General features: G+C 42.7%; 2 protein-coding genes across 2 annotated transcripts; one reads left to right on the forward strand and one right to left on the reverse strand.

Moving 5' to 3' along the window:
* Positions 1-13,671: 13,671 nt before the first annotated feature.
* Positions 13,672-25,794, forward strand: SLC2A3 (solute carrier family 2 member 3). Its single transcript, XM_082665847.1, has 10 exons — positions 13,672-13,818; positions 15,404-15,496; positions 16,038-16,198; positions 17,048-17,288; positions 17,743-17,905; positions 18,190-18,377; positions 21,130-21,234; positions 21,604-21,705; positions 22,317-22,520; positions 23,065-25,794. Exons 1-10 carry the CDS (start codon positions 13,804-13,806, stop codon positions 23,275-23,277), a joined length of 1,485 nt encoding a protein of 494 aa, XP_082521973.1. The 5' UTR covers positions 13,672-13,803; the 3' UTR covers positions 23,278-25,794.
* A 29,964-nt stretch (positions 25,795-55,758) lies between these two features.
* On the reverse strand, positions 55,759-60,517 carry NANOG (Nanog homeobox; the record flags this gene model as incomplete). Its single annotated transcript, XM_082665225.1, has 4 exons — positions 55,759-56,175; positions 56,322-56,408; positions 57,735-58,003; positions 60,367-60,517. 4 exons carry the CDS (start codon positions 60,515-60,517, stop codon positions 55,759-55,761), a joined length of 924 nt encoding a protein of 307 aa, XP_082521351.1.
* Positions 60,518-72,089: the final 11,572 nt, after the last annotated feature.

Below are 72,089 nucleotides of genomic sequence, written 5' to 3' on the forward strand. Positions count from 1 at the left end.
CTGATGTCCTCATAAGAGGAAATTTAGACCCTCAAAAAGAGTTAACCAAGGATGCATGCACACAGGGAAAAAGGCTGTATGAGGACACAGCAAGAGGCTGGCATCTCCAAGTCAAGGAGAGAGGCCTCTGGAGAAGCCAAACCTGTCAACACCTTGATCTTGAACTTCCAGCCTCCAGAACTGCAAGAAAATACATTTCTGTTGTTTGAGCCACCCAGTCTGGTGTAATGTTATGGCAACCTCTGATGTGTGTTTTTCCACACCACCAAGCAATTCTCCAATTCTCAGCTGACACTAACTGGTTACCCTACCAATTTAACTGTCCCGCACTGTCTACTTGTTTGTAGACAGTGTCCCGCACTGTCTACCTGATCCTAGCATCAGATCCTGGTGCCGAAAGCTTGGCCTCTTGTGCACCAGTGCCGAATGGAATCTCGGAGACAGACTTTTGGGTGAAGTAGAAAAGAGTAGCTTTGCTGCTTTGCCAGGCAAAGGGGGCCACAGTGGGCTTGTGCCTCAAAAACTGTGTGTCCCAGCCTAGGGGGATTTGGTGAGTTTTATAGCAATGCTTCAAGGGTGGAGTTGCTGATAAAGGATCAGGGTGTGTGCAGGGCCTGCATCCCTTAATCTGGCCTCAGATTGTCTCCTGATGACCTGTGGTTCTCGAGGATATAAAACTGTGACCTCCTCTCTGGAATGAAGACTACTTCGTCAAGTAGTTAACATCTTCCATTTGTTGGGGTTTTCAGAAGAGCTCAAAGATATTGTTACGTGTACCCCTTGAGGCGGAGCCAGGATCCTGTCCCAAGGCAACACTGTTGTTTCTTTATTTTTTTTTTAATTTATTTATTGTATTGATTTATTTTTTTGGCTGCATTGGGTCTTTGTCGCTGTGCACGGGCTTTCTCTAGTTGCGGCGAGTGGGGGATACCCTTCGTTGCGGTGCACGGGCTTCAGTAGTTGCAGCACGCACGCTCAGTAGTTGTGGCTCATGGGCTCTAGAGCGCAGGCTCAGTAGTTGTGGCACACCGGCTTAGTTGCTCTGCGGCATGTGGGATCTTCCCGGACCAGGGCTCGAACGCGTGTCCCCTGCACTGGCAGGCAGATTCTAACCACTGCGCCACCAGGGAAGTCCCTATTCAATCATATTTACTCATATATTTTATTCATGAACAATACAAAAACAACTAAACATAAATGTACCAGTTAGAAGGCATTTTCTGACTCAAGGAGAATGTTGGTAGAATGATTTTCGAAATATAGCCTCAAGTCAAAGGCAAAGGTAATACCCTAAATTTAAGTGGATGTAATTTTAAGTATTCTTAGAAAGTGTACATCCCTGAGAATATGAAAAATTCTAGCAGGGCCAGGAGTCTTTAAAGTTATCTTTCTTAGAATCTCAAAAAGTTCAAGGCCTTGAAGTTACGGCTACTATAAAATAAAAAGGGACCTGTGGCTGTCAGAATTGAAGTTTTAACATTACTAATTTTTAGAAAGATTTCAGATTCTTTTCATCTATACTATATAATTTATTTAATACACATTTATTAAACACTGTGTTAAACTGAGCCGCTTAAGGAAAACGACTACCCTACCAGTTAACATGCATTAACTACTAACGAGTCTGATAGACACAAAGAACCCATTTTATTAAATGAGAAAATAACTTGCCTAGGCTGACACGTAGCTGGTAAGTGATATCGACCAGATTTATAACTAGGCACTCTGGCTCTGAAGTCTTTGCTCTTAGAAACCACATATATTCCCTTGCCTAAGAGTCAGTCTTTTTTCTGCTATTCTCCCACATATACCTTTATGTTTCAACTATACCTAACTACTTATAAATTTTTAAATAACCATTTGTATTTGTTTTCTAAGGCTGGGTGATTTAATAAGAAATATACTTGGTCTCTGTCTCCAAGACTGGCATAAAATCTCCTAAAACCCTTGGAATTTCCTGACTGGTAGGAATGTCTGTTATTCATAAGGAGCCCGTTGGGACACACCTAAATTTATGCCAGTGAAGTGATTCAGGGTGCGGCCCCCGGATAGCCTAAAGATGGGGCTGGTCACCAGACAGACCAAACGATTAGAGGGTTAACACTTTTAGCACTACCCACTGACCTCTAGGTTGGGGCAAGGAGGAGCTACAGGTTAAACTGTACAAAAACTCTGGAACAGGGATTTCCCCGGTGGCGCAGTGGTTAAGAACCTACCTGCCAATGCAGGGGACACGTGTTCGAGCCCTGGTCTGGGAAGATCCTGCATGCTGCAGAGCAACTAAGCCCGTGCGCCACAACTACTGAGCCCGCATGCCGCAACTACTGAGTCTGCGCTCTAGAGCCCACAAGCTGCAACTACTGAAGCCCGTGCACCTAGAGCCCGTGCTCCGCAACAAGAGAAGCCACTGCAATGAGAAGCCCGTGCACCACAACAAAGAGCAGACCCCGCTCGCCGCAACTAGAGAAAGCCCGGGTGCAGCAACGGAGACCCAATGCAGCCAAAAAAAAAAAAAAAGCAAAACAAAACTCTGGAACAAAGAGATTTGATGAGTTTCCAGGTTGATGATTATTTCCATATTTGGAGAGTGTGGTGCATCCCAGTTCCATGCAGACAGAGGTTTCTGCTCTTAGGATCTTTCCAGACCTTGCCCTATCTATGTACCTCTTGTTGACAGAAAAAAAAATGCACAAGGTGAGAGTTGTGAGTTAAGTTTGATTTGGGGCAAAATGAGGACTATAGCCCGGGAGACAGCATTTCAGATAGCTCTGAGAAACTGCTCCAAAGAGGTGAGGGGGAAGGTCAGTATATATGTGATTTTGGTGAAGTGTAAGTACATGCAATCCAGCACGTATTTTTTGGCAGAAGGTTTCTGCTAGTCACGAGGAGCAGACGTCACCATGAAGGATTTTAGTGCTTTTCTAGGTATGAGGAGATGCAAGAATTGGGCTCATAAAATCGGCTCCTGAAAATATCTAACTATCTGAAGACCTGTTCTGCCAGTTTTCTTCCCAGAGCACAGAGTGCCTCATTTCTGCTCTCCATCCTGAACTCCTTTCAGGGGGCTGTTAAATGTCAGCACCTGCAGCAGCTCATAATTTGATCCTTGTAGAGGTAGATGGCGAGTGCCAATTTGCAGGTGACACTCTTCATCTGAATACTTCATAATATCCTGTGTAATTAACTGGTAAATGTAAGTAAACATTCTCTGAATTCTGTGAGCCAGTATGGCACATTGATTGAACCCAGGAAACGGGTGATAGGAACCTCCAATTTACAGCCAGTCATTCGGAAGCACAAGTAACAACTCAGACTTTCAATTGGCAGCTGACGTGGAGACAGTCTTGTGAGACTGAGCCTTTAATCTGTGGGACTGAAACTGAGCAGGACCCTATGGGGCCCCTGAGCATGAAAGCCTTTCTGTGTCCCCCGTTTCTTGACTTTCCCTGAGTACTAGAGGTCAGGTTCAAACACTGGTTAATCAGGAAAGGGAAGAGATGCAGAGACAAGGGAGGAGCAGTCAAGAAACAACAGTGCCGGGCTTCAACTACTGAGCCTGTGCTCTAGAGCCTGCGAGCCACAACTACTGAGCCTGTGAGCCACAACTACTGAAGCCCATGTGCCACAACTACTGAGCCTGCACTCTAGAGCCCGTGCTCCACAACAAGAGAAGCCACCTCAATGAGAAGCCCACTCACTGCAATGAAGAGTAGCCCCGCTTGCAGCAGCTAGAGAAAGCCCACGTAGCAACAAAGAAGCAATGCAGCCAAAAATAAATAAATTTATTTCTTTATTTAAAAAAAATGATTGAATAATAAGGTTTAGCGGAAATACGTTCTATTCACTTTCATTTTAGACTACATGATGTTACCTTTTTTTTTTTTTGGTATCATTATGGATTTTTTAGCTTTACAATATGTTAACCTCAGACAGTATTCTCTTTTTGATGCCCAAATTATCGTAGCTTTGGCCAGTAGGAGTCCCTTTTAAATTGGCTCCTGTGTCCTTCTGACATGGCTACATTGATCTTTGAAAACTTCTGTGCTTCCTGACACAGTAAGATGTTCCAGCCTTATCTATCTCTTAGCCTCAGGTATGGAATCAGCTATTTCTCTAAGAAGCCTTATTTACTTTCAGTGGAGTCACTGTTAAATCAGTGCTTTAAAAAAAAAAAAAAATGGGGGCTTCCCTGGTGGCGCAGTGGTTGACAGTCTGCCTGCCGATGCAGGGGACACGGGTTCGTGCCCTGGTCCGGGAAGATACCGCATGCCGCGGAGCGGCTAGGCCGCTGAGCCTGCGCGTCCAGAGCCTGTGCTCCGCAACGGGAGAGGCCACAACAGTGAGAGGCCTGCGTACCGCAAAAAAAAAAAAAAAAAAAAAGGAAAGAAGGAAAGAAAAAAAAGGTAGTTCCCTAGTGGCCTAGTGGTTAGGATTCTGGGCTTAAAAAAAAGAAAGAAAGAAGGAAAAAGAAGAAATATCTGATTTGTAGCATTTGCCAATTTCCATGGTGTAAATACCCACACTGTGATAGATGTCTAGCTACCTGCGTGATTTCACTGAACACAGAGCTGGGAAGCAGTGTGCACAACTGGCTCTCAGGAGCTGGCTGCAGTGCACCAGTGCTACCCTCCTTGTGAGTCACAGCCCACAACGGATCCTGGCATTGGAGACTAGTGATACTAGGCAAAAACAAAAATTTCTTTTTTTTTTTTTAAATTTATTTATTTATTTTATTTTTGGCCGCATTGGGTCTTTGTTGCTGCGTGCCGGCTTTCTCTAGTTGCGGTGAGCGGGGGCTACTCTTCGTTGCCGTGCGCGGGCTTCTCATTGTGGTGGCTTCTCTTGTTGCGGAGCACGGGCTCTAGGCACGCGGGCTTCAGTAGTTGTGGCACGAGGGCTCAGTAGCTGTGGCTTGCAGGCTCTAGAGCACAGGCTCAGTAGTTGTGGTGCACGGGCTTAGTTGTTCCATGGCATGTGGGATCTTCCCGGACCAAGGCTCGAACCCGTGTCCCCTGCATTAGCAGGCAGATTCTTAACCACTGCCCCACCAGGGAAGTCCCAACAAAAATTTCTTTAAATGAAATTCAAAAAGAATTTTGGTCAACATTAAGACATCAGCTGTTAAAACTATAGACAATGTTTTAATGCATCTGAGTGACAAAAGTGGCTACGATAAAATGAAAGGGCCTGTGGCTGGCAGGTTTAAAGTCCTATTGAAACTTATTATTTAAAAAAAAAAAAGAGTATTGTGTCTCTCTGTGCTCTGTAATCAATACAACAAACATCAAATCTTTTTATGTGCTAAGCACTTACAAACTTTAAAAGTTTAAAAAATTACAGAGGCTTCCCTCGTGGCGCAGTGGTTAAGAATCCACCTGCCAATGCAGGGGACGGGTTCAAGCCCTGGTCCAGGAAGATCCCACATGCCTCTGAGCAACTAAGCTGGTGTGCCACAACTACTGAGCCTGTGCTCTAGAGCTCACGAGCCACAACTACTGATCCTGCGTGCCACAACTACTGAAGCCTGCGTGCCTAGAGCCCGTACTCCACAACAACAGAAGCTACTGCAATGAGAAGCCCGCACACTACAACGAAGAGTAGCCCCCGCTCACCATAACCAGAGAAAGCCCGTGCACAGCAACAAAGACCCAACACAGCCAAAAATTAAAGAATAGATATATTTATTTTTTAAAAAATTACAGACTGTTGGTGAGAACTCTAAAATCAACATAATGACCAGATTCCCCAGATTTTCCAAAGCAATCCTGATGTCAATATTTTGTCCCATGTGGACTGATTTTCATCATACCATGTGGAATGATTTTAGCAGGTCAGTTATGAGCACAATAGTCTGTGGGTTAGTCTTGCAGCAGGGCTATATTATATATTCAATGATCGCTCTCAGGCGTGTAAAGAGCCCCACATAATTGGTTATGGGTTCATGTACTCACCGAGTTTACTTTCACTGCCAGCCTTGTCCTGTTTGTGTGGTCAGGAAACATGACTATGCTCTTCCTCAAGCAAATAGGAACTCGTATCGATAAGTTTTAATTTGTTCACTCGTTCATCCAGTTGTTTATTCACATGTCCAGCCTTATGTGGAGCCGAGACTGGAGAAAAGAAAAAAAATTCCTACTCTTTTTTTTTTTAAACAGGAGTCCTACTTTATTTATTTATTTTTAATTTTTAAATTTATTTATTTTTGGCTGCATTGGGTCTTCGTTGCTACGCGCAGACTTTCTCTAGTTGCGGCGCGTGGGGGCTACTCTTCATTGTGGTGTGCGGGCTCAGTAGTTGTGGCTCACAGGTTTAGTTGCTCCGTGGCGTGTGGGATCTTCCCAGACCAGGGCTCGAACCTGTTTCCCCTGCATTGGCAGGCGGATTCTTAACCACTGCACCACCAGGGAAGTCCAAAATCCCTACTCTTAAGGGAAATGTGAATGAGGGAGACAGACAAGGAAGACAATTAAAATATGCAGGAGCAGACTGAGGAATCAGTAAAGGTTCTAGAGGAAGCAGTGCTTCAGTCAAATTTGAACCTGTTCTTACTGTTGTTCCATTGCCTTGATCCTACATCTCTCTGAAAGGACTTCATCAGTTTTTCCATCACCTGGCAATTTCCACATATTTCTACAACTTCCGCATACAACGGGACTTCCCTGGTGGTCCAGTGGGTGAGACTCCGCACTCCCAATGCAGGGGGCCCGGGTTTGATCCCTGGTCGGGGAAGAAGTCCACACCCACAGCTAAAAGATCCCTCATGCCGCAACAAAGGTCCCGCATGCTGCAAAATTAATTAATTAATCTTCTTTAAAAAAAATTAAAATCAACATACAACCATTCATTGATTCAACTAACATGTATTGGAACCCTATTCTATTCTGGACCAGACCAGAAAACCCAAACCAGATCCTGCTCCCATGGAGTTCCAACCTAGATATCTAAAATTCAAGATAGAATGGAGTACCATAACATGTATAATCTTCAAATGGCTTTCCTTTGGCTGTGACGATCTCGCATTTTAATTGACCCTTGAAGAATGAAAACGATTTTTACAAGCAGGAGTGAGAAGGATTTTTAAGTCAGAGACAATAGCAAAGTAAAAACTGTGAGGCAGGAAATGTTTGAAACTGTTTGAAAACTGACAAATAGTTCCGTTTGGCTTAGGTAAAAGGAGATATACTTCTTGGGTGTATAGTCTATGTTCTAGACAATACTGGAATGATAGGTTGGGTACTGAGCACTTGAAATGTGGTGAGTGCAGCTGAGGAAAATTGTTAATTTTGTCCCATTTAAATTCATTTAAGTTTGTATTTAGACTACATCAAACTAAAAAGTTTCTGCACAGCAAAGGAAATCATCAACAAATGAAAAGGCAACCTACTGAATGGGAGAAAATATTTGCAAATCATGTATCTGATAAGGGGTTAATATTCAAAACATATGTAGGCGCTTCCCTGGTGGCGCAGTGGTTGAGAGTCCGCCTGCCGACGCAGGGGACACGGATTCGTGCCCCGGTCCGGGAAGATCCCACATACCGCGGAGCGGCTGGGCCCGTGAGCCATGGCCACTGAGCCTGCGCGTCTGGAGCCTGTGCTCCGCAACGGGAGAGGCCACAACAGTGAGAGGCCCGCGTACCGCAAAAAAAAAAAAAAAAAAAAAAAAAAAAAAAAGTAGAACTCATACAACTTAATAGCAAAAGAAAAAAAATCCTTCCAATTAAAAAGCGGACAGAGGATCTGAATAGACATTTTTGTAAAGAAGGCAAACAGATGGCAAAAAACTACATGAAGAGTTGCTCAACATCACTAATCATTAAGTGATGATTAAGGGAATGCAAATCAAAACCACAGTGAGATATCACCTCACATCTGTTAAGGTGGCTGTCATCAAAAAGAGAAGAAATAATTAGTGTTAGTGAGGATCTGGAGAAAAGGAAACTCTCCTACACTGTTGGTAGGAATGTAAATTGGTGCAGCCACTATGGAAAATGGTATGAAGGTTCCTCAAAAAATTAAAAATAGGGACTTCCCTGGTGGTCCAGTGGTTAAGAGTACAGACTCCACGCTCCCAATGCAGGGGGCCCAGGTTCGATCCCTGGTGGGGGAACTAGATCCCACATTTCACAACTAAAAGAGCCCGCCTGCTGCAAGGAAGATCCCACATGCTGCAATTAAGACCTGGCGCAGCCAAATAAATATATATTTTTTTAATCCCCAAATTCTTAAAAAAAAAATTAAAAATAGAACTACCATATGATCCAGTGGTTCTACTTCTGAGTATTTATCCAAAGAAAATGAACACACTAACTAGAAAAGATATATGCTCCCCCACGTTCATTGCAGCAGTATCTACAATAGCCAAGATAGGGAAACAACCTAAATGTCCATGGAATATTACTCAGCCGTAAAAAAGGATGAAATCTTGCCATTTACAGCAACATGAATGGACCTAGAGGGGATCATGCTAAGTGAAGTAAGTCAGGCAGAGAAAGACAAATACTATATGATCTCACTTATATGTAAAATCTAAAAAAAAAAACCCATAGGTACAGAGAACAGTTTATTTGTGGTTGCCACAGGCAAAGGGCTGGGGGAGGCAAAATAGAAGGGAGTCAAAAGGCACAAACTCCCAGTTATAAAATAAATAAGTTATAGTGATGTACAGCATTGACGACTACAGTTAATAATACTATATTGTATACTTGAAAGTTGCTAACTTTAAAATTTTTAAAATTCTCATCACAAGAGAAAAAAATTCTGTAATTGTGTATGATGACAGATGTTAACTAGACTTATTAAGTAATCACTTCACAGTGTTTACAAACATTGAATCATGTTGCACACCTGAAACCAATATAATGTTGTATATCAATTATACCTCGATAAAAAAAGAAACATTAAAGAAAAAAGTTTGTATTTAAAAATTGAAGCAGTGTAGACAAAGACAAATACTGTATGTTATCATTTATATGTGGAATCTACAAAATAAAACAAAGAAATGAATATAGTAAAACAGAAACAGACACACAGATATTGAGATCAACTAGTGGTTACCAGTGGGGAGAGGGAAGGAGGGGCAAAACAGGGGTTGGGGATTGAGAGGCACAAACTACTGTGTATAAAATAAATAAGCGACAAGGATGTATTGTACAGCACAGGGAACATAGCCAATATTTTGTAATACCTTTAAATGGAGTATAAGCTATAAAAATATTGAATCACTATGTTGTACACCTGAAACTAACATAATATTGTAAATCAACTATACTTCAATTAAAAAAAAAATTGAAGCAGTGTAAAAAAAAGTTTTAAGTTGTGTAAAATGTTTTTGTTAAACACAGCCTAATTAATAGGACTACATTTCTCCTTGATCCTTGAAAATTTAGTCTCAATTAAGATGTGCTGTAAGTGTAAAATGAAGATTGGATTTTGAAGATCTAATACCAAAAAAAAAGAATAAAATATCTTACTAATAATTTTTATATTAAATATGTGTTGAAATGAGAATATTTGGGGTATATTAAGTTAAATTAAATATAATATTAAAAGTGACAACTCTTTTTTTTTCATTTTTTTAATGTAGCTACTGGAAAATTTTTAATTTCTTGTGTGGCTCATTATATTTCTATTGGACAGAACGGATCTAGACTTTTTCAATAACTTATTCAAGTTACTTGATTAGGAGATGATGTAATTATATTTTTGATTTAAGGTAATTCATCTAGCACTGGTGTGTGATGGATAAACTTTTGAATATTGGAAGAGGGAAGAAAGTAATAAGGATCTGGGAGCTGGGATTCGGTCCTTCAGGATGGGTTGGAATAATGAATAGCTGCAACCCAGTTCAGACAGGAAAATCAACATTTCTCAAATGTTTTCTTTCTTCACCCTGAGAGTTTATTTTCTAAGGTTTTTTCAGATTCAAAATAAACTCCACCTACACCCAACCTAATAAAAGAAAATTAACAAATAACATTCTATGCAACAGTTGTTCTTTATGAGGAACATTACAAACGCGAGCGAAGAGTAGGATTGGCTTTGGATGTCTTTAAAGCAGTCACTAGCTTTTTCTGTGCCTTGAAATGCCATTTACATTGTCCTGTTGAAGAGGTAGTTTTCCCTGTCTTTACTTTGACAAGGTAAATGTGTTTACAGCCCTTTGTTCCCTGGTTTTAGGATTTTGGCTCTGTTTGTTTTCCTGCTTGGTTATCATATTACCAAACATCCTCTCACAGGGCAACCTGAGAAGGAGATTGAGATCCAAGGTGGCAGATTACCTGCCTTTGGATCTAAGAGATTTCAGGTCATGATTCATTCATTCCCATTCTTCTAAGCAGACCTCCATTAAACTGTTAGGTGGGGAGTTCATAACATTCCTCCCCAACCTATTCCATTTTGAAATTTATCGACCACCTTTCCTCCGCTGGCATTCTCCGTGGAGACTGGTCACCAGAGCTGCGGCTCCAGCCTGGGTGGAGCTTGGAATCTCGTGGTGCCTGCTTCCAAAGTGCACCCAAGACCCCAGTCCCCCAGCCAATCCCCCCAGCACATCAGCAAACAGTCGTATTGAGCAACTGTTATCTGTGGCCCACAGTGAGGGTTGCCTAACTTGGAGGTCCCCGTCACCTTGGGGACAAGTCCCGTTCCTGATCTGGTTTCTGAGAAGCAGGAACTTATATTAAGTCCCACTTGCTCAAGGAGTATTCATCTCAATATATTCAGCATACTTTTAGATTCCTGAGATCCAGCTGAATTCCAGCTGTTACCGTTTAAAAATATACATTGATAGAAGTATTCTCTCTCCCTCTAAGCTGCTTAGCTTCCTTAAAGATAATTTTCTCAGACTGAGTTTAGCCAGAGAAAACAGGTTTCAGATCTCTCTCCCCTTCACCCTCCCTATTTTTCTACCAAACAGAAAATACCTACAGATTTCAGACATCTAAATCCTGACCCTCAGTATTGTTTCACTACACTGGTTTTACAAAAGTTATTTGGGACAGGTATAATCCTAGGCCTTTACAATTATTTCATCTGTTCTTTCAATAAGTATTGGAAAAATAACTGTGTTCTGGAGTTACATTGGAACCTGCTCTGAGTGAATGAAGGGCAAAAAGACCTACTTTTTTACTTTCACTGGTGCCATTTACTCTTGCAAAACGTTAAGGAATAATTATTCTAAGGCAAGGGAGAGGGAGAAATAAAAGACAGTGATTTAGAGCCAAGAATGACATTGTGAGGGAATTCCCTGGCAGTCCAGTGGTTAGGACTCTGCGCTTTCATTGCTAAAGGTGTGGGTTCGATCCCTGGTCAGAGAACTAAGATCCCACAAGCTGTGTGGACAAAAAAAAAAGAAGAAGAAGAATGACATTGTGAGACAAATAATAAATAAAAGTCAAAGAATGGAGAAAAGACTCGCGTGGGCACATGTCGCTGTGAGGCTTCAGGGTCCAGCCTCCAGCCTCCTGGGGCTGCTGAGAACTTATGTGGCTGGTGGGACTGAGGAACCGAATTGCTAATTTTAGTTCATTTAAAATATTTTCCCGTTAAACACAACTTCGTTGTTTTGATTAGAACGACATATTACTTTAGCTGTAGAAAACAGAGTCTAAGTGGGGATGTAAGATACACACGGGATTTCAAAGACTTAGTAGGAAAAAAGTAAACTATCTTAATAATTTTTAAATTGATTATAATTTAATCAATTATAGTTTAATATATTTATAAATCAATTGTAATTTAATCAAACTCAAATAGTATTATTTTGGCTATATCAGGTCAAATAAAATAATTATTAAAATTAATTATTCTTGTTTCCTATGTTTTTCTTTTAAAAATTTTAATGCGGCCACTCAGAAAACTTAATATTACATAAATGACTCAGATTGAATGTTTATTGGCAGCGACGCCATACAGGATATTTTGTCCTTTGGCTGCTAAATTCAGTTGCTGTGGTAACTAAAGGGGCCTCTAGGCTCAGGGTTTCCTGGAAGATTGGGAGAGAGGGGGAGGGGAGGAATGACCTCAGGGAAGGTTTTTTTGGTTGTCACGTTTCACTCATCGCCAGTTCTCTCAGCTAACAATGAGATGTAGAAAGTATCCTCATTTAGTGGTTTCGTTTCGTAATGTATAAAAATACCGAATCAGTATGTTGTGCACCTAAAACTAATATGATAATGTAAGTCAGTTATACTTCAGTTTTTTTTAAAAAATCCTCATTTCAGGAAAGACCACACGATGTGGTCTGTTTCAGGTCCAGTACTACCAGTTTGAATTCCAGGCTCCCAACCAAAACCCCAAGGGAAGGTGCACTTTCTTCAGTGGCTCCTCTCGCATAATTCTACCTCTTTACCGGCTTGTCGCACCCCACCCGCCCTTCCCCTGCAGGGCCTGCTAGGCTACAGATTAACAGGCATTAGGAATTTGACTACAGATGTTCCCCCCCAGCAAAGCCACCCAGCTCTACCTACGACGAACTCGTCCTCCTTCGTTAACTCTCACACGGGAGCACTTCTCTCTCCTTTTATTTTCCTTCATCTTCCTGTGCTCACAGTTTTCTTACCTGTCTTTCCTACTCAATCTTGCTCGCTTTGCTTGTATGGCTTAGAAATCAGATATTTATCTCACCCTTTTCTTTCAAGAAATTCACAGCCCAGAAGGAATAGGATATTGCTAATTAACTCCAGTTGTGTAAGAATCAGTTGGCCTCCTCCCTTTTTAATGTTTTAAGTGGCAGAAGGGAAGCACCATAAATTCCTTGAGGGCCAGGACTTTTGTGTCCCATATACTGATGAATCCGTCTGATGGGTAGTATGTGCTCCGCAAATACCTGTTGAACGGAATTTGATCATTTCCCTCTCTCTAGGTACTGTAAACCCGAGACTAGAGGCAAAATACTGCAGAATGGGTAGAATTCAGAATGGGTGGGGCATTGGTGAATGCCGTATTTTCAGGAGTTTGGATTGTGTCCCATGGGCAGCTGATTCTCTCCTTTCTGCTGCCCAGGAGAATTGGTTTGGCTCCTAGACACTCAGGTTTTCTCCCAGGAGAGAGTATGCTCATCAGAGGACAAGTAGAGCCAAAAATTCTTCCAATTCTTCCTTCACTCGCTTTCCTTCTCTCAGACTGTCCTTCCCTCCCCTTCAAGATTGTAGACACAGCCTACAATCAAAGAGCAGCTGATAAATTCATAGGATTAGGAATAGTTTCAGTTTACACTCCGTCAACCAACGTTAACTCTCATAGTGTAGCACCCACTCGACTTTCCTTATATAGATAGCGCTTATCCTCATCTCTTTACGGATTGATTCAGTTCTGAGCACTTGCGAGAGCAAAAAATAAAGTGTATCTGCCCTCCCTCCAGGCTTTTCTGGTAGCATTTTTGTCTGTGAAACTAAGAGGCTGTAGCTGCTCTTAGAAGAGGAAAGGAGGACGAGCTTCGAAAAAAAAAAAAAAAAACCACGGAGTAGGGAGGGTGGAGGATGTGGTTTTAAAGAGATGGGGGGGGTGTGGTCTAGGGTGGGGGCAGAGCTTGAGGTCACAAAATTCCGGGAGGTCCGGAGATCACTGGGGGCGGGGGCGGGGTGGGACTGGGGGCTTGTCGCCCAGGCTCCGCCCTTTGCGGAGCTTATAAATAGGTGCCCATCCTAAGCGTGCTTGAGGAGACGTTGGAGCGGTACCGAGGACCTGCCTGAAAACTTGCTGCTGAGAAGGACATTTTGGAGGTTTTGTTGGCTGGAAGAGGGGTCTCTGGAATCCCACTTCTAGATCTTTATTGAAGATTGAAAGGAATTAATTTAGGGCCATGGGGACAGCGAAGGTAAGAACGATACAGTTACTGGTTTTTGCTTGTTTGGGGTACGCTCCGAAAGGCAAGCCTTAATGGTGATGGCTGTGCTCTCTTCCTAGCCATCTTAGAGCCTTTCCATTTCTTCCCCAGCCTGCAGTGCCACAGTTCCACCAGTTCTCTTTGGATGTCATTTCCTATAAAGGATTTATCCCTGTTTGATTCACCTTCCTGTGGTAGGGAAAGTCACCTGGAGAAGTTGTGTTTGTTTCTCGTTTTTTTTTTTTTTTCTTTAATACAATTACAGGCTACTGAGAATGTGAGGATGAAACCGGTTGAGTGTTCAGGGGATCAGGGGCTGCTTGGTTGTGTTGATTACGAGTGTGGGTCTGAGAACCAGCAAGAGGATTTCTCTGGACGCCTTAGACATTGAAAGGACCTGGGATTTGTTGTGGGGCCTGGGTCGGTGTCCAGCCATCTGTTCTATGACCTATGGGATTCCCTGGATACTAAGGAGAGAGAATTCCAGTTGTCCTTCCTGTTGTGGTCGATTGTGAGTGCACAATATTTTAATGTATTATTGTGTTATGGATGCAGTATTTGTAGGGAGAAAGGTATTTTCATTCACTAAGGTAACTTACTTGAAAATAAAAGAAGAGAAGGGATGAAAAAGTGGGAAGGCCCTCAATAATAGTAAATGATGAGAGAAAAAGAAGAGGTTTTTACTAAAAGGAGAGGATTAAACAGAACGCGGTGCCCTGGCGGGGCTTCAGGGGTACTAGATGCCTGGGAGGCAAGGTCAATTTGGGGAACTGAAACTCCTGGCCTGCCACTGTCTGACCTGAGAGGGAAGGAGTTTAAGGTGAGGAGGGGTTGGGGTTCTCAGGCGTAAAAAGTGAGCTACCTTGAGGTGGAAAGTAAGATCACGCCCACTGGAATTATTCCCAGCAAGGTGAGTGATGACTGGGTGGATTACTGCACAGCCCCTCACAAAATGTCTCCATCTGGGGTTGGGCGTGAGCTTGTGCTCGCCCCCTGGTGGGTGGGTGGGGGATAACAGTACATTATTAAGTGAACGGGAAGAATTTCAGATGGGACCAAGGATACAGTAGGTTGATCCTGTAGATTACGTGATGCAGTTAAGACCAGCCTGGTGATGACGACACACCACCAGTACTCGGGCTTCTGTGGAATCTGGGGTACGGGTGAGCATACGCTGGATCTAGCTGTTTCCAGAGTCAATTGTTCTTAGCAATCCTAAGGCATTTTACTGTGCCCTCACAATTTTTTCTATTCCTGAGCACAGTTCTATGCTTGCTCTTACCTGGGGCTGTTTTCTGAATGCTTCCAAACCGACTAACCCAGTTATCTTAACTTCTCCCTTTTCTCAAATTCTCTTGCCACTTTCCCCAAGTTTACTCTGCATGCTCACCCATGTATTTCCAGATAAGCTCTTCAGTTCTTTCGTGTTCCTCATTCATTACCTAAATCGTTAAGTTTTTGTTGTTTTCATACCGCTCACAGGCTGAGTTCTTCTGATATATACATCTTCTTAATAAGAGGCAACCATCCATCAAGAGTTTTGACTGTTTCTTCTCTCCTCCCTCCCCCCCCCCAGGTCACCGCCCCTCTGATCTTTGCCATCACGATTGCTACAATAGGCTCTTTCCAGTTTGGCTACAACACTGGAGTCATCAATGCTCCTGAGGAGGTGAGTGCCAGGCAGCTAGAGTTTGGAATAGGATAATTATTCCTTTAGGTAGTGTTTCCAGAATTAACAAGTTTAGACACACTTGGTAGGTAGCTTGGCTAAGACCTAGAGGGGGAATGATATTGGTGGGGGTCTATTTGAATCATTGATCAAGGCAAAAGGCTCAGGGGCTCCCTGTACCCTGGACTGTACCCATTCTTCCTCTCACCCTACGGTGACACACTTCCTTTATTATCTCTTAGGGGTTAGTTACAAAGTCTCAGGGTGAGAGGGTGGCTGGGATAGTCACCAAACAAGAGTACATCAGTACTACTACCTACTGGAATTTTCAGGACAAATAAAAAATTATTCTTTTCAGAGCCGGTAACATTAACTCCAGTGTTACCTGTCTCATCCATTGCCATCTATTTATTCCCTTGATCCGCTACCTAGAAAGTAACTGTAATGCTGTTCTCGTAGGGAGGGGAAGATCCCCAATGTTTGTTTCTTTTCTCTTCCAGTTGTAACCGTCTCTTCTCCCACCAACCATTTTAATTTGCAGATCATAAAGGACTATCTCAATTTCACTTTGCAAGAGAGGTTCAAAAACCCTCCCTCTGAGGTGGTACTCACGTCCCTGTGGTCCTTGTCTGTGGCCATCTTCTCCGTTGGTGGTATGGTTGGCTCCTTTTCTGTTGGACTCTTTGTCAACCGGTTTGGCAGGTATTAATACTTTTTTTTTTTTTTTTGGCTGAGTTGGGTTTTGGTTGCTGCACGCAGGCTTTCTCTAGTTGTGGTGAGCGAGGGCTACTCTTCGTTGCTGTGCGCGCGCTTCTCACTGCAGTGGCTTCTTTTGTTGCGGAGCTCAGGCTCTAGGTGCGTGGGCTTCAGTAGCTGTGGCGTGCGGGCTTCAGTAGTTGTGGTGCACGGGCTTAGCTGCTCCGTGGCATGTGGAATCCTCCCAGACCAGGGCTTGAACCTGTGCTCCCTGCATTGGCAGGCAGATTCTTAATCACTGCGCCACCAGGGAAGTCCCAGTTTGGCAGGTCTTGATCAGAAGCTGGGCAGGGAAGGGGTCTATACTGGTTGCATTGAGGACAAGAATTGAGGCTTAGAGCAGGGAGGTGAAGATGCATTTGAATGAGAGAACCTCAAATTCCCATCAAGGGAAAACTAGTCCCACAGATTGCTGGGCTCCAACCCAGATTCAGGCCTAATAATTACTCTGGGGTAGGGTGGGATAATTTTAATTTCTAGCAAATTTCTAGCTGATGCTGTTAGTTTGTGGACCACTTTGAGAACAACTGGCCTTAAAGTGCTTGCTAAAATTCTAGCCTACAGCTAGGACGTAGAGGGGAGAATCTTAAAACAAATTCTTTAGGTGAGTGTTATGCATACTGAGGTGTAAGAACCATTGATCTTGATTATCGCAACCAGATATGTTCTGATACTAGAAAGTGGAAAAATTAGACCAAAAGATATGTGAGCCTGGAGAAGAGTAGAATGATTAGGAAAGAAGGGGGGGATCGGGTCTGTTTTGCTAACTTCACTTGTTTTTGTTTAATCTTTCAGGCGCAATTCAATGCTTATTGTCAACCTGTTGGCCATCGCTGGTGGCTGCCTTATGGGGTTCTGCAAAATAGCGGAGTCATTTGAAATGCTGATCCTGGGCCGACTGGTTATTGGCCTCTTCTGTGGACTCTGCACAGGATTCGTGCCCATGTACATTGGAGAGATATCTCCCACGGCCCTGCGGGGGGCCTTTGGCACTCTCAACCAGCTGGGCATCGTTATTGGGATTCTGGTGGCCCAGGTACTCTAGAACTTACTGAGTGTTAGTTTCACAACTCATTAAATGAATTTACATAAAGAAGACAGTCAAGAGAATGTCTGGCACAGAGAACTGTCTTCAATATCCTATGATAAACCATAATGGAAAAGAATATATATTTCTTTAAATATATATATATATATATGCATAACCGAATCACTGTGCTGTACAGCGGTAATTAACACAACATTGTAAATCAACTATACTTCAATTGAAAAAAAGAACGTCTGGCACACATTCAACTATATATGTTTCAGACATTAATTAATATTACTATAGTTCACAGACAGCTAAGGAAGCAGGCAGGGTAGAAAAAGTAGAAGAGACTATCTTTTCCCGTGATGAAAGAACAGATGATCTTCTGAACATTTTTTTAAAATCAACTTGTAGCCTGTACAGTATGGAATTTATAGTATTGTCTTTGTCTGGTTTCTAGATCTTTGGTCTAAAAAACATCTTGGGGACTAAAGAGCTCTGGCCGCTGCTCTTGGGCTTCACCATCATCCCAGCCATCCTCCAATGTGCTGCCCTTCCATTTTGCCCTGAAAGTCCTAGATTCTTGCTCATTAACAGAAAGGAAGAGGAGAGCGCTAAGGAGAGTGAGTACCCTTCACGCCTTCACTGTAGGAACCTTAGGCTTCTGGTTTGTTTTAGGATGAGGACATTGGATCTGGTTTTCGTCATCTTTCCCTGTCTGATTATGCTTAAGTCAGAAACTTGCAGCCCCTGAAGGATGGGGTGAGAAGGCGAGTTAAAGCCAGATGCTAGTTGAGCCGCCAGATGCAGGGCTCATCTGGGCGGCTTCTTCCCATCCGTCTCATGGGGAAAAAGAATTCGGGACAGCGCCTTACCATTAACCTTTCCTCTTCATGCTTTTCACCAGTTCTCCAGCGACTGTGGGGCACCCAGGATGTGGCTCAGGACATCCAGGAGATGAAAGATGAGAGTATAAGGATGGCACAGGAAAAAAAAGTCACTGTGGTGGAACTCTTCCGAGCCCCCAGCTACCGACAGCCCATCCTCATCTCCATCATGCTCCAGCTCTCTCAGCAGCTCTCGGGGATCAACGCTGTGAGTGCCCACTTGTCTGTCAAACGTGTCCTACAATATTCCACTTAAAACACCTGACCAGAGGTGAATAGCATTGGTTGCTCACCTTCTTTTATATCCAGGGGTCCCTCACAATGCTTGCCACAGAGCAGCCTCTCAAAACATGCTCTTTACCCAGGTTTCCATTTCGTTTTTTTTTTTAATTTTTTCATTTTTATTTGTTTATTTTTAAATTTTTTTGGTTGGATCTTAGTTCCCCAACCAGGGATCAAACCCATGCCCCTTGTAGTGGAAGCATGGAGCCCTAACCACTGGACTGCCAGGGAATTCCTATTTCTTAAAATTATCTATAGTACATGTTTTCCATGTGGAAAGATGAGAGAATCAGCTAAAAGTTTGTCACCCTTAGCCTTGGAACTTATAGTTAACGTTTGTCCTCTTCCAGATTTTGTTTTTAATATACAGAGTATCACAATTTGTCAATTTTTATTAATCCTCTTTCTTTGACCACTCATTTTAAAAATTTTCAGTCCTCTTTAACTCTGATCTGTCTTATTACATGATGTTATCAGTGATAACGTAAGCCATATAATCAAAGCAGATCTGAGAGTTGATATACCTTGGGTTTTTTCCCAGGACTGTACAATTTAAAATCAGTGTAAAGCCCTGGGGAGCAATTAGGAGGTGTGTGGGCACACAGGCAACCTCAGAGTGAGCTGGGCTTATCATTCTCTATATTTTTTACAACTTAGAATAGTGACTATGATAGTTAAGTGTGAGGCAAAATGCAAGCTAGCAGTGGGCAGGTAGCCATTGTGTTCTATGCAAAAATCAGCTTCTGCTCTTGAGTTTTGGTTGTGGGCAGAGAGGGTATTCCTACACCTATCCTTCTGCAGATAAAATATTTGGATATGAAGAACACCCACCCCTGTCCCCCTTCTAAGTACTGGTTCACGCCCTGAGGGTTTCCCATCGTAATGTGATCAGTGTGATCAAATCGTTTTGTGACAAAGCGTTTTGCAAAACACATGATAACTCAAAATACAAAGTTTGTCCTTAGCCTTTTCTGCCTAACGCACCACAAGGATACTTGTGTTTGAAATCGCAGTGCATCTCCTGAGGACTCAGAGGCTGTCATATCAGACCTTGGGAGGAAAGATAGTTTGAAAAAGCCTCTCAGGTGGTTTTGATGGATATCAATCTCCAATTTCCACATTTGAAAAACCACTGTAATTCAAATATACTCTCAAGACTTTCCAGAACAGCGAGGCTGGGACTAGAGTGAGGTGTCCAGATACAAGACGTGTCCTGAGAAGGACCGCCTTCTTCAGTTCTATACCCCAGGCGCCTGCTTGCCTCCCCCGAGTCGAAGCCCTGCAAAACAGGATCAGAAAAAGACCACCCCGGGAAAGTTACAAATGATAGATGAGTGCTCTGCTGGTAGGACCTACCCATCGCCTAGCCCCTATCTCCGTCCTTTCAGGAAATGGTGTGTGAAAGTCAGTTTTCCAACCTACCTTTGAACAAAGGATGTTTTCTAATTTCCCTTAAAGGCAGAGGGGGTAAGAGGCTGGATAGTGTTTACCCAGCAGAGTAAACTGCCTTCAGGTAAGATGATGTGGCCTAGCTCCATGGCGCCAGGCAGCAAGATTTTACTGTAAGAAGTTTGCTTGAGATGAGCATATAACGTGTTAGGTTTTTGACATGTGAGCTTTTATATAAGGAAGAGAATTGGCATAGCTGTTCATCTCTGGTTTTAACTGTTCAAACGTCTTTCCTCACAAGCTTTATATTATTAAATATTCTTCGATTTTTTTTTTTTTTTTAATTCCATGCTTCTCTCCTAGAGCAGCAGTTTTCAATGAGGATGACACCCCATATCTCAGTTTCCAAGAGCTCAGCCTGAATCTTATTTTGGAAAATATACATAGTTTCTATCTTAGGTTGTAGGGATTTGAAGACTTGTTTCTGGAGACGGTCACTCCCATTGTCGAAGCATATGTTCATCAAAAAGTCTGATGAATACTGGCTGCTACGAGGGCAGGTACTCTGGGTGAAATCATAAACCCCTAAACCAAACCTGAGGGACTGAGCCATCTAGATCCTGTTCCCTTGTTATCTTGAGGTCTGAGACCAGTGTTTTGACATCTCTTTAGCTGTGGTAGTTGCAGCAGCCCTACGTATTAGCACAGTGTTGAGCAAATAATAAAAATAGTATACATTAAATTGTAGTTTATTTAATAGTGTCTATTCAATTAAAATAATAGCTGGTGTTAGTTTGTAAAACACTTGCAAAGACCTAGTCCCTGGAATTCCAGCCCAAGTTCTGCTTCTAAATCACGATCAGGCTGAGGTTACTCTTCAGTTTCTTCTCTATCAAGTGGAGACATCAATGCCTGTCATTGTTGGTCGGGGTGGGAGTTGGAGTAAGTCTATTGGAAAAGTGTAATTGAAAAACTTAAGGGGACTTAAGCCTTTATATGTAAGTTACTAAAGTAAACTTAAGGAAGAGGCTAAATGGAGCAGTAAGAAGAAGCATAGTTAAAAGGAAAAAAAAGTGGAAATAAGTAGCTAGAATTGAAGACGACTGAAGAAGAGAATAGAGATAAGATAACAGAAGATCATTGTTTGCGGAAAAGATACCGTGATTGAACAAAATCCCTGGGAAGTACTCCTTAACTTCTGGGACTTTTCTGAGTTGATTTTTTGGAGGGTTCCATGTAACTGCTATGCACAATTGTATTTCACAGTTGCATCTTTTATTCCCTGTTAGGTGTTCTATTACTCGACAGGAATCTTCCAAGATGCAGGTGTCAAGGAGCCGATCTACGCCACTATTGGTGCAGGCGTGGTTAATACCATCTTCACTGTGGTTTCTGTAAGTTGGATGTTTTGATCATTGTTGAGGTGGGAGAAGAATTCTTGCTACACACGTTCAAGGATGGGTTGCATGTCCTTCCACACCCCCCTTCCGTCATTTAGTTAAACTTTTTCTCCTTTAATTCCTTTTGGGGGAAAAGGGCTATTGAATGGGTAATGGGTAAGACAGTCTTCACTCTTCAAACACATAGGGAATGGATGGGCAAGAGGAAGTATAGAGGGGATTCTGTAGGGTGCTTTTAACTTGACGCTGGAAGAGAGCAAGTGTAACTATAGCAGGTAGCCTGCTGTTCGTCAGGCAGGTTCCAGAGCTCATATAGTTGTTTTCATGAAAGGGAATGCAGATATTTCTTTTTTATTATTTTAGGTGTTCCTGGTAGAAAAGGCAGGGAGGAGGACGCTACACCTGATAGGCCTCGGAGGGATGGCTTTTTGTTCCATCCTCATGACGATTTCTTTGTTATTAAAGGTGAGTCTTCTTTGCGAAGGAAGGGGGTGGGAAGGGGGTGGTGCGGAAAGGTGAAGGGGTGGGTAGTTGAGGTTTGGAGATCATACAAATGACATTTGGGAGAGGCAACATGCCCAGAGTTTTAAGACAAGTGGATTAGCAGAGATAGATGATTAAATTGCTATAATCCCTATATCTATATAACATATAGTTTGTAAAATACATTATCTCATCTAATTCTTAAAGAAATCTTGAGGTCATTATTCCCCTTTTACAGCTCATAAGATGGTCTCAGTGCAGAATGACACTTGTGATCACACTGCTAGGTTTCAAAGACCCGAGGCTTCTAGGACTTCCCTGGCGGTCCAGTGGTTAAGACTCTGCACTCTCAGTGCAGGGGGCACGGGTTCAATCCCTGGTGGGGGAACTAAGATACCCCATGCCGTATGGTGAGGCCAAAACAAAAAAAGAAGAAAGAAACAAGGACCTAAGGCTTCTAGGTCCAGTAACTCCTTTATACCGCGGGACGGAAGGAACTTTTCATTATCAGTCAGTGCTCATCTCTGGGGAGCTGGATGCTGCCTGGGGCCTGCTTTCTCTGATACTAACTTTCCTTTGTTCCCTTCTCGTAGGATAATTACGGTTGGATGAGCTTTATCTGTATTGGGGCCATCTTACTCTTCGTGGCCTTCTTTGAAATTGGCCCAGGCCCCATCCCCTGGTTTATTGTGGCTGAACTCTTCAGCCAGGGACCCCGCCCGGCTGCCATGGCAGTGGCTGGCTGTTCCAACTGGACCTCCAACTTCTTGGTTGGACTGCTCTTCCCCTCAGCTGCAGTAAGTAACCTAAAACTCACCCAGCCCATCTCGAGACCAGCGAATACATAGTTCTGCCTAGAAACAGAATGGTAATAATAAGCCTTAGGATTCCAAACCAGTATTTAAAATCCATCATCTGGCTTAGCCTTAATGGCTTTATGATGTTGATGATGAGGTGGGTCCTATTATAAGATGGCCTAGAGCTGATTTGTTAAATAAAGGAACCAGCCGTGGACATCTAGAAGGCATTCCCAGTTCCCATGAGTCTTTCAGAAACCCAGATCTTAAAACTCATAATCAGAAGGCCTAAAATAACTCAATAGGTATTTGGAAACGGCTAACTTCAATGACTCGGAAAAGGAATGACAAAAAATTGCAGAGAAATATAGTAAGCTACCAATGAAATCATAAACAAGTCTCTGAAGAAACCTTACTGTCTTCATGAAGGCTTAGAAGGGTTATGGCTTCAGGCCCATTGGAAATAACGATTGCGAGGGAAACTGGAGTTTATCAGCAACCAGATTTTGACACTGACTCTCCTTGTTTTGTGGCCTTTCCCTAGTTCTATTTAGGAGCCTACGTTTTCATTATCTTCACGGGTTTCCTTGTCATCTTCTGGGTCTTCACCTTCTTCAAAGTCCCTGAGACTCGTGGCAGGACTTTTGAGGAAATTACACGAGCCTTTGAAGGGCCGGTGCTGGTGGGTAACCGAGGTGAGAAAGGTCCCATCGTGGAGATGAACAGCATCCAGCCCACGAAGGACACCAACGTCTAAGCAGTGCCTCCTTCCCACCTCCCTCCTGTCATGAAAAAGCAACCTCTCCCTAAGCAGGGGAGAGACCTCATCAGGTTGTAACCCAGGACCGTTTCTGAATGCTGCTACTCAATTCTTTTCTCATCCCACACACCCTTGGGCGCTCAGAGGATCCCAATGCTGGGGTTAGTTGTTATCTTCAAAGGCTTTTAAAATTTTCATTTCTTGGACAATCTCTTCTGTTCAGGAGAGACCAAGGGAACCTGCCTTCATTTCAGGAGGGATTGGCTGCTTGGCATATGACAACTCTGCCAGCTCCTGCTCCCTTAGGCTCTACTATTGCCTCTCGAGGGCATCTAGGGGAGTGGGCATGAGGCTGCAGTTCCTCCGACCTCGACTTACCAGGAAGCAGATACACGTAAGAATGTGGAGGGCAGAGAGGGATTCCATAAGACCGTCTTCCTCACTTCCATACGGCTCTGCAGAGCAAACTAACTTGAGTTTTATTTATTTGATCTTCTGGTTTTATTGCATAAATATTTATTTTTGTAAGTATATAGTAATTTTACCAAATAATAAAAGCATGAGGAAATTGAGGTTAGAGGGAGGTGCTTAAAGAGGTTATGGGGGGAAAAAAAAAAAAGAGGTTATGGGGTGGAAGATTTAATACCGAAGAGGTTAGGGTGCAATAAGAAGGGACAAATTCAGGGAGAAATGTGACGCATTGTTGGAGGGTGTATGACGTGGTGTGTGAGGTTTGCACGTTGCCTCTTAACAATTTCTGTCCTTCAGGTGAAAACTCAAATCTCAGAAAAGTCATGTGCCTGTATGAAGAAGCTATTAGTTCCTTTGGAACTTTTTCCTTTGTTTAAGATTATATGTAGTATTACTTGAAATCTAGGATTATCACTAAGATGGGCATTGTAGTTAATGGTAGTTGATGGGTTCTAATTTTGGATGGAGTCCAGAGAAGGGATGGTTATTTCTAGAAATCCTCTCTCCCCTCACTGGACCAAACGGCTTCTTTGTAGTGAACTCTTTTTTTTTTTTAATACTCCTATCATCTGGTGGGAGAGCCTTCCAAATGAACAAGCCAAAATACTGGCTCTTGGTAGAGGTTTGTTATTTCTTCAGTTTGTTCTTTAGAAGATTTTAGATGTTGATTTTTATTTTGTTTTAAGCCATAGCTTTAAAAGAATTCAGAGATGTGCATAGCTACCTTGGAATTTGTAACCTCAGCTCTGGGAGAGGATTTTTCCAGAAAGATTATTATCCAGTTGAAGTATGTTGTTACATTAGGGTCATCTCATGCTCATTTATGTCTGTTACCATGTCAAGTTACCCTTGTTACCATGTTACCATAGTATTATGTCAAGTGTCCTTCCAGGGACTTGAACCTTCCCACAGACCACACTTGACAGTATGCGTGGATGTGCAGTGGAGCCCACACTTGAGCGTGAGTGTATGTGCACTGTCACCTTGCTCTGGGTGGAAGTAGTTTATGGGTAACTTGTTTCCTCTATGTTCCTAAGGCCCCCTTTTGGATAGAATGTCGATAGCACTGCCTCTGCTGGGTAGAATTTGAATCTATGGTTTTCTTTCAAACTTTAGAGTTCAGTCTTACCTGGCTGCCTTTCCTTTTTGGAGAGGAAGGGGAGAACTCCCTAAATTTTGAGACTGAGAGTGGAGGACTCACTCCATGCTCCGGGACTCGGTGCCTCTGGGGGGTGCTGGAGGGGAGTCACAGGGGAGAGGGAGGCATTCCTTGAAGGCAGTAAGAAACAAACTGAAGCTTCTAAATTCGGGGCGGTTCAGAGAGTTAGGTGAGATGGAGGGGTCTACACTTGCCAGAGGCCATGGACACCTCCACGCCCATCCAGTTACCCAGTATTTTTAGAAATGGAGATTGGGCCCTTCTTCCCTTTTTCATATGTTGCTTGATCTCCCTCTCCCTCTTTGGTGCTTACATATTTCAGGCCCCTTAGCCAAACCCTTGCCTGTTGCCAGGATTTTGGTTCTAAGTTCTCACCATTCCCTCTGGTCCTTGAGCCTTTGGATAAAAACTCACAGAGCCGTGGGGTGGGGCTCTGCTGGAACGGCTGAGTTTCCTCTAACTGCACCTCCACTCTGGCTCCTCAGAACCAGTGGCTCGGCAGTCATGCAGTGTGGAGGTCTCCCCATTTCTCAGTGACCAGATTGTGAATAATTTCCAAACGGATTTTCTATTATTGTTACTATGGTTCTTTGTTTTGAAATAAAAATTCTGAATGTATATATAACATCACAGGCTTGGCTTTTTTGTTTTGTTTCGGTCCTTCCTGTGACAACAAAATCAGCTTTAATCCCAATGTGGCCACCCAGTACCTGTTGTAACCTTAAGTAAGTTTCTTCTACGAGAGTCTCGTACAAATGAAAACAGCAATACTTGTTTATTACGCAGATGAAATGGAAAAGCCGTAGCGCATTGCCTTGCATACTTAATAAATTATGTTGCTTGCTTCCCCCAGTGAGAATTCTTCTGATTTTTCTCTTATGCTCCTACCTATTTCCTTTCTCCTCCAGTCTTCAATCTCTAAAATTCATCCTACACTGATGTCAGGGCATCCATATGACATATACATATACATTTAAATCACTGTCCTGCTTAAAAATTCTTCAATAGCTTCCAGTCGACTACAGGAAAAACAGTCCCCTGGCTTAACAACCCCTCCAGGGGCAAGGTTCCTGCTACCTTTCGTTTCGACTCACCATTTCTTTCTTTTTTTGTTTAATTTTTATTTTATATTGGAGTATTGTTGATTAACAATGTTGTGTTAGTTTCAGGTGTACAGTAAAGTGATTCAGTTATACATATGTATTCTCTCTCTCTCTATATATATCCCCATTCTTTTTCAGATTATTTTGCCATATAGGTTATCGCAGAATATTGAGTAGAGCTCCCTGTGCTCAACGGTAGGTCCTTGTTGATTATCTATTTTATATACAGTAGTGTGTGTATGTTCATCCCAAGCTCGTCATTTGTCCCCCTCCCCGCCACCTTTCCCTTTTGGTAACCATAAATTTGTTTTCGAAGTCTGTGAGTCTGTTTCTGTTTTGTAAATAAGAGTGCTATGAGTTATAAAAAATAAAAATAAAATTAGTTATAAATAAATAATTAGAAAACAGAAAATAACGCCTCATACCCACTACAGGCACTCCACACCTCCATGCTTTCCTTTCATGTAGTTCTGACACTCCCTTCCCTAGTTTCCATTCATTTACTACAGATATTTCTACTAGCCCAGGCAGGAGCTCCATAAAGGCTTCTTTACCCCCAACATAGTCCTTACACTGTGGTACTCTGTGTGTTAGAGGGGATGAAAGGATGAAACACCCTGGCTATCCTGAAAGAGCCCCAGTGAGTGCACCGTATTCCCCAAAATTGTGGTTGCCTTGGCTCCCTTTTTCCACCTTTGCTTCCTTATAATTCATTCTTCACATGATCAGAGTGATCTTTTAAAATCAGATCATGTCACTCGCTGCCCAAAGCCTTCCAGTTCCACTTAAAATAGTATCCAGGGGATGGTATCTAGAGGCATGCAGAATGGCCCAGCGTTTGAGGTACGTCCTAGACTGTCCTACAACAGCCTCTAACAAAACTAGGCCATCTGGAACCCCAAAACCTACATATAGTGTGTGCCCAGGCTGACTTTGAGGGGCTCGTGCTGTGAGACCTAAACTTTTTATAAGGTTGTCTAAAATGAGAAAGCATGTCAGGGGCTTCCCTTGGGGTGCAGTGGTTGGGAATCCGCTTGCCAGTGCAGGGGACAGGGGTTCGAGCCCTGGTCCGGGAAGATCCCGCATGCCGCGGAGCAGCTAAGCCCGTGTGCCACAACTACTGAAGGCTGCGTGCCTAGAGCCTGTGCTGTGCAACGGGAGAGGCCACTGCAATGAGAAGCCCGCGCACCACTACAAGGAGTAGCCCCCGCTCGCCACAACTAGAGAAAGCCCCTGCTTAGCAACAAAGACCCAACGCAGCCATAAATAAATAAATAGATAGATAGATAAATAAGCATGTCAGCAGGACCTGTGGTGGGTCCATGGGAGGTAAATGTGTCCATGACAGGATCAAGCATGCTTTCCTTATTGGGCAGAAAATCAAGAGTGTTGAAGGCAAAAGAACAGAGTCAGAGAGCTAAATTTTAAAATGGAGATTTTTTTTGTTGTTGGGGGTGGAATTCCCCGGTGGTCTAGCTGTTAGGATTTGGCGCTTTCATTGCAGAGGCCTGGGTTTGATTCCTGGTTGGGGAACTGAGATCCCACCAGCCACACGGTGCGGCAAAAAAATAAAAATAAGTAAATAAATGAAATAAAAATGGAGATTTTTGAGTAACAAAAAAGCAAAAAAAAAAAAAAATAGTACCCAGACTTCTTTGCTGTGGCCTATAAACCGGGTGACCATATGGCCTAGTTTACTCTTATGACCCTGGTGTAGCTTTTTGTATCTGCTTGCATTCATTCTCATAACTGTCCTGACACTAAATTCTGCTTTCCTTGCCTAAAGGGTTTGCTGCTTCAAAGGATTTGCTCTTGTTACTTTCTTTGCTCACTGAAGTTTAGCCCCACTGGTCTTTCTAGTTCTCATGTACATCAAGTTCATGATCACTCAGGTTCTTGACATGTATCCTCTCGTGCTTGGAATATTCTGCCTCAGAATTTTGTATGGCTGAGTCTACTTTGTGGATTACGGTTTAGTTAATCTCTGCAGAGGATAAGCTCCATAAAAGCAAGTACCTTGTCTTGTTATGCCTAGAACACTGCCTGACATATAATTGATTTTTATTAAGTATATCAGTCTGGCTCCTATCAGAATACCAAAACTTCTACAACTAAAAACATAAAGAAGACCAAAACCACACATTGACTTAAACAGGGAAAGTTTAACTAAAAAAAAAAAAAAAAAAAAAAAATCAGGCTACGATAAGAACAAGTTAAAAATGATGGAAGAGAACTCAATATGGTATCCCAGGGCTGAGGGAGAGTATCCAAGGAAGGACAACTTTGGGAGGCCACCTCCCCAAAGCTGAGGTTCAGATCTCACTGGAAAAGGCATAGTAGCAGTCTACTGGCTAACAGAGGAGTTTGCTAGATTACACAGGCCAGAGCTGGTGTGCATTCCTCAGGCAAGCAGTCGACAACTCTCCAATAGGTGAGAGGCCTGGGGCCTGGGGTGAATAGCGACTGCCAGACGTGGGCCGGGGCCATGAGGTGGCTGAGGGTGCTTGCATTCTTCGTGCTTGGCTGGGGCAGGACACCACCAAATGTTCACTCATCCACCCTGCTGATCTGTGGTGTAGCCGCTGGAACCAGCAGAAGCCCACTTCCCTCTACAATATCCTTCTAGCACCATCTACTGAGAAAACTTGATTGCACTCAACGCGCTAAGAGATGATCTAAAGGGAATTCCAGGGACTTCCCTGGTGGTGCAGTGGTTTAAGAATCTGCCTGCCAGTGCAGGGAACATGAGTTCTATCCCTGGTCCTGGAAGATCCCACGTGCCATGCCACGGAGCAACTAGGCCCCTGCACCACAACTACTGAGCCCACGCGCCGCAACCACTGAAGCCCGTGCGCCTAGAGCCCGTGCTCCGCAACAAGAGAAGCCACCGTGATGAGAAGCCCCACGCACCACAGCGAAGAGTAGCCCCCGCTCGCCGCAACTAGAGGAATCCTGTGCGCATCAACGGAGACCCAGCGCAGCATGAATGAATGAAGAAATAAGTATGTAAATAAATGGAATTCCATGCATTACCACAAGACAGGTCTTCTTTTTTGGCTGTATTGGGTCTCTGTTGCTGCACACGGGCTTTCTCTATCTACTGAGATCAGGGGCTACTCTTTGTTGCGGTGCGCGGGCTTCTCATCGCGGTGGCTTCTCTTGTTGCGGAGCACGGGCTCTAGGCGTGCGGGCTTCAATAGTTGTGGTGAACGGGCTTAGTTGCTCTACCGCATGTGGGATCTTCGCGGACCAGGGCTCGAACCCGTGTCTCCTACTTTGGCAGACTGATTCTTAACCACTGAGCCACCGGGGAAGGCCCACGAGACAGGTCTTGAAGGACGAATTTGGAGCTGAGGCAGTAAATCGATAACTGGCACAATTGTTAGATGGCTGGCTGAAGGGGTCCTTGATTGACAGCGTCTCCTTCTTCCACAACTCCCAGAGCCTTCTGAACTTCAGATACAATTCAAGTTGCAAAGTGCCATTTTAGGAGGTGGGGAGGTGTGGGGTCCCAAAAGTGTCTGCTTCAGAAATTTGGCCAAGGTTCCAACTGGCTGGCTCCAGCTGAGCTTGCGCTGGAGGCCCCTGCCCAGGACCCAGCAAGTGAGACAGGGGGAGATGCAGAGGGAGCCCCTCTGCGCCTGAGGCCTCTGAGCTGCAGGACGATGTCTGGATCGAGGGTCCAGGTGAGGCCTGAGCCGGCCCGCTCTGGCTCTACGTTCTAGGTCTTCACCGCGCGCCCTCTTGGATGTCAAGTCCCAGGGTGGCACCAACGAATCTAGTAACATCTGTCCGTGATCCAGGCGGGCCACGGTGGCGGCGGCACCGCTGAAGCCGCGGATCCCGCCGGTCGTCCACCTCCCTCCGCTCCCACCGCTCCAGCTCCAGGGCTGGCCTAGGGCCTTTGCTTGCGCCCGCCCCCTCCTCCGCCCCGCAGTCACGGGAGGCTGGGCGGGCTCTGGACCAAACCGCGGACGCTGCAGGAGGCGGGGCCTCGGCCGCGCCAGGTCTCCCGCGAGCCTTCGCTGCGCAGGCTCGGGCGGCACCAGCAGCCCGCTAGATTCCATGCGGCTGAAGCCGTTTCCGGCTAAGACGCAGGACAAGCTTGGCGAAGTGCAGACCTTCAAAGGCAGGTATTTCCCGCCTTTCTTATTCTGAAGAGAATTTAACTACCCTTTCTGGATTGCTCTAAGCTTTGTGACTTAATTGATATGACTAAATCATCTGAGTTGGCATAGGTTTCAGAGATTAAATTCAAATCTCACTTTTAAAAAATTGAATCGTCAAAACTGGAACCGGCACCCTGTCTCTTGACTATATGCTCCAGAACTGGACTAAAGTTAAATACCCAATAAGGTTTAAGGGTACCAGTTTTTGTTTTGTTTTGTTTTGTTTTTTTGTGGTACGCGGGCCTCTCACCGCTGTGGCCTCTCGCGTTGCGGAGCACAGGCTCCGGACGCGCAGGCGCAGCGGCCATGGCTCACGGGCCCAGCCGCCCCGCGGCATGTGGGATCTTCCCGGACCGGGGCACGAACCCGCGTCCCCAGCCTCGGCAGGCGGACTCTCAACCACTGCGCCACCAGGGAAGCCCAGGGTACCAGTTTTTATACACTTTTACTAAAACGTTTTATTATGAAACGTTTCATCTTTATCAACCTGAAGTGAGAAAGGAGTCCTGTATTTTATTCTATTTTTTAAAATTTATTATTTTATTTATTTATTTATTTTTAGCTGCGTTGGGTCTTCGTTGCGGTGCACGGGCTCCTCATTGCGGTGGCTTCTCTTGTTGGGAGCACAGGCTCTAGGCGTGCGGGCTTCAGTAGTTGCGGCTTGTGGGCTCAGTAGTTGTGTCGCACGGGCTCTAGAGCACAGGCTCAGTAGTTGTGGTGCATGGGCTTAGTTGCTCCGTGGCATGTGGGATCTTCCTGGACCAAGGCTCGAACCCTTGTCCCCTGCATTAGCAGGCGGATTCTTTTTTCTTTTTTTTTTGCGGTACGCGAGCCCCTCACTGCTGTGGCCTCTCCCACTGTGGAGCACAGGCTCCGGACGCGCAGGCTCAGCGGCCATGGCTCACGGGCCCAGCCGCTCCGCGGCACGCGGGATCCTCCCGGACCAGGGCATGAACCCGTGTCCCCTGCATCAGCAGGCGGACTCCCAACCACTGCGCCACCAGGGAAGCCCAGCAGGCGGATTCTTTAACCACTGTGCCACCAGGGAATCCCGAGTCCTGTATTTTAAATTTGCATTTTTATTACGAGATTGAGCATTTTTTCGGTCTTTGTATTTCCTTATCTGCATACCATTTGTATATGTCAGAGGAGGAATATTTTGAAAAAGATGTGTTTTGGAGAAGAAACAAGACAAAATAAGTAGAGTTTATAAAGAAAATAGTTACTCTATGACCCAGCATTTCCACTCCTAGATATATTACCCATGAAAGATGAAAACTTGTCCACACAAAAACTTGTTCACACGTTTGTTGCAGCATAATTCACACTAACCCCAAACTGGAAGCAAACCATATATCCATTGACAGATATCCATTGACAGATAAACGGAAAACCAAATGTGGTATATCCGTACAATGCAATAGTACTTAGTCACAAGAAGGAATGAAGTACTGATACATGCTGTAATATAGATGACCCTTGAAACCACACGTGTATAAAGCCAGTCACAAAAGACCACATATTATATGACTCAATTTATATGAAATTTCCAGAACAGGCAAATCTATAGAAAGATGGTAGCTTAGTGGTGACCTAGAACTAAGGGGAGAAAAACAAAGGGGGGTGGGGACACAGAGATAAAAAATGACTTCTAATGGGTACAAAGTTTCTTTTTAGGGTGATGGAAACACTCTAAAATTAGATTATTCATCTAATAATCTGGTTCCACAACTCTGTATAAATGCTAAGAATTATTGAATGGTACGCTTTCAGTGGGTGAACCTTATATATAAATTATGTAAAAATAAATCTGTGTAATAAAAAGATTAAAACAAAAAGGAAAATAAGAGAATAAGTAGTCATATAAAAACCTAAATGCAGGGCTTCTCTGGTGGCGCAGTGGTTGAGAGTCCGCCTGCCGATGCAGCGGACACAGGTTCGTGCCCCGGTCCGAGAGGATCCCACATGCCGCAGAGCGGCTGGGCCCGTGAGCCATGGCCAATGAGCCTGCGCGTCAGGAGCCTGTGCTCCGCAATGGGAGAGGCCACAACAGTGAGAGGCCTGCGTATGCAAAAAAACCCAAAAACCTAAATGTCCTGATAGGAAACTGGTAAAACTAAATTTTGAACCATCCTGTAATAGAATATTATGCAGATAGTCAATGTAACTGAATGGGTAGATATTTGTGTCCTGTGTGTGAGGGATTTGATTTCCCTGCATTCTGAACAACCCTTATTAATATCTGACTTTTTGATTTTATGCATCCTAGTGGGTATGAAATGATATCTCAGAGTGGTTTTCATTTGCATTTCCTTAATGACTAATGCTGTTGAACATCTTTTTTATGGGCTTATTGGCCATTTCTATATCTTCTTTGGTGAAATGTCTATTCAAGTCCTTTGCTTCTGTTTAATTGAGTTACATGAGTTTTTATTTATTTATTTTTAACACCTTTATTGCTTTACAATGGTGTGTTAGTTTCTGCTTTATAACAAAGTGAATCAGTTATACATATACATATGTCCCCATATCTTTTCCCTCTTGCATCTCCCTCCCTCCCACCCTCCCTATCCCACCCCTCTAGCTGGTCACAAAGCACCGAGCTGATCTCCCTGTGCTATGCGGCTGCTTACCACTAGCTATCTATTTTACGTTTGGTAGTGTATATATGTCCATGCCACTCTCTCACTTTGTGGTAGTGTGTAGTGTGTTTGGTAGTGTGTATATGTCCATGCCACTCTCTCACTTTATTGTTTGTAGATTTTTTGATGATGGCTATTCTGACCAGTGTGAGATGATATCTCATTGTAGTTTTCATTTGCATTTCTCTAATGATTAATGATGTTGAGCATTTTTTCATGTGTCTGTTGGCAATCTGTATATCTTCTTTGGAGAAATGTGTATTTAGGTCTTCTGCCCATTTTTGGATTGGGTTTTGTTTTTTTAATATTGAGCTGCATGAGCTGCTTGTAAATTTTGGAGATTAATCCTTTGTCAGTTGCTTCATTTGCAAATATTTTCTCCCATTCTGAGTGTTGGCTTTTCGTCTTGTTTATGGTTTCGTTTGCTGTGCAAAAGCTTTGAAGTTTCATTAGGTCCCATTTGTTTATTTTTGTTTTTATTTCCATTTCTCTGGGAGGTGGGTCAAAAAGGATCTTGCTGTGATTTATGTCATAGAGTGTTCTGCCTATGTTTTCCTCTAAGAGTTTGATGGTGTCTGGCCTTACATTTAGGTCTTTAATTCATTTTGAGTTTATTTTTGTGTATGGTGTTAGGGACTGTTCTAATTTCATTCTTTTACATGTAGCTGTCCAGTTTTCCCAGCACCACTTATTGAAGAGGCTATCTTTTCTCCACTGTATATTCATGCCTCCTTTATCAAAGATAAGGTGACTATATGTGTGTGGGTCTATCCTGTTCCATTGATCTATATTTCTGTTTCTGTGCCAGTACCATACTGTCTTGATTACTGTAGCTTTGTAGTATAGTCAGAAGTCAGGGAGCCTGATTCCTCCAGCTCTGTTTTTCTTTCTCAAGATTGCTTTGGCTATTCTTTTTTTTTTTTTTTTGCGGTACACGGGCCTCTCACTGTTGTGGCCTCTCCCGCTGCAGAGCACAGGCTCCAGATGCACAGGCTCAGCGGCCATGGCCCACAGGCCCAGCTGCTCCGCGGCATGTGGGATCCTCCCGGACTGGGGCACGAACCTGCGTCCCTTGCATTGGCAGGCGGACTCTCAACCACTGTGCCACCAGGGAAGCCCTCTTTATTTTTTATTTATTATTTTTATTGAGTTCTTTATATAGTCTGGATGAGTCTCTTATCAAATATATGATTTGCAAATACCATTCTGTAGATTGTCTTTAAACTTTTTTTTTTTTTTTTGGCCACACTGCGGCTTGTGGGATCTTAGTCCCCTGACCAGGGATCAGACCCTGTTCCTCAGCAGTGAAAGCGTGGAGTCTTAACCACTGGACTGCCAGGGAATTCCCTCTTTCCATTTTCTTGATAGTGTCCTTTGACATACAGAAGTTTTAAATTTTGTCGGTGGGCTTGTAAAATGGTATAACCACTATGAAAAATACTATGGAGTTTCCTCAAAACATTAAATATAGAGCACTATATGATCTAACAATCCCACTTCTGGATATATGACCAAAAGAATTGAAAGCAGGGTCTTGAGATATTTGCATACCCATGTTCATAGCAGCACTATTCACAATAGCCAAGTGGAAGCAACCCAAGTGTCCAGCAATGGATGAATGGATAAACACAGTGTCCAATATGCATCCAAGGGAATTTTTTTTTGATTTATTTTATTTATTTATTTTTGGCTGCGTTGGGTCTTTGTTGCTGTGTGCAGGCTTTCTCTAGTTGTGGTGAGTGGGGGCTACTCTTCGTTGCAGTGTGCGGGCTCTAGGCATGCGGGCTTCAATAGTTGTGGCACATGGGCTCAGTAGTTGTGGCTCACAGGCTCTAGAGCGCAGGCTCAGTAGTTGTGACGCACGGGCCTAGTTGCTCCACGGCATGTGGGATCTTCCCGGACCAGGGCTCGAATCCGTGTCCCCTGCATTGGCAGGCGGATTCTTAACCACTGCGCCACCAGGGAAGCCCCACATCCAAGGGAACATTATTCAGGCTGCAAAAGGAAGGAAATCCTGCATATCCCATTGCATGGGTGAATCTTGAGGCCATTATGCTAAGTGCGATAAGCCAGTCACAAGAATAAAAGTACTGTATACTTCTCCTTGCGCGAGGTATTTAAAGCAGTCAAACTCAGGGCTTCCCTGGCAGTCCAGTGTTAAGACTTCTCATTTCCAATGCGGGGGATGTGGGTTTGATCCCTGGTTGGGGAACTAACATCCCACATGCTGCACGGCACAGCCAAAAAAAGATTTTTTTTTCAATATATATATATTTTAAATTTATGTATTTGGCTGCGCTGGGTCTTAGTTGCGGCACACAGGATCGTTGTTGCTGCGTGCGAGATCGTTGTTGCCACGTGTGGGATCTTCTTTGTGTCATGCAGGATCTAGTACCCTGACCAGGGATGGAACCTGGGGCCCCTGCATTGGGAGCACGGAGTGTTAACCACTGGACTGCCAGGGAAGTCCCCAAATTTTTTTTAAAAAAAGAAAAAAATATTAAAGCAGTCAAACTCATAGAAACATAAAGGAGAATGGTGGTTGCCAGGGGCTGGGGGAAGGGGAAACACGAGTTGTTTAATGGGTATAGAGCTTCATATTTGCCAGATGAAAACGTTCTGGATATTTGCTTCTTCACAACAGTGTGAATATACTTCACTCCACTGAACTGTACATTTAAAAATGGTTAATATCGTAGTCCTTTTGGACTGCTTTAACAAGCTACTGTAGACTGGATAGCTTATGAACAGCAGAAATTTATTTCTCACAGTTTTGGTCTGGAGGCTGAAGCCCAAGCTCGGTGTGCCTGCTTGTTTGGATGAGGGCCACCTTCTGGGTTGCAGTCTTCTCGTTGTATTCTTTCATGGCAGAAGGGGCAAGGAAGCTTTCTTATGGAGCTATTATAAGTGCACTAATCCCTTTCATGAGAGCTCCACCCTCATGACCTGATCAGCTCCCAAAGGCCCCCAGCAACTAATACCATCACATTCGTCATTAGGATTTAAACATATGAATTGGGGGGACACAAACATTCAGACCACAGCAGTTAAGATAGTTTATAAAAGTTTTAAATTTTTGATTAAGTCCAGTTCATCCATGTTTTCCTTTTGTTATTCGTGCCTACCAGACTGGCAGACCTTTGAATATCTGTAAATATCAACTGCAGGCAAGAATGCAAAATGGGGACTGTCTTTACTGCTAGTAAGAGTGTAAAGTTGTGGGCTTCCCTGGTGGCGCAGTGGTTGAGAGTCCACCTGCTGATGCAGGGGACACAGGTTCGTGTCCCGGTCTGGGAGGATCCCACATGCCGCGGAGCGGCTGGGCCTGTGAGCCATGGCCGCTGAGCATGCGCGTCCGGAGCCTGTGCTCCGCAGCGGGAGAGGCCACAACAGTGAGAGGCCCGCGTACCGGAAAAAAGAAAAAAAAAAAAAAGAGTGTAAAGTTGTACCAGCACTTTAGAAAACAGTTTGACTTTATGTGGGAAAGTGGAATATGTATGGCCCCTATTCTTCACCCACCCCACCCTACACCCAATTCCATGCTCTCCACCAAGTGGTTTTTGTAGTTCTGTTATGGTCTGAATGTTTGTGTCCCCCAAAATTAATATACTGCAATCCTAACCCCCAAGGTGATGGTATTAGGAGGTGGGGCCTTTGGGAGATGATTAGGTCATGTAGACAGAGCTCTCAGGAATGGGATTAGTGCACTTATAAAAGCCCCACAAGAAAGCTCCCTTGCCCTTTCCACCGTGTAAGATTACAGCAAAAAGATGGCAGTCCACGAACCAGGAAGCAGGCTCTCACCAGACACCGAACCTGCTGGTGACTTGATCTTGGAATTCCCAGCCTCCAGCACTGTGAGAAATACATTTCTGCTGTTCATAAGCCACCCATGGTATTTGGTATTTGGTATTTTTGTTTTAGCAGCCCAAATGAACAAAGACAAGTTCATTCTACTAAAAGGGAGAGATATGCTTCCCCTTAACTTTAGGTTCAGCCGTATGACTTGACTTGGCCAATAGAGTAAGGCAGAAATAACTGTGTGGAAGGGGCAAGGGAGCTGAGTCTCCAATGAGCTTCCTTGATAGAGAGTGTTTCACACATGTTGTCACAAGTCATCGCTGGGAGAATCAAGTATACCCATGACTGCCCTGGGAGAGGACTCGGGGAAGCTTGTACCCAGTTTCCAGGCTTTGCCCTACGAACCCTTTGGTGATTTTGCTTTGTACTCTTTCACTATAATAAATCTTAGCTGTGAGTACTACTCTGTGCTGAGTCCTATGAGTCTTCCTAGTGAATCACTGAGCCTGGGGGTGGTCTTGGCAACTCTTGATACATTAACCTTAGAAGTGTACGGAGGGACTTCCCTGGTGGTCCAGTGGTTGAGACTCAGCATTCCCAATGTAGAGGGCCTGGGTTCGATTCCTGGTCAGGGAACTAGATCCTGCATGCCGAAACGAGAGATTCCGCAACAAAGATCCTGCGTGCCGCAACTAAGACCTGGTACAGCCAAATAAATATTTTTTTAAAAGTGTATGGAATGGCTACTATATGTAAAATAGATAACTAATAAGGACCTACTGTATAGCACAGGGAACTCTACTCAATACTCTGTGATGGCCTATATGGGAAAAGAATCTAAAAAAAAGTGGATAGGGACTTCCTTGGTGACGCAGTGGTTAAGAATCCACCTGCCGATGCAGGGAACACGGGTTCAAGCCCTGGTCCAGGAAGATCCCACATGCCGCGGAGCAACTAAGCCCGTGCGCCACAACTACTGAGCCTGCATGCCACAACTACTGATGCCCGCGCACCTAGAGCCCGTGCTGTGCACCTAGAGAAGCCACCACAATAAGAAGCCCAAGCACTGCAACAAAGAGTAGCCCCCGCTTGCCACAACTAGAGAAAGCCCACGTGCAGCAACGAAGACCCAACGCAGCCAAAAATAAATAAATAAATTTATTTTTTAAAAAATGGATTTGCCTAACTATATTAAAAAGAAAAAGAAAAGAATCCTCCTGCCAATGCAGGGGACACAGGTTCAATCCCTGGTCCTGGAAGATCCCACATGCCACGGAACAACTAAGCCCCTGCACCACAACTACTGAGCCCACCTGCTGCAACTACTGAAGCCCTCGCACCTAGAGCCCATGCTCTGCAACAAGAGAAGCCACTGAAATAAGAAGCCCGTGCACCACAACCGAGAGTAACCCCCGCTCACCAGAACTAGAGAAAGCCCGCTCTCAGCAATGAAGACCCAACGCAGCCAAAAAAAAGAGTGGATATATGTATAACTGATTCACTTTGCTGTACACTTGAAACTAACACAACATTGTAAATCAACTATACTCTAATAAAAATTAAAAAAAATAATTGCAAGGAATGGGAAAGAAAAGTCCCAAGAAATTTACTTTCAGCAGTTTCCTTTAGAACTAAGTGACCAGGTAACTCCTTCATTTCTTAATGGAAACATACTTAATTCTGCCTTTTTGGGTCACTGCCCACTGCTGCATTATTTATTATTTATTAATAATAATTATTATTTATTATTAATAATAAATAATAACAGTTGTATGGCTGCCTCTAGTTTACAAGACAGTTGCATATCTACTTTCCCCCAAACCCTGAAATGGAAAGGGCAGTTATTATTAATTTGATGTTACTGTTGGGGCAACTGAGGTTCAGAGGGGTTCAGGCAGCTGCCCAACATTACCATAAAAGGCAAGAGAGTTGAGTTAGAATTTAAGTCTTTCAATCTTAGGTCCTATCATCTTTCTAAACGCAGCCCAGGATTGGCTCCCAATCCTGACTGATCATCACGAGTTGAGATATGAAATATGGCCAACGTGTTTTCTAAAGTGGTTGAACCATTTTACATCCTAGCGGTATTGTATGAACATTCTAGTTGCTCCACTTCCGCACCAACATGTGATATGACCAATCTTATTTATTTTAGCCAAAAGACATCCCTGAGATGTGTAGTGAATCTCATTGTAACTTTAATTTTCAGATTTCTAATGACCAGTGATGTTGATCAACTTTTCGTGTGTTTATTTGCCATCTGAGTGTCTTCTTTGGTGAAGTGCCTGTTCAAATATTTTGCCCATTTTTAAAGTGGCTTGTTTGTCTGCCTATTAGTGAGTTTTAAAAAACCAGCTGTAGGGCTTCCCTGTTGGTTCAGTGGTTAAGAATCTGCCTGCCAATGCAGGGGACACGGGTTCAGGCCGTGGTCTGGGAAGATCCCACATGCTACGGAGCAACTAAGCCCGTGCGCCACAACTACTGAGCCCACGTGCCACAACTACTGAAGCCCGGGTACCTAGAGCCCGTACTCTGCAACAAGAGAAGCCACCACAATGAGAAGCCTGCGCACCACAACAAAGATTAGTCCCCGCTTGCTGCAACTAGAGAAAGCCCACGCACAGCAACAAAGACCCAACGCAGCCAAAATAAATAAATAAATAAATTAGTGGAAAAAAAACCAAAAACAGCTGTATTGAGGTTTAATTGACATACCACAAACTGTGCATAAAGTGTACAATTCAGTAATTTATACATCTATGATGTATACACCTGTGAAATCATCACTGCAGTCATAGAGGTGGGATGGGGAGAGGAAGGGTCAGGGGTTGGTAACAGCTGATTCTGAATACAGCTTATATTCTGTATTAGTCGAACTTTTTGAGAATCTGATAAAAGTTTTTGACTCTACTGAGAAAAACATACATGCACAAACTCAAAAATTTGCTTGCACTCCCAGAAGGATCCTGACTCCCTGGACCCAAACATTCACCTCTTATCTGTGTAGGTAAGATGTGTCTGTTTCTGACTGGGAGGTTCATTCTTGCTAAGACCCCCTGCCACTTATTAGACTGCTTTCTTGCCTTTGTCTTTCTTTTTCTCTTCATTTCTATTTCTTTTCATTCTTTTCCTTATCACAGATGTCTATGCATGTTTTTCTATTGAGCACTAAGCATGATCCTGGGTAAACAGTGGCATGCAATGCCCTGCTCTGCAGGAGTTTACCAATCATTTGGGGCCATTTTCCGTTAGAGAAGACAGACAAGAAAATAGCCTGTGCTCATTCTGAAAAAGAGCTTGGAAGTGAGTCCTTGAAAATAAGACTACAATGTGCCCTCTAGGTGTTAAAGGTGAACTGCTGGAATCTTCCTGGGCTCAAGGAGGATTTCCTGTGGGTTGCGCTCCACGATTCATTAACTTGCAGTTTACAGGATACTCGTGATAATTAGAAGCATATAATGACTCAAAGCACATTTTGTTTCTAAATTACTACATCCTTGCTTAGTGTCATAGTTTCCATTCTACCTCATCAGAGCCCTGAGGGTGGTTGAAATTTAATTAGAGCTTTACATTAATGTTGGAAAATTTGCCAGAATAAACCAAGAAAAAAAGGAAAACACCAAAGTTTTTTCCGGTATACCAATTCCAAATTTGCAGAAAGAAAAACATAATAGTTTACAATGAACTAAGTAGGAGTGGGCTCCCATCCTGACCCTTGGGATAAGCCATATTGATACAAAGTAGATGTAGTCTAGGTCCAAAAATAGTAGACTGAAATCTGGGGTCCAAGTAAGAAGCAGTAACAAAGAAGCTACATGGAGATGGGTAAACAGACAGACAGGGTCAGTTTATTATCCTGACCCGAAAACAGCAGTATCTTTCTGAAAACAGCTCAGAAAAATGGAGTTTTCTTGGCACCTGAAGGAAGTAGGGCACCAAGGGATTATGCCATATACACACTAGCTCAGATCTTGGAAGCCCACCTCCACTGGTCTCAGGAGCTGTGTTGCTCTAGATTCGTCCAGGAATGTGCCAATTTTCTAGTAGAAGTAAAACACTGTCACTTATGAGAACTGTAGTATAGGAAGTAAGTAAAATGCTTAACAGATAGGACCTAGGTACCAGCACCCCAGCTTTTCAATGAAAATTATAGGCTCTCCTTTATATACATGAATACACCAAAGACCCACTCCAAGGTGAGGCACACCTATCATTAGGCAATAGTAGGTAGAAAAAGAGGGACTTCATCAGTGTGGAAGATGAGACATTTAATGTTTAGCAAGTAAGGAAAAGGTAGACCTTATCATAAATTAGTAAACTCCAAAAAGGTTATTGGAAAGGTCTACTGATAACATACATGTGAAAGAGGTACTGATAACACATATTATAAAAGAGGTCAAATATACATTTGAAAACAAAAGGAACAAAACTTTATTTATTTTTGGTCACTCCATGAGACTTATGGAATCCTAGTTCCTTGACCAGGGATTGAAGCTGGGCCCTCGGCAGTGAGAGCTCAGAGTCCTAACCACTACACCACCAGGGAAGTCCCGGAATAACACTTTAGAAGAACAAAGAAGAGTATAATATTGAAAAACTATAAAGATATTATATGATGTTTTTCCAAGGGAGTTAGACGGTAAGCATCTTTTTTATTAATTTTTATCTTAATACGTGACTTAGAGTTATTTTTATTATGGAAAGGCTGAGTTCTTCCTTACAGCCTAGTAAGATAAGGACTGAGAATTGCCATTGGGTTTAGCAATATGGAGATTGTTAGTGATCTCGAGAGGAACAGTTTTGGTGGACTGATGTCGTTGAAAATTGGATTGGCATAGGTTCAAAATAGAATGGGAGGATATCAGATAAAATATACTTCAAGAAAAGTAGTATTGGGCTTCCCTGGTGGCGCAGTGGTTGAGAGTCCGCCTGCCGATGCAGGGGACACGGGTTCGTGCCCCGGTCCGGGAGGATCCCACATGCTGCGGAGCGGCTGGGCCCCTGGGCCGTGGCCGCTGAGCCTGTGCGTCCGGAGCCTGTGCTCCACAACGGGAGAGGCCACAACAGTGAGAGGCCTGCGTACCGCAAAAAAAAATAGTATTGAAAGAGAGTGATAGGGAATTCCCTGGTGGTCCAGTGATTAGGACTCCGCACTTTCACTGCCCAGGGCCCAGTTTCAATCCCTGGCCGGGGAGCTAAGATCCTGCAAGCTGCGCCGTGCAGTCAAAAAAAAAAAAAAAAAAAGATAGGATAATGAAATGATTTTTTTTTTTTTTTTTTGGCGGTACGCGGGCCTCTCACTGTTGTGGCCTCTCCCGTTGTGTAGCACAGGCTCAGCGGCCATGGCTCACGGGCCCAGCCGCTCCGCGGCATGTGGGATCTTCCCGGACCGGGGCACGAACCCGTGTCCACTGCATCGGCAGGTGGACTCTCAACCACTGCGCCACCAGGGAAGCCCCAGCCTTTATTCTTGACAAATATTTGAGTGGATTTTGCACATGGGCAATTTCCTTTTATGAACTATGGTTACCTTGTACCAACTTGTTTAGGCCATCTTGAAATGGATGCTATAATCAATAACTGCTTTATACAATTTATAACCTTCCTTCACGTAACAAAGTCTTACCAAAAGTGTTAATATTTTCTCACTATAAAAACATTCTGGATATGATGTGTGATGTTGAATGAAAATGAGTCAAATTATTTGAAATTGTAATCTTCTTGGAGATAGGATAAAATACAGTCGCAAACACATAGTGAATGCTTAGAATTGCTACAGTTTCCTGGTTCTAATATTTTTTTAGGTGTTTTTTTCTGGTTGTTTCACGGCTGTATCTCTGGCGCTTAGAACATTGGTCTAAGAGAGTAGACCTTAAAAGTTCTCATTATAAGAAAAAAATTTGTACCTACGTATGGGGATGGATGGTAACTAGACTCATTGCGGTGATCATTTTGCAGTATACACTGTTGGGGCTCAGGGCAGGCCATCCCCAAATATTCCCCAATGGCATGTTCATTATTTTGAATTAAAGTTGCTTAAGACATGACCAATGCAAGAGGGACACTCTGACCCTCCGCTCTTTCTCTCTGAAAGCGGGAAATAAATCTCTCCTTTGAAAGGTTCGCTCCCCACCCTTATTGCCAGAGATAGGGAATTCAGGCCAAGAAGCCTGTTACTTCTTTGCTTTACTTCCTCAAGTCTAAACTCCATTTAGATTCCTCACTAACTGAGCACCCCAAACTTAGGTTTCTTTATCATATCAATTCCTCACAAATTTATTGTTTCTTTGTCTAAAAAGTAGAAAAGCTGGCTGCTTTGGCCACTTGTTAGGTCCTATTTCCGTGAAACCTCCAGGCACATGAATTAAAATGTTTCTTTTTCTCCTGTTAATATTTCTTGTGTCAATTTTATTATTAGTCTGGCCACAAGAACCCAAGGGGCAGAGGGGGAAATTTCCCACTCCCCGATAATACAAATATCCAATCGTTCTGTTGTACACCTGAAACTAATATGTTATATGTCAGTTGTACCTCAATTTAAAAAATTAATTAAAAAAAGAGAACAGCGTCTATAACAAATAGCAATGTTTAATAAATATTCGTTCAACACATGAGTGAATTTATGGCATTAATCATTACGTGGGTTTGGTCATGTTCTCCCTGTACGTTTTGGAATAGAATATTGGGGTTTGTATTTTTTCTCATACTTCTTTTTTGATGCCCTCCCCCCCCTCCCGCCCCATCTTCCTGCTGATGCACGGAATCAATATGAATGAGATGGGTAATGCTTTCAGTTAAAAGCCCATAACAGCAGATCTCTTTTCTGCTTGTCCTCAGCCATTTATTTGTACCTTCATCACAATACCTAATCACACTCTGCCCAAAACGTTTGCGTGTTTCCTTCACTACTTGGGGTCAGAACCACTATGAGTCACTTGTCAAACAAGTGTCATTTATCAGGCATATCTATGTACATCTAATTACCATTGTACGTGGATTTCCATCTGAACTACACGCAATTAATTGAACATGCCTAGGCAACCATTCCCTTGTCCTGGAAGGTATGGTGAGGAGAAGGAAACTTCCCAAGGTTCTAAAACAGGAAATTGGTGAGCCCAGAGCGCTGGGAAGAGGTGTGACCCGCCAAGTGAGCTTCATGCCGCTTTTGGTGGCTTTGCCCAAAGCAGACTTGTCTAATCTGTGGTTCAGAACCCAGAGTTCCAGGATTCTAGCCTTCCCTAAAGGTAATAAGACAAATACATGATCTATTTTCATATTTCAAAAAGGTTACTTTTACTGACTGGTAATTATTTATTTCCATAGATGCTACTCTTATTCTTCCCAAATAGAAATATTTATTATTTTTATGTGATAATAGATGTTCTAAAAAGATTCCAGTAATAGAAAGTGAAAATTCCCTCAAAATTTTCCTTCCTAAAGATAAACACTGCTTTTTGGTATATATCTATCTTTACCACATTTTATTTATGTCTGTATATTACATAAATAGAATCACCTTAACTTGTAAAATAACTTGCCTTTTTACCTTAATAAGCAATGGAAATTTTTCCCCATGCATTTAATCTGCCTCATCCTTTTTTTTGTGTGTGTGTGGCTGCATAAATACTGCAGTATTTGGCTATATCAGGACATGTTTAAGCAAAGTCCTACTGGTGGACATTTAAACGTAAACATTTTTTTTTTCTGTCTATTACCAGCAGTGCTGCAGTGAGTATCGTTGTGTGGTTGTCTGAATAATGCCTTACATAAATTCCTAGAAATGCTCAAGGGTATTCATACTTTATATTTCCATGCACATAACTGACACTTGTTGCATATATTCTATGAGCTAGAAAAAAAAAACATATCAGATGATTACCTAATTAAATCCTCACAGCAAACCTTAATGCATTTTAAATTTATTTTGGTCTTGATATCAAATACTTGCTGTCCCCTGGGATAAGCCAGTTGATAAAGTGAAACATTTTTACACAATACATAATAGCTGATATTACATTCCAAGTTTTTTTCCTTTGTGAACTGGTTTCATAATCTGAATATAATCAATGTCTCAGCAATTGAGATAGAATATATGAAATTACTAACACACACACACATTTATGTAGAGAGATCTGTAGTTACAATATACACCAAATTCTAAAGTTACTTATGCATGAGAGCTGGAGAGGGGTAATAGACAGACATGATGGAAGAAATTGCATTAAAAAAAAAAACTATACATCCTTCAGAATTTCTTTTTTTTTTAACATTGTGCAATAAACGTGGATTTTTCTTTTCAAATTTCAAAACAGATGTCTGAATTATGAAAGTTTTAAAAATCAAGTCATAAGAAATTCCTTTATTAGTAAATTAATTGAAATTCTTTAATATAGAGTTTTTATTATTAACTTAAAAACATATCCCTACTACTGTTTCTTGGGGTGGTGCACCAAATCTAAAATATAGGTGACCCAAACAATGAAGCAGGACTCTATCAATTTTCCACCACCCAAGCTAAAAAGCAATTATTATTTCTATGTCCTAAATAATTCATCATTTATCCACTCATCTGAAATGCAAACTCTGGGTATATACTTGTAACCTACAAGAACTTTTTTTTCATATACTGTGGCATGTATTTTTAAATCCAAATAGAATAAATTATTCATATGATTTTTTGGCTTGCTTTTTAAACTTAATATTAAAGTGAACTCAGTCAAATATGCAGTTTCCTTATATATTTGGTAGTATTCATGGGCACTCTACCTTGTAAAATTAACCTTACAACTGTGTATCTGCAGCAGCTCTACACTCATTACTATGTAGCAGAAACTGTTCGTTTTCTACTCATACCCTATTGGTTTAACTTGTCCTAGATGCCACTGACTTTTTTTAAATTGAGGTATAGTTGATTTACAATGTTATATAAGTTTCAAGTGTACAACAAAGTGATTCACAATTTTTAAATATTATACTCCATTTATAGTTACTAGAAAATATTGGCTATATCCCACGTGCTGTGCAATATATCCTTGTAGCTTTATTTTTTTTTTCCTGGCCATGCTGTACGGCTTGTGGGATCTTAGCTCCCAGGCCAAGGATCCAACCTGTGACCCCCACAGTGGAAGGGTGGACCCCTAACCACTGGACCGCCAGGGAAGTCTCCTTATTTATTTTATATCAATAAATAGTAGTTTGTACTTCTTAATCCCCTATCCCTATCTTCCTCCTCCCCACTTCCCTCTCCCCAGTGGTAACCACTACTTTGTTCTCTATATCTGTGAGTCTGTTTTGTTATATTCATTTGTTTTATTTTTTAGATTCCACATATAAAGGATAATATACAGTATTTGTCTTTCTCTGTCTGACTTATTTCACTAAACATGATACCCTCCAGGTCCATATATGTTGTCCCAAATGGCAAAATTTTATCTTTTTTAATGGCTGAGTAGTATTCTTATACACACACACACACACACACACACACACACACCCCACACATCTTCTTTATCCATTCATCTGTTGATGGATCCTTTGTTTGTTTCCGTATCCTGGCTATTGTAACTAATGCTGCTGTGAACATTGGGGTGCATATGTCTTTGTGAATTAGTGTTTCCATTTTCTTCAGATATATACCAGCTGTGGAATTGATGGATCTTATGGCAGTTATATTTTTAGTTTTTTTAGGAACCTCCATACTGTTCTCCATAGCAGCTGCACCAATTTACATTCCCATCAACAGTGTAGGAGGGTTCCCTTTTCTCCACGTCCTCACCAACATTTGTTATTTGTGGTCTTTTTTCTTTTATAAATTTATTTATTTTTATTTATTTATTTTTGGCTGCATTGGGACTTCGTTGCTACACGCGGGCTTTCTCTAGTTGTGGCGAGCGGGGGCTACTCTTTGTTGTTGTGCACATGCTTCTCATTGTGGTGGCTTCTCTTGTTGTGGAGGAGCACGGGCTCTAGGCGCACAGGCTTCAGTAGTTGTGGCTCGCGGGGTCTAGAGCGCAGGCTCAGTAGTTGTGGCACACGGGCTTAGTTGCTCTGTGGCATGTGGGATCCTGCACTGACAGGCGGATTCTTAACCACTGCACCACCAGGGAAGTCCCTATTTGTGGTCTTTTTGATGGTAGCCATTCTGACAGGTGTGACATGATATCTCATTGTGGTTTTGTTTTTGTTTTGTTTTTTTTTTGCGGTATGCGGGCCTCTCACTGTTGTGGCCTCTCCCATTGCCGAGCACAGGCTCCGGACGCGCAGGCTCCGGACGCGCAGGCTCAGCGGCCATGGCTCACGGGCCCAGACGCTCCGCGGCATATGGGATCTTCCCGGACTGGGGCACGAACCCGTGTCCCCTGCATCAGCAGGCGGACTCTCAACCACTGCGCCACCAGGGAAGCCCTCTCATTGTGGTTTTGATTTGCGTTTCTCTGATGATTAGTGATGCTGAGCATCTTTTCAATGTGTCTGTTGGCCATCTGGATGCCTTCTTTCAAAAAAAAATTATTTATTTTTGGCTGCTTCGGGTCTTAGCTGTGGTGTGTGGGCTTCTCTCCAGTTGCAGTGCGCAGGCTTAGTTGCCCCGTGGCATGGGGGGGTCTTAGTTCCCCAACCAGATCCCACGTCCCCTGCACTGGAAGGCAGATTCTTAACCACTGGACCACGAGGGAAGTCCCCATCTGTATGCCTTCTTTGGAAAAATGTTCAGGTCTTCTGCCCATTTTTTAATTGGGTTGGGTTTTTTTTTGATATTGAGTTGTATGAGCTGTTAATGTATTTTGGACATTAACTCCTTATTGGTCAAATAAGTTGCAAATGTTTTATGCCATTCAGTAGGTTGTCTTTTCCTTTTGTTGAAAATCAACAGTCATCAGAAAAAGCTGTGCAAAAAGCGTTTTAAGTTTAATTGGGTCCCATTTGTTTATTTTTGCTTTTGTTTCCTTTGTAAAGGCCATTGTCTTTTTATCAAGAGGTGAATCTTATTTGATGTAAATCAAGTATGCTGATCTCATTTGTCTGGTCAAATTGTTAGTTTAATCATGGGCTTATATCAATTCTGGGTAATATGTGAGGGAAAGTCTGCTGAAAGGCTTCTGAAATTTTTCTGGCTTTTTAATTGTCTGCATGTAAAGCCAGTAACAGCAGCAGCAGCTCTCTTGGGAACCAGAGTAACCATAGGCAACATCAGTGATGAGAATTTTGGTCTCTGAATATCATTCCTCAGTAAAAGTAACAAGGCTCCTTGGAGAAATGGCCAATTCCAGGGGAATGTATAAAATGGGCCAGAACAGCCAGCTGTCCCTCCAACAAGGAACGATATGACCAGTGTTCTCCCAACAAAAGTACATGGACAACTAACCTGAAGGAACTTTCATTGTCCTAAGACAATACAACTTGAGCATTGAAAAAGGAATGACTGTAAAAGATGGGCCAAACTAGTGTAAAAGTTTGCAAAATTAGCTACAGAAATCCAGTAGGATTTTTTTCATACCTAAACTGATCCAATTTATTTTATATTTACCTCCTTTTGGCTAAAATAATTATGATTTTCTCAAAAGTGGTTTTTTTTAAATTCTATTTTCCAGATTTTCTCAGGTTTATGTAAAAATGAAGATGCCTGGTTTAGCATATGTGCACCTCCTGAAGGAGCTGTAGCCATGTACTTATTGTGACCTTGATCACTGGTTTATTACAAAGAATATAACTCGGGGACAGCCCGATGGAAGAGATGTACAGGGCCAGGTATGGGGGAGAGGTGTGGAGCTTCCATGCCCTCTCCAGGAACATCACCCTCCCAGCACCTCCATATGTTCACCAGCCTGGAACCTCCTCCGGTAGGATTTTTTTGTTGTAAAAATGAATTCAAATTCTTTTCAGGAGACTCTGATTCTCTGATTTTACTGTGCTTGAATATTATCTAGGGTACTTGTTAAAAATGTGGATTATTGGGTTTCCCTGGTGGCACACTGGTTAAGAATTCGCCTGCCGGGCTTCCCTGGTGGCGCAGTGGTTGAGAGTCCGCCTGCCAATGCAGGGGACACGGGTTCGTGCCCCGGTCCAGGAAGATCCCACATGCCGCGGAGCGGCTGGGCCTGTGAGTCATGGCTGCTGAGCCTGCGTGTCCGGAGCCTGTGCTCCGCAACGGGAGAGGCCACAACAGTGAAAGGCCCGCGCGTACCGCAAAAAAAAAAAAAAAAAAAAAAAAAAAGAATTCGCCTGCCAATGCAGGGGACACGGGTTCGAGCCCTGGTCCAGGAAGATCCAGCATGCCTCAGAGCAAGTAAGCCTGTGCGCCACAACTACTGAGCCCGCGCGCCTAGAGCCCGTGCTCCGCAACAGGAGAAGCCACTGTAATGAGAAGCCCGCGCACCGCAACGAAGAGTAGCCCCCGCTCGCCGCAACTAGAGAAAACCCGTGCGCAGCAGCAAAGACCCAACGCAGCCAAAAATAAGTAAATAAAATATATTTTAAAAAATCACATGCCATAAAAAGTTTTTAAAAAATGAATATCTCATCTTGTTTTACGAAAACTAAATGAGAGAATGAAATTTAAGTAGTTATCACAGTACCGGGCACATAGTTGCTATAAACGTTAGCTGGAGTCCTCTAAGATAATATCTAATACAACACTGGATGTTACTTAAGTTTCCAGAATGTCAGTTTTTTTCCTTTTTTTTTTTTTTGCCCCTGCTGCATGGCAGGATCTTAGTTCCCGGACCAGGCATGGAACCTGTGCCCCTGCACTGGAAGTGCAGAGTCTTAACCACTGGACTGCCAGGGAAGTTCAGTTTTTTTATATATAAATGGTACTTACAAGTTCAAGTTCTCTGGCCGCCAGAAGATCCACACCTCCAAGAAGTGGGTTTTTACTAAGTTTAATGCAGATGAACTTGAAAACATGGTGGCAGAAAAGCGGCTCATTCCAGATGGCTGTGGGGTCAAGTACATCCCTAATCGTGGCCCCCTGGACAAATGGCGGGCCCTACACTCGTGAGAGCCTTGGCGCTGCCCCCTCCCTACCCATGCCCACCAATAAACTCTACTTTCTTTTCCCTGAAAAAAAAAAAAAGGTAGTTAGCTTCAGAGGGTAGCTTAAGGATCATATGAAATAAAATTTTTAACTATTTTCCTACATAAAAGAGGCCTGTATAAATGTAAAATAATTTTATAAGTATTTTCCTCCAAGTTGAACTCGATTTTTTTTTTTTTTTTTTGCTGTACGCGGGCCTCTCACTGCTGTGGCCTCTCCCGTTGCGGAGCACAGGCTCCGGACGCGCAGGCTCAGCAGCCATGGCTCACGGGCCCAGCCGCTCCGCGGCATGTGGGATCTTCCCGGACCGGTGCACGAACCCGTGTCCCCTGCATCGGCAAGCGGACTCTCAACCACTGCGCCACCAGGGAAGCCCCTGAAACTCGATTTTTTTACAATTCTTTTGGAAGATGCAAACAGCGTAAGGAAAGGCAAAGAGCCATCCATGGAATTAAGAATAATAAATCATCTTTCTCTTATCCTGACAAAGGCTGATATAGCAGATACTTAAGGGATTTTTATCTGTAGAGGGTAGAGTCTCAGTAGATAAAAGGAACCATTTTTATTGACTTAACGAGATAGAAATTGATCAGGGAATCTGTGGGAATTGGCGCACTTGTGTTTAATGGTTCATCAGACAGCACTGAAGGAATCCACAAAACCTTTCAGTTTGGGGAATGGATTGTTGGTTTTAGTGGCTGAGGACGGATAAGAGACCTAAGAAATGATATCTAGGATCTGGGGGAGGCTAACTAAGAATTAGGGAAGAGTTGCAGAAGGACAGGAATTGTGTGGCTAATGGGTGTAAATCGGTGTAAAGCGCATTTACTGTATTGTCTGAGGATATTCACTCTGACTATGGAAAACAAATGAAATTTACGTAACCTATATGGCACATTAACTATAGCTAAATAAGACATGAGATTTAGATGTACATGTGCACAGAACACAGAACAGAATGGGAGGAGCAAGAGGAACCCAATACTCTTATTTATTCCATCACTCAATATCCTTATGTCCTAGAGGCACCCAACATCCATAGCTCTTAAACTGGCCATCCACTGGTGACACCCATTCCAACTCCACTTGTATTCTGCCTAAGTTGTGAAAATAAACTCCACAGCTGCTCATCAAGCTAAGGAGAACTATGTTCGTGGCCAGGAGTACCTGCCGCCTTCAATGTCCTAGACAGAGCAAGCCTGCCTGACTGTCCAGCTACATTTCTGCAAAACCGTGGCCTTAATTCAATCTCAAATTCTCGTCCTCCATCCTCAGTCATTGTCACATCATGCATCCGAGAGATGGGTCTCACGAACATTGCTAAACTTTCTGTCCCTCTTGAGACCCCAAGTGCATTAGACTGACCCATCTCCTGCCCCGTGCTTTGTGCCATGTGAGTTTAATTCATTTAATAGGATTCTGGCATCTCAATTTGATCTGTGAGGTTTTCTGTTCAGTAGCTTGCTTCGCAGTTAATACTTGGAGGTAGAGCTACTTTGCATTAATTTCCCAGGCATTTAACCTTTTAAAATTCTCAAGGACACTCTCTCCCAGGACCACAGGGTAGACATCAACCACCCAGGAACTGGGAAGCCCTTAAGGAGAAGCTCGCCACCAGCTGCTGCTTTTCAATCTGGTTTCACTTCAACCTCACACAGAGGAATCTATTCAAATGCCTACATTTCGGTCGAACTAACTTCCTGTGCCAGAAGCTTTTGTCGGCCCCAACTGCTTCTTTATCTAACAAATTCCCTTTATCTCCCACTTGAGGCAAAGCTCACTGGGCCCCGGGAGGCATGCAGTATTTACTAAGGGCCCTCCCCCTCTTTCCTGCCTCGTCTCGCAGTTGTCTGCCTTTACCTTTGGGTCTCAAAGTCATGGCGTTTTTTTCCCTGTAGACACCAAGTTTTCTGAATAGTAGGATTATTCAGAACAGGATGAAATTTGTCCTTTACCCCGAGAACTGGGTGCTTGAAATTCACTAAGCAAAGTCTATACTCGTCCCACTTCTGGGCTTTGAATCCAGACTGTGGAATTCAGCAGACCCAGGCAAATTCAACCTAGCGTGCCTCTTTTCTTCAGTCACAAACTGAAATGGAGACGCAAGCTGAAAATCAAGACAACGTGAATTTTAAAAGCTAAAATATAATAAAGTAAATATGACATTGGAAGTAACATCCACCTCCTTTAGGAGGATGAAGAGAGCAAGATTTTCAAAAGGGATGTGGAAGGACGAGAGAGGCTGGCAGGTGACTTTATAATTTCCTTTTTCACCTTATTCCCTTCTATTATACTTATATACTTGGTAATCCCATGACCAAAAGCAAGGATAACTGAAAGACTTTAAATTGCTATCATTAACAGCAACATAATTTGTAATGGCAAATAATCAAAACAGAAACAAATTATGTGTAATATTATACAGCAGTTAGCATGAGTCAATACAGCAGTTAAATTCATTGGTGGGGAAAGATACATGCTTACCTGAATTTCACTTTTCGTTATCAGAAATGTTTTGATAGAGAATATTGAAGGAAGAAACTATTTCAACCTCGGCTAAAACATTTAATAAGGAAAATAGGGAATCTTAATGTGCTTGAATGTAGTTGTCAGGTTTTAACATTCATCTAAAGTATCTCAGATAGATCTCTAAATTTTGACATGCAAAGAGGCTGAAAAGTGTAATGCCAAGTGGAAAAAAAAAGGCTTTCAGAAGAGGAATGTATGGTATAATCCTGTTACAATGTATTAACAGCCCATTAAAATTGACCTGTAAAAACCACCCATGTTACATATACTAAAAACACCTGTAGGGATATACTAAATTGCTAATGTTTACTAGATTCACTTCATTATGTATTTCTGTTGCTTAAATTAGTTTTTAATAGTAAGATTCTTTTAGTTTTGCAATCAAAATACCCAGTCTTTTAAAAAAAGACTTTTTAAAGACTTCCTTTGGGGGACTTCCCTGTGGCCCAGTGGTTAAGAATCCACCTGCCAATGCAGGGGACCCGGGTTTGAGCCCTGGTCTGGGAAGATCCCACATGCTAGGCCCATGCGCCACAACTACTGAGCCCATACTCTAGAACCCGCGAACCACCAACTACTGAAGCCCGTGCGCCTAGAGCCCGTGCTCTGCAACAAGAGAAGCCACCGCAATGAGAAGCCCGCACACTGCAACTAAGAGTAGCCCCCGCTCGCCACAGCTAGAAAGCCTGCACGCAGCAACGAAGACCCAACGCAGCCAAAAATAAACAAATATATATTAAAAAAAATTAAAACTTTCTTTGGTTCCTAGATGGTTGTGGATTTTATTATCCTGCCGCCTTAGGATTTTTACCTTTAATACCTATTGGGGACAAGAAACAATAGATGAGGGACTTCCCTGACAGTCCAGTGGTTTAAGACTTTGCCTTCCAATCAATGCAGGGGGTGCGGGTTCAGTCCCTCGTCAGGGAGCTAAGGATCCCACATGCCTCGGGGCCAAAACACCAAAACATAAAACAGAAGCAATATTGTAACAAATTCAATAAAGACTTTAAAAATGGTCCACATTAAAGAAAAATCTTAAAAAAAAAAAAAGATGAATGGCATTTCTGTAAATGGCTAATTTCCAAAAGCAAATAAAATGATGAACATCAAAAATCCATCTCTCTGGGCTTCCCCGATGGCGCAGTCGTTGAGAGTCCGCCTGCCGATGCAGGGGACACAGGTTCATGCCCCAGTCTGGGAAGATCCCACATGCCGCGGAGCAGCTAGGCCCGTGAGCCATGGCCGTTGAGCCTGAGCGTCTGGAGCCTGTGCTCCGCAACGGGAGAGGCCACAACAGTGAGAGGCCCACATACCGGAAAAAAAAAAAAAAAGTGCTGACAGTGATTTCATGTAGCACAATCAATGCTTTCTGTTTCCATTCTCTGTTCAGTTAACACGATGCTTGACAAAAATATCTGCCAGTCAAAATGAATACTGTGTGAACTTAGGTCTTGGCAGAAATTAATTATCCCTGACTTCCTCTTTAGTCAAATGTCTAAACTCATTGGGTCTGACAGTATTATAGAGCAACATTGGAAAACCGGGGGAAGCCACGAGGGAAATGACTAAGAAAACCTCTCTGGTTATTCTCAGTATCTCTGCTGCTGCAGCAAGTTGGAGGTTTCCATGGAGCAAGAAGGCAGAGTGAGGAATTAAAGGGCTTCCAGTCAGATCAACTTGCGGCCAGCCAGGATGGGAAAGGGACATTTAAAAAAAGGGTTAGTATCAGGCATAGTTCCTTCTAAGGGGAGAACACAGTTTACCTGAAAAAAAGATAAAATTATATTCCAAATCAGCCTTAGAATTTACTTATATATTGATCTGTGATTTTTTTTTAATGTTAAACATTAGTAGATTGATACATTAAAACAATGCATTAAGTTGTGCTTTGGGGGGACTTCCCTGGCGGTCCAGTGGTAAAGACTCCGAGCTTCCACTGCAGGGGGCGCGGGTACAAACCCTGGTCAGGGAACTAAGATCCCACAGGCCCCCCCCCACCAAAAAAAAAACAAGAACACAAAACTAAACCTGTGCTTTGTAGCTGGTCTACACATTTAAACAGTGTCCTAAAAAATAAAAGCTGTCGGGCTTCCCTGGTGGCGCAGTGGTTGAGAGTCCGCCTGCCAATGCAGGGGACACGGGTTCGTGCCCCGGTCCGGGAAGATCCCGCATGCCGCGGAGCGGCTGGGCCCGTGAGCCATGGCCGCTGGGCCTCGCGTCCGGAGCCTGTGCTCCGCAACGGGAGAGGCCACAACAGTGAGAGGCCCGCTTACCGCAAAAAAAAGAAAAATTAAAAGAAGTCAAAGCTGTCATTTAAAAATAAGCTTATTTTGGGACTTCCTTGGTGGTCCAGTGGGTAAGACACAGCACTTCCACTGTAGGGGGCCCAGGGTTCGATCCCTGGTTGGGGAACTAGATCTCTTGCAAGCATGCCACAACTAAGGAGCCCGCCTGCTGCAAGTAAGAGTCCGAATGCTGCAACGAAGATCCCACGTTCTGCAACTAAGACCTGGCGCAGCCAAAAAGAGGAAAAAGAAAAGAAAACCTATTTCAACATAGCTTTTTCTGGCAGAAGAGCAGTCACAGAACCTTTCATATGTGAGTTACAGGGGGAGATTCTAATTCGTCCACCTTTCCCCCTCCTCCCTCAGCTCCCTCTACCTTACATTATTTGCCTCGCCCCTGGCTGCCCTTCATTTAGCCTCTTTACAAACCTAAGAACTCTTGTTTATCACGTCTTTGCTCCCGATCTTCCAGATGTGGCACTCTCCTTTAACTGCAAACAACCACAAATTTTGTTTCAACATTACACACACGAGGAGGAAATAAGTTTGTTCAGGTTTAATTAGTCATCTAGTATTGTATATTTGGTTACCTTTCCTTTACTCCTAAGATAGTAGTCTCCCAGATGTCTAGATTAACTTCTTCCCCCCGTATCAAAAACTATTCCCATGTTTAGTCAGATTTTTACTCATTGAATCACTGGGTGAAATCAGGGGAGAGACAACTAAATGTAAAATGGGTAGTTTTTTTATTTATTTGTACTTATAAATGAACCAGCCAACTGGTAGTATTATGATGTGGACAAATCAAAACATCTTTCTACAAATACTAGAGTGGTGGAAAAAATTAGGGGTTGTAAGTAAAATAAGGAAAAAGGGGTAGAGGAAATCAGTGAAGCACATTGTAGCTTAACCCTTCACCTTAACAACTGAGGTTCTTAACAAGTAAAGCCTCCCCATCCCAGAAAATACGAATAATCCTTCTTCACACATCTTTGTACTTTTGCTCCCTATTCTTGAGGTTAGGTTCTAGATCCTAAAGATATCCGAAAAACAGTATTATAACCTAGTTATCTGTAGCCGCCAGTCATCTTTTATCATGTTGTCCGTAGAAGCCAATGCTTCTGAAACCTCTTTGATTAGACACCAATCATACACCCCCAAATTGACACAAAAGGCACAATGAAAAGCAGCTTATCAAGGCAGAGAGACGTAATTGTAAAAGAAAAATTCTAGGGAAGTAATACAGTCACGGCTCAAATTGAGATTGAATAATACAGCCATCGTTACAAATCTTCAGGCTGTATGTTCAGAGAGTAATTTGGGAATAAATCCATGATTTGCTGTTGGGAATTGAAATACTTAGCAGTTTGCTGTATTATGTTATAGCCTTCCCCGGCAGTTTCCAAGGTGGCCTCCAGATCACTGACAGGAGAACTTTGCTGGTACTGGATCTGGGGCTGCAGGAATTCCTCAACATAGTTGTTGAATTGATTGTTCCAGGTCTGGTTATTCCAGGCTTGGGGGCACCAGGTCTGACTGTTCCAGCTCTGGTTGTTCCAGGACTGACTGTTCCAGCTCTGGTTGCTCCAAGTTGGGTTATTCCAGGTCTGGTTACCCCACATGGGCAGGTTTCCGGAAGAGTTCACCAAGCATCCTTGGTGGTACGAATAGAAGCCCGGGTATTCTGTAGTTGCTGGGCCCTTTTGAAAGAGAAGGATGGATTAATTGAAAAGGTACAAGGAAAATCAGAATTGTGTGAAGTTGGGATTGCATGCTTCAGCAATGGATACAAATCTATCTAAAAAGTCCTTGTTAGGAAAGAGCAGAAAAATAAGTTTCCTGTTACCTGAGTCACAATGTTGCTATTCCTGGGCCAGTTGTTTTTCTGCCACCTCTTACATTTCATTCTCTGGTTCTGGAACCAGGTCTTAACCTGCAGGGAAAAGGTAACAGGAAAACACAAAATACTAGTAATGCAGGATGTACTGGGATCAAAGAATATTAAGTTTCTTTTGTTTGCTTTTTCCGATAGCTACAACTATCTCAAACTCAGGACAAAATTTTAACTTCTAGAGTCCTTTCTTAAACCTTCAATCTGTGAGTGAATTTCAAGCCCCTCAAGTCAGTGGGCTACTTTATGTTTAATAAACCTAACCAGATAGAACAGAACATACCACAAGTCTGCTACTAACTAGGAAGTTCACATATAAATGTCTACCCACGCCATTAGTCACGGTTAAAGGTAATTGGTTTGCAATGAAAAGCCCACCTCCATATAAGCACATTTACACTTAATGTGATAATGGTGTTTTAATTCAGGAATTATGAAACATACCACAAGGAGGACAGCTGTTTAGAAAATATCAAATTATGTTGCAGCACAGAATAAACTAAACTTTGCAGATGGTTTTGTAAACTCTGAGTTAGAAAATGAGATCAGAGAGGTAGAAGGATATATATATAAAATAAGATCATGGACTAGGACTCTCCAAGTATGGCGCCAGTAACTGAATAAAATGGCCAATAAACATATGAAACATGATTAGCAGATAAAAACAAAACATACAATTTTAATTTTAATAAGAACAAGTGTTGCCTAGGGACTCTTCTGACTCGGAAGATAGGGGGGTATATTCTTCCTTTTTTTAAGGAAAATTGGAAACATTTTCACAATTCTGGTTTGTGCAACAAGGGAAGTGGTTAAATAAATTATAACACATTGGGGGAGGGGGTGGGGGAGGGATGCACTGGGAGTTTGGGATTAGCAGGTGTAAACTGTTCCATGTAGGATGGATAAGCAAGGTCCTACTGTATAGCACAGGGAACTATACTCAATATCCTGTGATAAACCGTAATGGAAAAGAATATAAAGAAAAGAATGCCAAAAAAAATTGACACATTGCCACAAAACACATTACAAAAAGTTCCATTTTCATATTAAAAGTTAACTTGTGGGGTTCCCTGGTGGCGCAGTGGTTGAGAGTCTGTTTGCCAATGCAGGGGACACGGGTTCGTGCCCGGGTCTGGGAAGATCCCACATGCTGCGGAGCGGCTGGGCCCGTGAGCCATGGCCGCTGAGCCTGCACGTCCGGAGCCTGTGCTCCGCAGTGGGAGAGGCCACAGCAGTGAGAGGCCCGTGTACCGCAAAAAAAAAAAAAAAAGAAGAAGTTAGCTTGTTTGTAGGGGTGCATAAACAGAGTACATAGAAATTAACCTTGTTTCTTATTTCTTGTTGTATCAAACAAGAAAACAACCATACCTGTTTGTAGCTAAGGTTCAGGATGTTGGAAAGTTCTTGCATTTGCTGGAGGCTGAGGTATTTCTGCCTCTGAAATCTGTCATTGAGCACACACAGCTGCGTCTGAGAGAACACGGTTCTGGTCTTCTGCTTCTTAACCAGGACCTTCTCTTCCTTCTTCTCTGTGCTCTTGTCTGCAGCCGTGGCCAGTAGTTTTACTCTGGGGCTTGTGGAAGAATCAGGACTGTCCTGAATAAGCACATCCATGGAGAAGGAAGGAAGAGGAGAGACTGTTGGGAACAAAATGACACTTTTCTCTAAAACTTCAAATATTGAAAGTTTATTGTTTTCAAAGCACTGTTAAAGTCCTCAGAGCTAGATACTAAGTAATAACTTTATTTTTAAGCAATCCTGAACACTTTGCTAACCTTTGCACAAATGCCATTTTGCATGTCAGGGACATGGCTAATATGTATTGCTGGGAAGCGGAGGGGGACTCAAACCTCTTCTTTCTGCCAGTCAAAGCTCAGGAGCCCACACCCTGGCTGTTCTCAAAGGTCAGAATCATCATTTGACTCCCACCTTTGTGTCCTTCCGCAACTTCCTTTATGTACCTTAATCATCACCTCCTTAATTTTTTTTTTTTGGTGGAGCCGCGTGGCTTGGGGGAAATCTCAGTTCCCTGACCAGGGATTGAACATGGGCCACGGCAGTGAAAGCGATGAATCCTAACCACTAGACCACCAGGGAACTCCCACGTACGTAATTTTGAAACAGATGATCCGGGTTCTGGGGACCCTATAAAATCAAGTTTGCTGCCCGGTCTTAATACCAGGACTATCGGGAAATGTGAATTTTGATAAAGCTTCTGTTTCAACCCAGACTTTGTGATTTCATCTCCAAAATTATTCCTCCCTCATGGTTTTTTTGTTTTCGCAGTTGGACTAAGCTAATCGTAGGTTGTTTTGGTGGTTTTTTGACTGAAGTATAGTTGCTGTACATTATATAAATACAGGTGTACAATATAGTGATTTACAATTTTTTAAGGTTATACTTCATTTATAGTTATTATAAAATACTGGTCATATTCCCCGTGTTGTACAGTATATCTCACGGAGTTTCTTTCACTGATTAAAATCAGGTAACAGAAATAAAAAATTTAAAAACAAAATGAGGTAACATAAAAAAATTGTCTAGCACAGGGCCTGGCATATATTATTGACTTTGTAACTAAAAATTTATTTCCTGTGTTACTTAGATTTATTTGCACAGACGTATACCCAGTGCTTAACTCCAATTCTACCCTAGTCGTGGAATAAATGGACAGGCTTTAAAAGGCAAAAGACTTCACAATTTCACAAGTAGATCTAAGAAGGAAAGTCCTCAGCTAATGATTAGAAATGGAGCATGTCTTAAAAATTATCTATACAGGGCTTCCCTGGTGGCGCAGTGGTTGAGAGTCCTCCTGCCGATGTAGGGGACTCGGGTTCGTGCCCCGGTCCGGGAAGATCCCACATGCCGCGGAGCGGCTAGGCCTGTGAGCCATGGCCGCTGAGCCTGCGCGTCCGGAGCCTGTGCTCCGCAACGGGAGAGGCCACGACAGTGAGAGGCCCGCGTACCGCAAAAAAAAAAAAAAAAAAAAAATCTATACAGACTTGCACTTGGCTTGCTAGGAGGACATGTCCATTGCTCATTCCCGAGCTATTTGTCTCACAATCCAGCGCTGTAGCTGTATTTTCAACATTTGAAATTATAAAAGGACATTAACACAAAATTTGGAAAAACGGGGTAACATTAAAATCCAGCACTCAAATATAAGTTATTTTGTTTACTTATTACTTTCTCCACAACTTACTTCTATGGTAGTAATCATAAATGTAAACAGATTTTAAGCTATTTTATGCCATAAATGTTAAAAATAGCATGCCTGGGTAAAGGTTGGTCTAATGAAAACTGTTACAGTTTTCATTTGTAACAACTACTGCCAAACTGATTTCCAAAAAAGTTTGTGCCGGCGTTACAATATCCCGAGCACCTCTCACACCCAAAATTACCAATTAGAAGCCTAAATATTAAGAGTATAGAATTCAAAGCCAAACTGGATTTCAAATCTGAGCTCTCGCCACTTTGTCGGTATATTAAACCTTTTGGAATCATCCACTGTAAAATGGGGTGAACACTTCCTCGGGATTTAGGAGACTTGAGCATAGCAGGTGCCTACAAACTCAGCTGCCCAATAACGTCCTCGCATCCAGAGGTTAGGGGAAGAGCCAACCGCTACTGTAGTAGAAAGGTAAAACATTTCCAAAAGGTGCGTTTCATATACGTTAAGATTTACACATCAGTTTATCACATCACGGTTGCGTTTCCACAGTGCCTACACACGTAAGCTCTCAAATACACCGCGTACAGTTGAATGGCTGAGTCCCGTATCCCGCGTCTCTCCGTCTACAGCTCTTATCGCCCGGAACATTGGGGAAAGGGCATGACCCCATCAAGTTACCGTTGAAAAAGAGGTGTCGAGAGGATGAATAGATAATGACACCTGCTTATATTGATGGGCTCAAGAGGGAAACAGATAACCCTTAGCCTCTTTCCTTCTTTCCCTTTCCCTGAAGGAACTTAGCCTCTCAAGGATTCAGTATTTTCTTACCAGTCTCCATGTCGTGGGTCTCAGCAGATGACATTTGCAAGGACACATAATTTTCTTCAGGCCCATAAATCTCAGGCATTGGTGAAGATTCCCTAGAATTGGATGCTTCGGGGCCACGCAGGCTTTGGGGACAAGCTGGGTCCACACTCATGTTGTTGAATTGAAGGAGAGGGAGAAAACCAAAGAGCTAGATAGATGGTAGGAAAAGTCCAGGCTTAAGAATCTAGGTAGAAGAGCTTAGAGAAAGGTGAAGATGTCCAGGTGTAAAAGTATTAAAAACATGGGATGAAGGGAAGTCACCTGTGTGATAACAGAAGCCTACCAGCCCAGTGTAGGAAAATGACAAAAAAATTTGTGGAGGCTCTAGACTTATAAGTAAGGCTCAGCCATACTTCGACCCGCCCCTCCTGGCAGCCCCACGCCCACACACACCCTTGCGAATTCCGAGTTAATCCTGTCTGCCAGCCTCACCAAGGCCATTGTAATGCAAAAGAGAGCTGCTGAGTAGCCTAGACTGGGTGGGGAACTGGAAAACTGGGACCTCGGAACCTGGAAACAAAATAAACCCAGCAGTGAAGTACTTCTAGGTTCACCCTGTTTCCACCTTTTAAAATCAAAGATGCACTTCCAGTTCCTGAGGCCCAGCTAAGGTGGTTGAAATTCCCACCAGGACAATTAATGCCCTTGACTTGAGACCCCTTAGGGTCTCAAAATCAGGCTAGTTATGCAGAAACTTCAACAAGCGCCCTTTTCCTCTTTGGTTCACTCTTAAGGTCACAATAAAATACATACTGAATGTTAAGGCATCGGCTGATGTTAAGAAATAGTACTTGTTTTCAACTCCCACCTAAGTTCTTTCTTGTTTTTTTTAGCTTGCAGAAAAGCAAGCCTTTTCAGCAAGACAAAAGCCAGAGGAAAGAACCTGCGGACCTAGGACCCTGGGTGCCGGGTTATACATAAACCATTACTATGGAGGATTTTAAATTTGTTTTTATACACATATTACTGGATAGAATCTTGGCTCAGCCACTTTAATAAGTCTCAGTTTCCTCATCTATAAATAGGGGCAAAAGTACCTTCTCTGTGTTGTAAGAATCAAGGAAAGTAAAGTGCTAAATACTCATTTGACACATCAGTGATCTACAGACATGGCTGTTAATAGAAATTCTTTCAGGATCCTATATCCATGACCTCTAAATTTGAAATTACCTTTTTGTTGTGATTTTTATTTTAATCTAGAGAACGTGAAATCTAACATTGTGTGATAGAATGAAAGCACCACCTTCTTATTTTACCTGGGACATTACTGGACTCCTAGATATAAAATAATAAAATTTATTGACCTGTAAACGAACCCAATTGAAAAGAGGGAGAAAAAAGAACGTTCTCTAGGCAGGTGATATTCCTGTAACGGACTTGCCAGAGCAAATGTGATAGGTTCATTTTAGAACCAGTGTTCGCCCTCCTGTCTATTCCTCCTTCCCAAGCAGTCATCTTCTTGTCTTTTTTCCCCTCTGGCTCTTTCTTTCTTTCTTTTTTTTTTTTTACAGCTTTATTGGAGTATAATTGCTTTACAATGGTGTGTTAGTTTCTGCTTTATAACAAAGTGAATCAGTTATACATATGTTCCCACATCTCTCCCCTCTTGCGTCTCCCTCCCTCCCACCCTCCCTATCCCACCCCTCCAGGCGGTCACAAAGCACCGAGCTGATCTCCCTGTGCTATGCGGCTGCCTCCCACTAGCTATCGATTTTACGTTTGGTAGTGTATGTATGTTGGCGCTTTTTTTAATTAGCTTTTCCTTCTCTGGCCTGGCAATCCTGTCAGGCCCTTCAACCCCACTCCATCCTCATTCTCGTCGTCTTCTTTTATTTTTTTTTGGTTTGTTTTCCAAAGGAACAGTTTCTAATATTGGGTTCCAGCACTAACATATTTATGGGCAGAAGGGTAACAATCTTTGGTTCTCAATTTTCCTCCCCATTCCCAAATTCAACATTCAGGAATTCTAAGATTTTTTTTTTCTTCTTTCCCAATCTCCTATCCCCAAAAGTAAACCCTTAGCAAATTCCAATTATATATTTTCCTAAGATACAGTTCTTGGCTAATCCTCCCATGCACTCTGCTGCTCTGGTCTCCACCTGCGGGCTTTGCTCCCACGTAAGCTGATTTTTGCTCATAATTCAAAGATGCCACCTTGCAAGCTCAGGAGTATTGCCAGGTCCACACAAGGGGATGAAATTCTATGTAATCTTTTCTTTGTCTTCTCAGACCATCATTCTGGAGGGGAAAAAGAGTTTGGAAGAGGGGAATCAAGGAGAGGGTGGGTGGAATACATTGTGCCTCAGGCAGATAGCCTCTGTCTCATTAGAAATAGAATATGATTTTTTTAAAAAAGGGAATGTGAGGGACTTCCCTGGAGGTCCAGTGGTTAAGACTCCGCGCTTCCACTGCAGGGGGCATGGGCTGCATCCCTGGTCCAGGAACAAAGATCCCTCACGCCGCACTGCATGGCCAAAAAAGAAAAAAAAAAAAGGAATGTGAGAATGTGAGGTGATGGATGTTAACTAAACTGATTGTGGTGATGATTTTGCTATATATATATATATATATATATAATTATTACTTTGTACACTTTGAACTAATACAACATTGTATGTCAATTACATCTCAATAAAATGGGGAAAATAAATTTAAAAGGGGGAAACTAGATTTCCTGGCTCTCAGTCAGCACTGTTTGGTAAATGGGGACAGTCAAGGACACCAAATACTTTGGTTTGCCTGCAGCTCTCTAAACTGCAGGTATGGGAAGTTTTGTTCTTTGCTGATGGGAGTCTTTGCATGAAAGCCTGAGACGAATTTACCCCATCCCCCCACCTGGGCCCCATTGTATCTAAGGTAAGAGCCTCCGGAGAGAAAGACCAAAGGGCAGGGGGCTGTTGGCTGGAAGGCAGGCTTACTACATTCTTTGTCCAGGAAAGCAATTTGAATAAGGCTGAGAATGCCTCGGAAGCTGTCAGAGACCCCGGGTTTGTCGGGGTGCTCTGGGTGGGTGGAGGAGGGGTGTGTTATAGGGGACTCGGGTCCAGAGCCTCAAGTGCAAAAAGTGATTCAGTGAAGTCCGGATTGTAAATTTTATTGTTCTAAGAGCAGCATCTGAGAAGAAGGGAAAAAAAAAAGCTGAATATGAGAAAGGAGAAACATTTTACAGATATGATTTACTCTTTATTTATGGATAAGAAATGCACTTTGGGCCACACAGTCTTTTAAGAGAGCGGGCGCTGCTAACTTTGCATTTGTCAAGGATAAGGGGGCGGTAGCAATCATCACAAGTATCAACACAGACTTTCACCGCCCCCCAGTTCTCAGGCATGGGGTATACAGCAAACATGTGGAATTATAAAATTTATTATTGATTTATTACTGGTGGAATTGTTGAATTTATTATTGATGGATCATTGCTTTTACTCTTCACCCCATCGGGTAAACTTGAGTTTCTTGTCGATATACATATACACATGTGTGTATATATCTTAGTGATATAACAAACATTGATGGGCCAGGAAATATTTATTTGTCACTGGGTCAACTAATAGTAAAAGAGTGCCTAGCACGTGCCTGAGAGGAAAAAAATAAATAAATGTCATCTCTACTTCTGAGGAGCTAACAGTTTCGTAGAGTAGTCAAAATAGACCAAAAAGACAATTACAATGTTGTGCAATAAGTATTGAAAACCAACCAACCAAACAAACAAACAAATGCCAGGAGGTATTCAAGAGATGCTAAGGGAGAATAAACAAGGAAGATGGGAGTAGGGGAAGGGAGCCAGGGAAGACTTCCTGGAGGATCTTAACTTGAGCTGAGATAGAAAAATGTTGAGAGGATAAGGAAGGGAATTCCAGAAAATGAACAATTTGGGCAAAGGCATTAGAGAAAATGATGGGTTTCAATACTGTCACTTAACATGGCTCGGAGGCAGGGTGCAGTGGAAGGGATTGTGAGAGAAAATGACAGAACTCATCTATAGTGAGCTCTTGCTGCATATAAGGCACTGTTGTGTCAGTGTTGTAGCCACACTAATTAGCATCTAGCCCAGTGTCTGATATGTAGTATGTTTGAGCTTTGTGCTTTTAATAAATAAATAAATACAGATGGAGATGTTTAATAAGTCCTTGGAAATTAGAGTTGAGAGACCTAAGAGGTAAACAGTGACCACAGGAATAGTAAAAAAACAAAAACAAAAAACTAAGCTTTGAATTAAATCTCTTCCTCTCATTAGTTTACACTTTCCTGGTGTTCCTTTTACTAACTTGGTGGTTCTCTGTCTCCTTTCTGGTTCTTCCTCACCCCTATATCTAAAAATTAGAGTGTACCCAAGTTTAGTTCTCAAACCTCTACCTATACTCACTACCTTGGTGATCTCAGCCTATCTTATGACTTTATTTTATTTTATTTGGCCACGAAGCTTGCAGGATCTTAGTTCCCTGACCAGGGATTGAACCTTTGCCCTCAGCAGTGAAAGCGCAGAGTCCTAACCACTGGACCACCAGGGAATTCTATCTTATGCCTTTAAATACCATCTATCAATATAGGCTTTCGTCTTTCACATGTATGTCTTTACCCCAGACCTGTTTCCCAAACTCAAGTCTCTATCTATCCAACTGCCTACTTAACATCTCCACTTGAATTTCTAGTAGGCATCACAAAATTAATATTTCCCAAACCAAATTCTCAGTGTTTCTCTTTACACAGGCTCCTCCTCTAGTCTTTTCCATCTCAGTGTATGACAATTCCATCCTTCTAGTCACTCAGGGCAAAATCCTAAAGGCGTCTTTGTTGACTAATGCCATCAAAATATAGAAGAATCTAATTGCTTCTTTCTTTTAATTTTTTTTTCTCCCCATGTTTCCTTTTTCCACTGTTTGAGAGAGGTCCCCCCCCCCCCATACGCGGACCTCTCACTGTTGTGGCCTCTCCCATTGCGGAGCACAGGCTCCCGACGCGCAGGCTCAGCAGCCATGGCTCATGGGCCCAGCCACTCCGCGGCATGTGGGATCTTCCCGGACCAGGGCACGGACCCGTGTCCCCTGCATCGGCAGGCGGACTCTCAACCACTGCGCCACCAGGGAAGCCCATTGAGAGAGTTTTTGATCATCACATGCACTAGGGCATAGAAAATCAGCAGAGTAGCGAGAAATGGTTATTTCTTATAAAGAACATGCATTTATTTTGTTACTGCCTGCGTCACAGGAGAGCTGGGGGCTTGAATTACCTGCGTTCTCTGGCAAAAGAGTAAGCTCACATTGGCATGTGTGCTAGCCCCAGCTGCACTTGACCTTTTCTAAGTGTCTCCAAGGCTACAGCCCTCCCCAAACCACCATGTATCGCTTGGATTATTCCAGTAGCCTCCCAGCTAGTCTTCCTGTTTGCACCCTAGCCTTCAGGCTATAATCTAGTCACCACGTATTGGCCAGAATGATGTTTTTTTTTAAAGACATGTCACACATTGCCCACAGTCCTCCTTTAGTTTTCTCACATTCAGAGTAACAAGTCAATATACTGAATTACAGAAGCCCTCTTCTGGCCTTGTACTTGACCTCCGTCTCGTGTCCTTGTGTTCTCCCTCATCCCCACAAAACTGGCCTCCCTCTCCTGATACTGGAACAAACCAGGAAACCTCCAGAATCAGGGCTTTTGCCCCCGATCAGTTCCTCCCCCAGAATTATAACCAGCTTGATCTCTCCCTTCCTTTAAATCTTTAATTTTCCATTCTCAATTATGTCTCCCTCACCCTATCCTCCACTTGACTTATCTTCATAGTACTTATCATCATCTTGCATAATGTATATTCTATCTATCTGTCTATCTTCTATCTATCTGTCATCATCTATTTCCCACCACCACTGAAATATAAATTCTGTGAGGGCAGCTCTTTCCAGCCCTAGAAGAGTGTGGTCCATAGGCCAGCATCATCAGCATCTCCTGGGAGTTGTTAGGGACGTAAATGGGTGGGCTTTACGTCAGAATTGCTGAATAGGAATCTCTGGTAGGGGTGACTGGGAATCTTTGTTTAAAAAGTTCTCCAGGCTTCCCTGGTGGCGCAGTGGTTGAGAGTCCGCCTGCCGATGCAGGGGACACGGGTTCATGCCCCGGTCCGGGAAGATCCCACATGCCGCGGAGCGGCTGGGCCCGTGAGCCATGGCCGCTGAGCCTGCACGTCCGGAGCCTGTGCTCCGCGGCGGGAGGGGCCATGGCAGTGAGAGGCCCGCGTACCGGGGAAAAAAAAAAAAAAAAAAAAAGTTCTCCAGGTGAATCTTTGGAAAGCTGTTGTTTGAGAAGGACTGTTAATAGAACAGTAATAGGCAATAGTAGATGCTCTCGATCATTGTTTGTTAATGAAGGAATGGGTTTAAAAAGATCTAGGACTTTGTAAGTAAATAGAGGGTAGGAGCCATTTCCTAACATTTAAATATTAAATTGCACTTCAATGTGATATTCAAAATAGCCCTTAAAAAACAACAATGCTCTTTGCCTCAGGTTCCCTAAACTGAATTCAATGACCTTGGAACTCTTGGAAAAGAGCTGACTTTTAATTTGCAACAAATAATCCTTCTGGCTCCTCTGGGAGATTACTCTTAAATGACTTGTGTTGTAAAAATGAACCATACAACCACCAAAACTGCGGGTTTAGAGATTACAAATGGAATTACACAGTATATTCTCCACTTACTTCGCGTGTTATAAGAGCACAAACACACCTTTTTTTTTCCCCCCAAAAGAAGCTTTTTACCTAGTAGACAATGTGATAAACCCTCAAAATGTATCTATCATCCCGCTTAAGTAAATTACTCATGCCCAATTTTGTTTTAGTGACCTTGCCATGAGTACAAGTTTGGAAGTCCAATAAAAGATTCACTTAACAGGAAAATATGTGAGACATCATCATAAAAGATTCAACTAACAGGAAAATATGTGACACATCATTGACTCCTTTTTCCAACATCTGAAACTTCATGTAGTTAAGAATAGCTCTGTCATGATCAATTCATTTCCTAACACTTGACCAGTCTGTCCCCTGGATGTTCTGTACCACGCGCTTTACCCTCATTCAGGCATCATCTGTTGCCCAGACCTCGGCAGACCTCCAGTTCACCTTCCACCGGTTAACTCCGGAGCACCCACTGTGCTCCAGAATGATTTACCTTCAGTTCAACCATATTATCCCTCTGCTTAAGTCTTCTCTGAATAAGCTCACAGCCTGCTGCTCTCTGCCTGCCTCTCAAGCCAATTTCAAGCTTTGGCAAGTTGCTCGACCCAAGCAAACCCTCTGTCCTGAATGCTTCTCTCCCTTCTCTTTGGTTGGTTCATTTTTAGTCTTTCAAGACTCAGATCAGGTGTCACCTGCTATAGTCTCCCTTCTCCAGTGACTTAGGTGCTTCTCTCTGCACCTAACTCCTCCCACGGCAGCTGTCACTTTGCACTTTAGGGACAGTTTTTTTTTATTTGGATTCTGGCTGGAATAATAACTCCTTGAGAGCCTGGTTTGTTACTATAACCCTAGTGCAATGCTAGTCAAAGAATGGTTCCGCTTTCTGACCACATCAGTGTCGTCTGGGAGCTTGTCAGAAATGCAAATTCTTGGGCTGGGTGCTACCCCAGATTTACTGAATCAGAGTCTGGGAGTGGAGCCCAGGAAACTGTCTTTTAAGAATCTCTGATTCTTGTGTGCCCTAAAATTTGAGGAACACCGGTTTAGAATACAATGCTTGGCAGTAGGGAAAAAAATCTCATGCATATTTATTAAGTTAATAAATCAGCTCCAGTGGCTAAAACACTGATATTCAGAAAATTGGAAAATTACAAGAACTCTCAAAAAACAAAAAAAAAACCAAATTTCTTCCTTGTGGTTCTGATTTGGATTCGTCAGATCTTACTCTAACTAAAGGCTTTTGATATGCAAGGACTAAATTATTCTGTATCCCAAATTCTAACGTCTCCTAGTGGCGAGTTCGGAAGGGGAAACCATCATCAAATCACATTGTCAGAATCCTGACCCTGTGCAACGCTATTGACACCACAGCATCACTCCCTTCCCCACCCTACCCTCAGGGGATCCTTGACCCCAAGGAAAAATGGATTTTTTTTCACCCCCATAAGGTCTAGCCCCCAGGGAAGGGAGGACCCTCTAGGAATGTCTACCAAAGTTTAGCAAATGTATACAGTTGCTCTGAAACCAGGTGATACTATTGGCCCAGAAGAGAATAAGCTTCCCAGTTTCTCAGTAGGTGTTAGAGAATGAGGAAGGAGAAGTTTAAAAAGTAGGCGATTGTGGAGGGGTTTGAGGAGGGTGATGGTGATGCTGGTGATGCTGGTGGGGATAGAATAAGGGAAACAATCCAGCACCTTAGTTGTTCCTCTAGTTGACTGGCGTTGGGATGAAATAAAGCTGTTAAACCCTAACAATACTGCATCCAAATACTGTACTTAGAATACTTCAGGACACCAGAGTATTCCAATATTATAAAGAAGTGACAGGAAGAGGGAACAGGAGGTTCCTGCCCCCCCGGGAGTAAATAAGTTCACCTCAAGAGAGAAGTCAGAGCTAGGGCAAATTAGCAGGGTGTTGAAAAAGAAATTCAAATTTAAGGAAGGATTCTTTTTTTAAGCATTTTTTATTGACATATAGTTAATTTACTATGTTGTGTTAGTTTCAGGTGTACAACAAAATGATTCAGTTACACATATTTGTATATATATTCTTTTTCAGGTTCTTTTCCATTATAGGTTATTACAAGATATTGAGTATAGTTCCCTATGCTATACAGTAGGTCCTTGTTGTTTATCTATTTTATATATAGTAGTGTATATATGTTAATCCCAAACTCTTAATTTATCTTCCCATGCCCCTGCTGTCCTGTTTGGTAACCATAAGTTTGTTTTCTGTCTGTGGGTCTGTTTCTGTTTGGTAAATGAGTTCATTTGTGTCATTTTTTAGATTCCACATATAAATGATATCATATGGTAACATTCCTTTTTAAATTCCGATTGAGAAATAATGTACAGTGAAGTGACCAAATCTCAAGTTGCACAGCATAATGAATTTTCACTGACGCATAGAACTCAAGCAACAACCACCCAGATGAAGAGAGAAGGCATTTCCTGCACCCCAGCGGGCCAGCGTGCATTTTTGTTAGAGGCCCAGGAATCTCCAAATCCAAGTTCCTTAGACCTTTGTCAGATTCTTTTGTGTTTCAGACACAGCCTGAATTTGAATCCCCTTTCCACCCACTGGTTATGTAACCAGTAGTTTCACATTTCTATGCCTCAGTTTCTTTCATGTACATAAAAAATAAATGACATAATACATACCAACTCATCAGAAAGGTATGTTGGGGCCCAGGGTGGGCTGCCCCAAAATGCACCTCAACGGCATATTGATTATTTTGAATTAAACTTACTTAAGATACGATCAATGCAAGAAGGACACTCTGACCCTCCCCTCTGTCTCCCTGAAAACAAGAAATAAATCTCTCACGTGAAAGGTGCACTCCCCACAAATGCAGGTAGAAGTCCACTTCTGAGAAGTCATCCTCAGAAATAGGGGATTCTGACCAAGAAGCCGGTGTAAGCAAACCTTGTTACTTTTGTTTTTAATTTTTAAATTAAATTTATTTATTTATACAGCAGGTTCTTATTAGTTATCCATTTTATACATATTAGTGTATATATGTCAATCCCAATCTCCCAATTCATCCCACCACCACCCCCCCCGAACCTTGTTACTTCTTTAATTTACTACCCCAATTCCAAACTATGTTTAGATTTTTCTCTAATTTAGCTCCCAAAGTCTGAGTTTCTTGGTCCTGTCAATTCTTCACAAATCTATTGTTTCTTTGTTTAAAAAGTATAAAAGCTGCTTGCTTTGGCCACTTCTTAGGTCCTATTTCTATGAGACCTCCATGCTCACTATTAAGATTTCTTTCTTTTTCTAAAATAAGAATTTTTAGTCCAGCCACGAGAACTCAAGAGGGTTAGAGGGAGAAATTTCCCAACAGGTACATGGCATGTTGTAAGTGCTCAGTAAGTGTTAGCTATTATTATTTTCTCTATGTATGCTACATTTTGGGAAATCCATGAATTCATTCACTCAACATACTTATGAAGCATCTCTGAAGTGTCAGATGCTGGAAGAAAGAAATAGATTATACATGCTTCCCAGTACCAAAGTTTTTATAGTGTAATATGAAGAAGCCATGCAGACAAATGAGTGGATTAAAGTGTTACTGGATTAAGCTGGATTAAAGTGTTACTGCATTAAAGTGTTACTGGAACTGTGGTATAAATATGTGTGAGACAGGCAGGAGTACAAAGGAGGGACGTCTCTTGGAGGGACAAGATTTCAGAATATCATAAAAGTGGTACTTGAATTCAAGCTTGGTAGGTGAGCAGGGAGTTAAGAGAAAAGGCAGCAAGCACGAAAAAGCCTGACATCTACTGGGGACTAAGCAGAGTTTGGTGCAAGTATGGACAGAGGTGATGCTACAATTAGTGTACAGATAAGAGTGAGATTATACAAGCCTATGTCATGTTAAAGAGTTTGGATCTTATTCTTTTATATATTTATTTATATATATATTTATTTTTGGCTGCGTTGTGTCTTCATTGCTGCGCGTGGGTTTTCCCTAGTTGCGGCGAGTGGGGGGCTACTCTGTTGCGGTTGCGCAGGCTTCTTATTGCCGTGGTTTCTCTTGTTGTGGAGCGCGGCCTCTAGGTGCACGGGCTTCAGTAGTCGCAGCACGCAGGCTCAGTAGTTGTGGCTCGCGGGCTTAGTTGTTCTGCGGCATGTGGGATCTTCCCAGACCAGGGATCGAACCTGTGTCCCCTGCATTGGCAGGTGGATTCCTAACCACTGCACCACCAGGGAAGTCCCCAGTCATTCAATTTTGAATTACAAGCAGAGAAGTAATTAAATTTTAGATATGTTTATTTTTTTAAGGAATATATTACACAAATTTATTTATAATGAATTTTTATTGGAGTATAGTTGATTTATAATGTGTTAGTTTCAGGTGCACAGCAAAGTGAATCAGTTATACATATACATATGTCCACTCTTTTTTAGATTCTTTTCCCATAGAGGCCATTACAGAGTACTGAGCAGAGTTCCCTGTGCTATACAGTAGGTCCTTATTAGTTATCTATTTTATATATAGTAGTGTGTATGTGTCAATCCCAATCTCCCAATTTATCCCTCTCCCCACCCCCTGTAACCATAAGTTTGCTTTCTACATCTGTGACTCTATTTCTGTTTTGTAAATAAGTTCATTTGTTCTTTTTTTTTTTTTAGATTCCACATATAAGTGATATCATATGGTATTTGTCTTTCTCTGTCTGACTTACTTCACTCAGTATGACAACCTCTAAGTCCATCCGTGTTGCTGCAAATGGCATTATTTTGTTCTCCAGGTATATTTAGACTGATGTACCTGAAATACATCTAGATATTGTTAGGATAAGGGATGAAACTCTTGAGAGAGGTCTCATCTCATAGAGATTAGTGTGTTCATAGTGTTCCACTGGTAGTTGAAGCTGTGAAATCAACCAGACTGAACAGGTAGAACAGGGCTGTAAACTCAGACATCTTAGGGACCAAGCAGACAGGGTGTAAGAAAAAATTTGATAGCGAAAACTTGACAGAGATTTGAGTGTCAAAAATAACTCACTTT

The sequence above is a fragment of the Grampus griseus genome (genome assembly GCF_964374135.1).
Source record: "Grampus griseus genome assembly, chromosome: 11".
Classification (NCBI taxonomy): Eukaryota; Metazoa; Chordata; class Mammalia; order Artiodactyla; family Delphinidae; genus Grampus; species Grampus griseus.

Bases quoted from the DNA above. Each gene is read 5' to 3' on its own strand.
- SLC2A3 (XM_082665847.1), top strand. The intron at 15,497-16,037 runs GTGAGTGCCAGG...TTTAATTTGCAG, and splicing joins TCATCAATGCTCCTGAGGAG to ATCATAAAGGACTATCTCAA. The intron at 21,706-22,316 runs GTGAGTCTTCTT...CCCTTCTCGTAG, and splicing joins CGATTTCTTTGTTATTAAAG to GATAATTACGGTTGGATGAG.